The sequence below is a fragment of the Amblyomma maculatum genome, chromosome 10 (genome assembly GCF_055883805.1).
Source record: "Amblyomma maculatum isolate TAMU_Amacu chromosome 10, ASM5588380v1, whole genome shotgun sequence".
Taxonomy (NCBI): domain Eukaryota; kingdom Metazoa; phylum Arthropoda; class Arachnida; order Ixodida; family Ixodidae; genus Amblyomma; species Amblyomma maculatum.
Window position 1 is genome coordinate 39,335,826 of NC_139353.1, and position 72,089 is coordinate 39,407,914.

The following is a 72,089-nucleotide window of genomic DNA, read 5'->3' on the forward strand; positions in this document are numbered from 1 at the left end:
TTCGTTCTGACACACTTTTCTTTCCTCCTGTTCCTTAAGAAGCTTAAGACACTCTGCAGGTGCCTGCGCTTACCTCATTATAGGCCTAGCCATTTTAATAAGCGTCCAGGGTTCCGCCATATGTTCATATATAGTGCCGGTCGCGTGCATATGCAGCATGTTTTTCTCTTTAGGCCTATCTGAAAACAAAGGTCCTTCCAGATTGCCTTCAATTAATTACGATATTTATCTTTTTTCAGCCTGAACTCGCGACCTCCCGATTTCGTCAATAAAATAGTTCACGAAATCTTTAAAAAAAAAAAAGCGATTTATTTCCGATTACCTGTAGTAAGTAGCAGAATCTCTTTTTCTCTTCTCCATAAAATTTATGCCGTGCTCTACCGGGCTACTAGATGCTTTTTCAGGAATTAGCCACAGCTACCGCCTTGGTACAGCCAGAACTGTCACTTGCCTGCACTTGCCGCACACTTATTACATTTATTTTGTCTACGGAGAGGAGTTTCCCACTGTGTTCAACGTATGCGCGAACCCAGAAGTAGCATTTGCTTTAATTGTTTCGTCCACATGAAGTTTGGTAAAAAACCCAGAAAACTTAGGGCCAGATAAAAAATTACTTAGCGAGCACTCGACAAAACGAAAATTCCAGCTTCATTTGTGCTGTTGCTGAGTAGCATAACATTAGAGGAAGAAGCGCAAACGCCAGCAAGGGGAACAGCCTGCCTGCAAGCTACTATTATGTTTTAATGTAGGTCTGATGTGGTCAGAGTTTCACTATGTTTTTAACTATCTGACGGGGCAGGGACACGATCGAGATGAAGAAATGACTTGTTCATTAGTTCTTGCTTTCTTGATTAGGTATCGATTGCATGCTTGCAGTACATATATTATTCTTCTTGAGGCCGTGACCATTTGCAACTCATTTGTATGTCTTTGTAAGCATCAATGAGAGCACAGCAAATCACGCACTCACCGTTTCCTTTGGGTCCTTCCTCACTTTTAGTTTTTGTCACGCCCTTTTATTATTCTGTTCCCTTTGAAGAGAGCAGTGTAGCCAATCAGCACCTTGCTACGGTAAACCTCGTTTAGGCCAATTTTCTCTCTATTTGTTCCTAAAACGCTGTCGTAGAGCAGTGACAAATGCCAACATACCACCCCTCCGCCCCCTTTTTCTCCTTCGCATTGCAGTAAAATAAATCGCAGTGCATCTCCCTGCGCAGCTTCCGTGCGGACGAATTGTATGGTAAGTGGCATGCATAAAAAAAGTAGCTATTCCAACGAGTTGGTTACTTATGGCGAAACAACCCTTCAAGGAAGTTGATTTTTTTGAGCACAATCATCGCAGTTGCATGTACTGAAATATTCAAAAAAAGAAAGGGAGAGGAGAAACAATGGCGCAAAGAAATCAAACATTTGAAACACGTGAAAAACTGTGCTTTCTCGTGGTGACTTCATGCTTAGAATTAATGTCATGCAGCTGATCTCTTGTGCCACCCGCATGGCAACATCAGTTTCTAGCGTAGCGAAGCAGTGTGAACGGGGTAGGTGCGGGAGGAAAACACAGCAGCCGTTCATCATAATCTTCAAATATCGTGGTCTGTTAGCGCAGAATGACAAGAACAAAAGCTAAGGAGACAGGACACTGTTCAACTAGTCTACGATCTTTCATTCTGAAATGTTCTACGCCGCAGTTCATCACGACTTCTTATATTATTTTTACAGGCTGATGTAGTAAAACCGTTCGAGCAACCATCCGAGGCATATCTGACAGCTCATAAGTTTATCAGACTGATAGAATGGCTGGCTATTAAGCTTTCAATAAAGAACCTTGCAGATACATGCCTTAAATCAGACATTGCGTAAGGTGTGTCATTCTGTTGAGGATGACCCTAATATATAAAAAAAAAAGATTCCAAAATTCACCGCAGCCTTTGCGACACTGAAGTCGTTCACCTTTCACGCGAAGATAGCACTAATTACAATATGCGAATTTCTTCAGGGAGAATGTAAGATCGACTTGGCGCATATGATGGAGCCTAGGACAGTTTCGATATCGGCATTCTTTGAGAAGGACAGTAATTTATGGTAATTACTATATGCGACCTAACACTGTAAATGCGTGTATGCAGGAACAAGGAGAAGAAACTGTCATTGCAGCCGTTGGTACCTGTTTTCACATTGCACTCACATGTCACCTTTGAATGGGAGATCGGGGTTAATTAAAATGTCTCTTTCCTCATACAAAGAGATCTCGTCGAAAAATATAACATTTTCTTCGCGTCACTTCCATCCGATTGTAAAGCTTCAAAAGAAATTTCAGCTCGGGAAAAAAGGGATCGGCATTGTCTTCTCTTTTTATAAAAGTACTTCCCCTTCGCGCAGCATCATTATATTTAATGCAAAAGTTCGGTACATCTAGGCCTCCGTTTGCTATTGCAATTACTCACGGAGCCACAAGCATTAAGGCTCAATCTCCGAACCTACTTATTATGCGTTTTGACTAAGTTATTCATACGGTTTCCAGTATGCATTCACCATTTTGATTTCTGTAGTTTAAACGAACATTTCCACGAAAAAACCAAATCGCACCTAGAGGCGGCCACAGAATGGAAATAGCATCTATACTTTGTCCACAGGCAGAATAAGTGCTCTTATTTCAGCTCAAAAAACCGTTAAAAGTATAAATAAAGTGACATTTACCTGAACACAATAGAAAGCTTGCGCCAACGCATCCAGACGCAAAGTGTTCCTCTGCCACATGCAGAAATTGATCGGAGACCGCTTTTATTACGGATTGCGGTCGGGTAGGCGATGTTCATTCCAAATTAACCACAACCATCGGCGCCCATTTTATCGACCGGTGCAGCAACCCTTAGAACAATGTACACAGCGAAACTTATCGTAGAAACAGGGAGAATGCGACTGCAGCCAACCGCACATTTGTTTTCGGCGAGCCCTTTTGTAGCGTCTCGCCGTTGCCAAGTGACGTGATCAGTGTTTACTGATTTGTGAAACCATAAGACATATTCACGCTTTTTGATGCGGGGGAACGGCACAAGGTTGATAAAAACAAAAAATGCTTTGGTAAAGGCCGTATTGTGCGCGCTATCTGTGTATCTTGCATAAAATACGAAGAAACAACATGCCGGAGACAAGCCTCTAGGAATATAGCTGCCTTTTAATTTTTATTCCTTTTCGCAATCATGGATGAATAGGCTGCTTCGACGTAGGAAAGCAGCCTTTGCGTCGTAACCAAAACGCTTGCGTCGACTCAATAATTAATATTGAGTTCGCCAGTATTCAGTGTTTAGCTTGCTCAGATGAAAAAGAGGTTCTTTATTTGGAGAATAGAAATTTTATTGCCTTCACAAAGTTAAAAATCGAAATATGAGGCCACCATACATGGCTCCTTTTGCAACAAATGAGGAGTATCCCGAGACAGTTTTTGTTTCGTAGATTCCTGAACAAACTTACCGTGACCTCCGCCTTAGTACGGGGATGGGTGAGTCTATTTTAAGACGCGCAATTATCTCCGAAAGATTCGATATACACGCTTTTATGGTAACGTATATATCTGTCACGTCTTGTATTTTCACAATGACGGCACAGAGTCGGCAACAGCAGAATTCAGGCAATTTTTGATGTTGCTAACAAAACTCTCAATACTTCCTGCAGACTTCCATGCAAGTGTTCAATAACCAGTGCCCACTATTTACCATAGGTAATCAAAACGGATTGCATAGGTAATGAAATATTGGATGGGCCAGGCGAATATGTTTACTTAGGACTGGTTGTAACCGCAGAACCGGAATAAACGATACCGAAATAACTAGGAGAATAAGAATTGCATGGAGTGCATTTGGCAGGTATAACAGCGCAAAAAACTTGGACGGGACACTGCGCTGTTACCTGAAGATGAAAAACCAACAAGCCCAAGCTGCTGCTCTTGCTGATAATGACTTGTACCTTATCGGTATAGGTCAAGAGAAAAGCACACAGTAGCTGTATCATACCGGTTGGAGACAGCGAAGAGAGATATGGTACAAAAGACGTAACTGCAAATTTGAAGCGTACATCATGTTTTTATGGGCGAAGGAAATGACTCGAGTTTATGGCGCTCTAGTCGCGAATCAAGAAGAAGAAATGAGCGGGATCAGGATATGCAATTCAAAGAGAATATAACCGATGGTGGCTGAGGGTAACAAATTCAACTTCAAGGGAAGGAAAGCGTAACAGGGGGTGGCAGAATATTAGGTGGGCGGATGATATTAAGAGGTCTGCAGGGCTCAGGTGGATAAAGTTAGCACAGGGCCAAATTAATTTGAAAATATGGAAGAGCCCTTCGTCCTGGAGTGAGTTTAGTCCCGCTGATGATGGTAATGACGAGTTAGGGCAAACCTTCTGCACACCTGCATCACGATTTCATTCAGACACTCAGGGCGTATGCATATTGTGCGTGCTCGAGGCCTCTTTTAATTTAGACGGTATGAACGGTTTATAATTTACTCTCATCCATTCCAGTTACCCTATTCTTCTCTTTCACTTTTGGTTTTAAATTTCACGCTGCAATGCCTGATGTATATCGGCTGGCAGCAGGGTGCTTGTGGGTCACCGCCAAGCTGCTGCACAATATGTTCACTCTTGATTGCACTCCGTGTTCGACACGCTATAATTTCGCGTGACTGAGGAAACATCCATTATCCCAAGCAGTGACGTGTGCAAATTTCCATGCGTGACCTGTGCGCCCTGCTCATGCCTCTTTGATGGGTGTTTGCCATAGCCAACGATGCAATGCTGTGTAGACCTCTTTGGTAACATCTGGCTACCGTACTGCAGGCAAGATTATCCACTGCCTAAAAGATGTAACTGTCTGATATTCATTATGGTGAGCTCGCATTTCGTTTGTGATGTTGTATCCTTTAACCCATGTACGCATATACCACGAAAACATGTGCGCTCTTGTGTATTAGTGATGAGTGCAGGCAGTGGGGAGATGAAAATTCGGGAACACTGTTCTTTGACTTGTATTAGGTGTCCTCTACTATAACATGTGCTCTAAGTTTAGATTTCTTACCACGTAGCACTATACGAAAAATAATGGAAGAATGACGATGACAGTTGACAATTTCTGGGCATGCGGACGTTGAGCTCATGTGCAAAATTCTCTCTATCTGCCCCTTCTTGCCCCCCCTCCCCTCGATTGGATTTTATCTAGTACTTGCCCTTAAGTAGGCAAGTACGCGGTTCCAATCGTGTTTCTTTTCATATTTTTAATATAATATTAATTGGTTTACAGGAAAGGAAAGGTGCAGTGTCTGCCACATTTTCTTTGTACAAAATCAGTATTTTGCATGCTTACCTACCAACTTACTTCCCTCAGAGCAAAAACATGAACCATAAGCTAAATACCCCGTACTTAAAACGCACTTGACAGCCTTTGTATTGTTATCTATAGAGCCAATTTTGGGCCGCTTTTTTTCGAGCTGTGCACCGGAAAGAACATCCATGTTTCCTAGACGGCTAATAAGACTCTCTCCTACAACGTGCCTAAAAGCGAATGTAAGATAAGGGAGGGAAAGAAAGAAAAAATAAGTGGACGCGCAGGCTTTACCTTAAAATTAAGCATGACAGCGCCTTTAACGCCGCCTTTACTGTTTTTGCGTGAAGTAGTTGAATTCTATATTAAATTTGTTTTTTGGATGGAAACAAAGGCACACTATCATCTCGTTTCTTGATGGACACCCACACTTAACATAAACAACATACATTTGGAAGTACATGTGTGTCGTCGGTTACACTGACTACCGCAAACTAGCCTCGAGCTGTACTACCTGGTCGGTGCTAAATCGAAAAAGCAATATTATGACGTCACCCTGAACGCCGCCCGCTTAGTGGCCTGGTTAGAGCAATGTGATTCGAGTGACGACCTAAACAATGAAGATTATGTATACTCCCCTTTATCCCCATCCATGGCCATGAGCCTTCCCATTCAATAAAGAACATTCAATCAATCAATCAATCAATCAATCAATCAATCAATCAATCAATCTTAAACTTATATTGTGTGATGCCTTTCCAATACGTTTTTTTTCTATGCCAATACGTTTTTTTTTTTTCTATGCGCTCTCTTCTGCTGTATGGCGATGGGTTTACGGATGAACCAGCCTAACATTGTTCATGCATGTTACTACCATATTTCGACGGCTCCCCTCGCGCCATATTGAGCTGACTCCAGACGTACACAACTGACCTTCAATCACCAACATGACCGCCTTATTTACTTCATGTCGTGCAGTACACACTGGAATAAAGAAAGATATTCTAGCCCGCATTTTCATTTCGGTACATGGGATGTTTAACTTCAATATCCCTTACGAAACAAGAGATGCATGACATTTTTGGGCATGGGCACTAAAACACCCTATTTTTATGCGAGACGGCACGATTAGCGCCCCCTAGCCTTGCTTTAAACTGGTTTTGCAAAGGTTACGTAGTGTCCATTTTTTTTAGGTCGAATGTACTCCTTGATACGCATACAATCGTGTGTGCCATTCTTTCATGTTTTAGCTTTCCGACACACTTTAACACCCTAATTTCGCGAGGAATTCCGCACTAGTGCGTTTTGAGAGGATTTTATATCATATCAAACAGATGGCGCAGAACAGCAAATCACGGGTAAGTCCTCACAGGACCAGAGGGCACTATATCTCATCAAACACAAGCCTTCTTTACTCGAACAAAGAGCCGTGACATTAATGACATTCCGATCATCATTCTATTCTCAAATACACGGGTCTATTTCTGCGCTGTGTTTAGACCATCCTCATCGCACCAGTTTCCATCATATTTACTGACGTCAAAGCATTACGGGCCGACTTCGTGTGGAGATTGATTGAAGTAGGGAATGTCGAGGGAGGAACACTTTAATAAATAAGTGTGCACCGAACGCTGTATTTCCAGGAGTTTAGAAGTGGCGGTAAGACAGAATGATATGTGAGCGCAATGTTCGTTCGTGGAAGCTGCATCCATCATTGACTGCCCTAACACCAAAACCGCACAGCCACTCCCCGTAGGTCCGACACTCCTTAATGCGCGGCATAAGTCACACTGGGGCAGGCTGCGAGAGTGTGAATTCCGCCCCTAAATGTGTGACCGCAAACGCTTTTTCATAAGAGATGAAAGGAAAATAATGGGCATCAAGGGCTGTTTACTTTTTCTTACTCGCACGTTTATATCGGCCGTGTTCAGGGACTGTCATTCTCATCTTTTTATTTATCCCAGCGATTGTTTTCTCCAACTTCAGACGCAGGAAGCATCTGAAGAACTAGGCGTTTCTCGCATTCCTGCGGGTGCACTGAGGCGTACGCCATGTTTGCAATAAAAAACGAAAATAAATGCGAGGATAAGCAGAGTTAGAGCTGTGCAATCTTTAACATGTCTTTCTTTTTACTTTGGATGATTCTTTGCAATTTTACATTGTTTTCTTCCTATATACACTGCCAGTGAGTTTCTCTGTTAGTATTGATGGCTGCTAAAGATGCATTGTCAATTATCGAGCACTTAAAATTTAGTCGCAAGCTTACTCACACTGACAAAATATTAATAGAGCTATTTATTTTGATTGAGCTATGTTTTAGGGTTATTTAATGTCTAATTTGGTGTAGGGGGCGTATTTTGTAAGCCAGAAACTTTACAAAGCTAGAGAAGCTTATTATTTGTTAGGCTTTCGCAAATATATCAAAAGCTGTTTTGATTAGCCAATGTTTGAAATGATTACAATATTGGTAATGGTCCTCAACAATTCTATCTACAAGGTTTTCACCGAGGCAATTGTATTCGGCCATCCATCGAAAATTCAGAAGTTTCTTGGCAGCCGAACAGAGCACGTTCAATTTTATACTGACGAAGATAATTTGACAACATTTTTGGAAAATGCCATATTTTACCGCAAAAAGCCAATGTCAATATTTCGAAGCATGTGATCAAAATGCGCGGGGACATGTTTTGTGACAATGTCGAGGTTGGCGGAGAGGTCAGTTGGGTTTGCAGCAATGTCCCATGCCTGATACTGCGTAAGGGGACTAGTCCTCATCATCACTGACGCTGTCCAAGTGAGCAGCCGCCCACAAAAGAGATAACCAAACTCATAACTTTTAGTGTCTGACCCTGTTGACCCCCAGGCGTTCCTTCTTCCCCCCTCCCCCCCCCCCCCTAAAAAAAGAAAGGTATCGTGCTGTTGCGTGTCTGGACCATCCTTGAGTGCACGAGGGAATTTTACATTACAGTCGTTCTCAGGCAGGAGTGCATTCGGGAACCCCTGTGGACCTGTGGAAGAGGTAGGACCCCTTGAGACAAGGGGCGGAGCGATATTGTACGTACTTGTGCAGACTACTGCGTCATGTTTCGGGGGCAGGTCGCGTAATTGGTATCGAGACAAGGCTTGACTGCTCTCTAAACAACTGCGCACCTAAGCCAGCGCACTACGGCCTGCATAGGACATGGGAAAGTGGCGACGGGTCAGCGCCGATATGCACGCCGCAAGAAGCGGTAGGCATGCCTCTAGAAAGGATTCGACACCTCCCAACACGACTCGCTCATCGGACATCCAGGCTTCGCACTGGAGTGCCATCCAGCAATGCAGCGACAGCTCGAGTTTCACCGATGCCAGCATCAACAAACCTATAGTGACAACATGCGCAACACATCGCGATAACATGCCCTGCTCATTCGATGCCAGCGGACGCTTTCCCGCCCCAGTCGGTTAGCTCTCCGGTCGAATGGGGCAGTTGGCCGATCGCTCGTTCAATTCCTCGTCCACGGTCGTTGAGGCTGTCACAGATTCTGCCAAAGCCTGCCTTTGTCTACGGTTGTGATCCAGTTGTCGGTGTTTTAATAGCCGGACGGCTCGCTCTTTCTCTGTTTCAGATGATGACTTTGCGCGGTGCGCATTTCGGACCCCCTCCAGTGAAGCATCTCGAAAGTCAACTTTCGCTGAGTGGTCAGACTCTACTTACCGATGAAGGCTCAAAGAATCCAGCACTCGCACAATGGTCCATGATAGCCCGACATGGCACTCATCATGACCAAGCTCGCACTAGCTAGCCAAGCTTCTTTTCAGGTCTTTGCCTTTTGGTTTGTGCTCGTCTCGATGTTAAGGACGTTTTCAGAGCAATGCTGTTAAAGCCGGAGGTTGTTCCGAAGATCATGTGCAGTGTACGCACGTGCTCGCAGGGGTCAGTCATGAGCGGATGTGATGTCCCGACGACGTCAGTTTCAGTTATTAGACATGCCCGCATGTGACGTCATTCAGTCATGGGCGATGACGTCACCTGGCAATAACGTCACAGTCTCGCGATATGCAGTGGAATCTCGTGAAATGTAACACTTGAAGCGGACGCGCGCACGCGCAGACGGACACTAATGAGCCTAGGCTTTCACCTTAAAGGAAGCTGCGCTACGGCGCCCGACGACAGAGCAATCATTTCCCACGAAGGTAGATGGGGCCGCGGAGGAAGAATATCTCTCCCGTAAAAGAGGAAGCGCGGCGCGAATAACTTCTTGAAAACGGATGCGACGACAACAGTTTGATCCCAAATATCGTGTTGCTGAGTATGAGTCGAGATGTCAGCGAGTTGCACCAAAGGATTCGACTTTTCAGTCCACATTACTCAGTGAAGCGAACGCGCAACCAGGTGCGTCCACATCGGGACGTCAGCGAGTTTCAGAAGATTCGAGTTCCGAGCCCGTGTTGTTTGTTCAACCAGATGCGTCGACATCGTGCTGTGCGATGTCAGTGCACGTTAAAGATCCCCAGGGTATCGAAATTACTCCGTTGTTGTTGCTGTGGCTGTAGGAAGAAGGAAAAGAAAATGCACGGGCCTGTTACTAGCTCTGTAGCTGAGCCACCTCCGCTGCCTCGTGCCGACAACCAGAAGAGAAAATGGAGAAGAAACAGAAGAGGGATAGGAAGACGCGCGCCGCAACAGCCGTCGTCCACCACCAAAGCGGTGGAGAGTGCAATGACGGCCTAAAACACATAAAAATTCGATGGCAGGCTAGCCCCCGCCGCAAGCGGCGGTGACCCACCTGTCCCAGCCCCATCAGTTCCAGGATCAGCCCCACTCCCACCAACCCATTAGTCCGGAGCCCTCCACTAAGGCACCCCTTTCTCTATTTTGCTTGCACTTCCACCTTCCTCCCTTATCTTTCGGCGCGGGTCGGCTGTCCACTGATACACTTTGATCTTAGCCAAAAGGCCGAGAAGCGATTAAATCCGTCCACTGAACATGTGCGAACAGTACTGCGCCTTTCCTATCCTGTGAACCAATCAAATATTATGCGTCGACATCGGGTATCAGCGAGTTGCAGAATATTCGAGTTCTGAGCCTGTGTTTTCGAGAGAAGCGAGTGTGCGACCAGATGCGTCGACCAACCGCAAACAGCATTGTTTTGTCATCAGTCTCAAACGAGAGTATAATCTGCACTAATTTTTAGGTTTGGTTTGGATTGTGGGGTTTAACGTCCCTAAGCGAGTCAGGCTATGAGAGACGCCGTAGGGGAGGACTCCGGAAGTTTCGATCACCTGGGGTTCTTAAATGTTTGTGCGGCGATAGGTAAGGTAGATAATAATGTTGCCTTCTGAAGCGAAAGCTTTGCTAACCTAGTCAAGCCTAGTATCGCTGTTGCTAGCAACTTCGTTTGTCGCCCCTCCATAGTAGTGCAGTGGTTAGGACGCTTGGCTATTGTGCCCAAGGACGTGGGATCGAATCCCGGCCCGCTTTTCTATGGAGACGGAAAGATAGGTACTTTTGTGCTGAACAATATCAGTACACATTAAAGAACTTCAGGTGGTCGAAATTTTTAGAGCCCTCCACTACAGCGTCTCTGATAGCCTGAGACGCTTTGGAACATTAAACCACGTAAACGAAACAAACGAAAGATTTCATCGTTCATCGAAGCTGCGCTGTAGGGAGCTTTCGCTTCGGAACCAAACAATGTCTACCTACCTAAAAAAACATTGCCTTTGGTTTAGCTCCGGTTAAAACTAGTCGCGTTGCGAAAGTAACAGCTGCATGACTGGGCTTAGGATAGCTAGACTACGCGCTGAGCAGCAGCCGCACTCTGTTTCCCCATAGTTGGTCTATTCTGGCCGCACGTTTCTAGCTATACATGCATCACACACACACCTCTCCTCCGCACAACCAACGGAGAGAGCGATGCGCAGCTGCGGACGGCTGTGGTTCTGACGTCACTCCTCCGACACCGGCGGAGCGCGCGGCCGAAGGCGGCCGCGACGGCAGCTCCGACACACCAACTGCTGTCGCTGACGTCACGCGCCTCTTCGCGCATGCGCAGCTTGGCCCACTGTGCCAAGCTAAATGGCTAGAGGACTAGAGTAGTGTTGCTTTCGCAACAAAAACAACGAGATGAACTCAAACCAAAGGGCGAAGCCCTTTGGTGGATCGCAAGCCATATCATGCGCTGTAGGGAGCTTCAAAAGCCAACTATGTCTACCTCACACCTCAACAGACATCGAAATGACTCACGAAGTACATATGCTGAAATTGAACAGTTATGAAAATCATCTGGTTTGGATGAGTTTGAAATGCAGTAGCGTGAACGAGCGATGAAAAAGGAGGTCATTCTAGTCCCGATTGATGTCTTGCCGCTGATATGGAGAGTGCGAAACTTCACTGGGTTGAGCTTTGATCTGAGGCCGAGAACCATAGTAGAGGGAATTTATTGTCTTCCACACACATAGGTACTTGTATATACACACATACACTGTAGTACATAGATGGGAGGACAACGAAAGGTGCGATACTAGCAACAAACACATATTAATAGTTATACCGTGTTCATCAATACCTACAGAACACAAGCTCAAAAGGAATTACAATGAGAAACTTAATGACAGACGATTAAATCTTATATGGCAATACACTTCCTCATGACTCGAGGTACGTAACAAAGGGGGGGAGGCGTTAGTATGGCAAATCTGGCCTAACATGTCTGCCGTCCCGAACGACGAAGAAACGGAGCGCTGCAGAAACCGCGCCTCTCCATCTCTGTCCAGTTGATCAGAAAGATACTTCCACAATAGAAGACGCAGTCGCTGCAGCGCTCAGTACATGGCCCTGGCTGGTTGTCTACGGACTTCGGCAAGGCAACGCCTCTTCCACAGCACAAAACATACACAGGCGACTACTAGCCGCGCAAAATATCCGCGTGGTGGCCTGGCGCCAGGGCCACCGTGCACGGAGAACAGCCTTCTCACCAAGCGCCACATGACCAGCGCGACTGGGCATTCAAAGAATGCGTGCCTCATGGTTTCCGTGCGACCGCAGTTTGGGAATTGGTCATTCGGCACGACATGCCACATGGCGAGGCGTTCTCGCGTGGGTAACACGCCCCATCGCCGGCGCCACTCGAAATGGCGGACCTCGGAAGGCACACGGCTCACCGCCCACCGACGCCACTTGTGGACAGCCGTGGGGAGCTGGTCGTCGCGGTTTAGACGCGAGGAGGCAACCATCTCGCTGACGCATTGCGGGCACCTAGGTCGCTGTCGACCGCTATCTTAAAGCCTGATAAGGTTGCCTTGTCAGATGGAAGGAAGGATGCACTAGGTGCGATCCTCCTGTGGGGGTACAGACCTCAACCTGCAACCATCATCATCCTACGGCTACCCCAGGCAAGGCCTCCCGCACCATAAGGTTTGGTTTTTTTTTTTTGTTTCGGTGAGCAGGCTTTTCCCAGCCAAGGGGCTCATGCAATCCGGCCTGTTCCCACCGGGGCGGGGTCGCAGTGCATATGCACCACTTCCGCACCACCCCGGTGGGTTGAAGTCTGACGCGAGCAAGTCTTCTAATATCTCACTTCGAGTTTTCCGTTTTCTTCTTTGAAGATCACCATGGGGTGTCCCCATTCTTCAAAAAACTTATTTCTCCCTAAGTGGCGTCTCTCTCTCTCTAGGTGGAACCATAGTTCTTTTCTGGTTTTGGCCTTCAATTCATGGAGACTCGGAGTCTTGTTCGAGTAGGCGGCTTTGCAGCGGGCCAACCACACCTGATAGTTGACCTCTGCCAGTGTCAAGACAAACTGCTTGCGCCCTTCCTTGGAAGCGGGTTGAAGTAGCGCACGGTGGGGTATGGGATCCCGGGGAGGCCGAACATATCTCTCAGACACTCTAGGAGTGCAGCGGGAATTAGGCAGTCAAGAAAGATGTGCTCCGCTGTCTCTCCGGCCAAGCAGAAGGGACACAGGTTAATCATTCCTGACGTCGCAGGGACGAAGGCACGCCTTCTGACTGGTAAGATACCTCTTGCGAACCTCCACATCTGGGAGGCTCAGCGTGCATCGAGGAAGTGGGCGGTTATGTACTGCGAACTCGGTCTTTCTGCACATAGCATGTAGCTTGATAGGCAGGCAGAGAGCGGAGGGGTGATCATATTGATAATATCTTTCAGGTGCATGGTTCGTGGGTCAACGTTAGATGAGTTTTCTTTCAGGTACTCTAAGCCTGTGGCTGCGGTTCGGTAAAATGATAGGGGTGACCCTGTATGCGGGGCGTTGTGGTGTAGGGCCTTCTCAGTTAATGTTCGCAGCCGTGTCGACAGATAGTACGAAGCCATCGTTTTTGTTAGCGGCATGTCGCATTCGACGGCTCTGAATGTCCGTTTGATGTGCAGAGCCCTTGTGAGAATATCCAGATCGGGCAGCCCCAGGCCACCTTTGAATCTGGGCAGGCAGACAATGACTCGCTTTACCTTATCGGGGGCTCCCTGCCACAAAAAGCGGTATATATATTTCGGGAGCTGTTTTTTCTTGTCTGGGGGGATGTCAAGAATGCTGGCCACAAAGCTGAGGGTAGAAATCAGCATTGTCTTGATGATGGTGGCCTGCGCAGTCAGGGGACATTTTAGAACACCAAGATTGTGCGTTTTGATGCTTAGTTGCTCTTCAGCCCTATTCCGATTTCTAGGCGCTGGCCAAGCCGAATCGAGGAAATATCCCAGGATTCGTGTCTCGCGAGTAACAGAGATCAGTTGGATAGTGGTAGGGGAGGGGGTCGTGTTCAAGGCCATAACAGTGGACATCTTGTGATTGAGGCGAGCCCCACTCGCTTGGCAGTACTCCGTAGTTAATTCAAGTAGTCTCTCCACTGATGTGGTGTCTGGCACCACCGCAGAAACGTCATCCGCGTAGGCGAACACTGGAGTTCAGGGAGGGCCCGCTGGCAATGGTGTTTTGCGGATGCCGCCATCTCTAACAATCTTTTGCAGGAGGGGTTTAATCGCTATGACATAGAGCAACGGGGAGAGGGGGCAACCTTGTCGGACACCCCTTTCCACGGGGAATGGCATTGAGATGCGCCCCTGTACAATGATTTCTGCTTGTGGTGCGGCATAAAGCGCCATGCACATATTTATGTATTGTACGGGAATGCGCGCGAGCTCAAGTGTCCTAAACAGGTACTCGTGACTCAGGCGGTTGAATGCCTTCTCTTGGTCCAGGGAGCAAAGAAAGCCATTGAGGCTGCGCGATTCCATCCATGTCAAAAGGTCTCTCAGAGCCATGCCATGGAGTTCTACCGAACGGCCTGGGACACAGCAAGCCTGTTGCGAACCTACTATTGACGATAGAGCAGGCGTCAGGCGTAAGGAGAGACATTTGGCAATTGCCTTGTAGTCCGTATTTAGAAGGGTTATTGGCCTCCAAGCTTTAAGGTCGCTGCTCCTGGAAGTGTCCTTGCACAGGAGTGTGATGAGGCCTTCGTTCATACTTGGAGTTAGTTCCCCTCGCTCTAGGGCGTCGTTTGCTAAGTTGGTGCAAGCGATCTTTAGCGACGGCCAAAACTTTATATAAAAAGCTGGCGGGAGTCCATCCATACCCGGGCTTCTGTTTGGCTTCATCTGTTTTAGGGCTGTGTGTAGCTCTTCAGACGACAGCCATGTGTCGTCTAGGTTAGGTGCGTCAGTTGCTGCCTCCAGCTGGAACGATGTGGAGGTTCAGGGCTCAGCAGCATAAAGTTCGATGTAGAAATCGCGTGCTTAACTCAATACCTGCTCAGGGTTCGTAACAATATGGCCGGTGAGTGGATCTTCGATTGCAGAGAGGGTTTCGTTCTTTCTGGCAAAGCGGCGGCATAGCAGATGACGCGAACACCATGCCTCGGTTTCCCATCGTTCAGCGCGTGCTGTTGCGCGAAGTCTGTCCCAGCGCCGATTTAGAAGACGATGGAACTCCTTACGCAGGGTGGCCAGCGCCGCGGGGATGCTTGGTCCCTGAGAAAATTGGGCCGATAGCGCGATGATGGCATCCGATACTATTCGGATTTCTTCTCTCTCTTCCCGCGCCATCTTCTTCCCCCAATCTTGGAGGCAAATCTTGATGGAGGTTTTCATATTATCCCAGCTTTCTGCATCCATGTTAGGGGAGACGTAACGCTTTATAACTTTGACGACTTCCTGCTGGACACGCTCGTCATCCAGAAGTCGCGTGTTTAATTTCCAGCAACCCTTTTCTCGTGGAGAAATATCAGCCGCACACAAGCGCGTGATAAGCAGCCTGTGATCACTTAGGGCATTGGGGAATACCCACACAGTGTGCAGGGAACCAGCTACGCTAGCAGAGACATAGACGCGGCCAATGCGGCTTTCGAGACCACGGCCAGACCAGGTAATGCCGGCGCGGCCAGGTTGAAGTGCGCGCCAAGCATCGGTCAAGTCTAACTCCTCCACCAGATCACGCAAGGCCTGCGCGCCATTGTGGTCTCGTCTAAGCCGCCTCGGTGTACCCCGAAGAGAGCGGCGGTCTAATTTGAAGAGGACACAGTTAAAATCGCCCAATAACACTATTTTGGCTGGGCCAATAAATCTCTCTTCTAGCCCCTCATAAAATTCTCGCTGTCCAAAACGGCATGGGGCATATACATTAATGATGCGCATGCCATTGTTAAGGTCAATCGAGAGAAAGCGTCCTGCATTGTCCCGATCATGGCGTAGGACTGACAGGCCGGCGTCTCTTAGGAAGATGAGCGCAACTCCCGCTGAACCCTTCCTTCCGAAACTCCAATAGGATTTTGTGCTGAAACGGAAATCAAAACAAACGGTGAATATGAGTGAATATAAGGAGTGCTTGCACAGCTGTCAGCGCGAACATTCAACCTGTAAAGCATGGGTCATATGCCATATCTCCGAACGCCATAAGGTTTACAGAGTTTTCAAGCGCTATACAAGCAGTAAAAACAAGGCCTGGGGCCGATTGTGGCACCGATCATCAGCTTCTTGTTGCCAAGATTAAGCTTCGATTGAGGAAAACGCCGAAAACTAGAAGGCCTTTCAGGTACAATCTGGATCAAGTTCCATTAGAATATGCTGTGGAAGTGAGGAATCGATTTCAAGAATTAGATCTAGAAGACAAAGAGCCCGAAGAGATGTGGTCTGATGTTCGTGATATAATACAAGAAGTTGCTACTAAGGTAGTTCCAAAGCAAAAGAAATGCAAGAAAGCAAACTGGTTATCTGAAGAGGCTTTGCAAATAGCTGAGGAAAGGAGGATGGCAAAAGTTATGGGGGAAAGAGAAAGATACAAGGTTCTCAATGCGGATTTTCAGAAAATAGCAAGGAGAGATAAGAATGCCTTCCTGAACATACAGTGCCAAGCAGTTGAGGACAACAGCCAATTAAGGAACACAATAGCTCTGTATAAGACAATCAAAGATATCAAAGGAAGCTTCTGTGCTAAGATGGGCGTGATAAAGGACAAACGAGGCAAGGACCTCACTGAAGCCGCAGAGATAAAGAAGAGGTGGCAGGAATACAGAGAAGAACTTTACAAGAAGGACTCGAATGTGCAAACCCAACATAAGACGGTTGTGATAACTGATCTTGAGCCGGGCATCCTGAAGAGTGAAGTTGAATGGGCCTTAGCCAGGCTTGCTAAGAACAAAGCTAGCGGAATTGATAGCATTCCAGCTGAGTTGATTCAAAACCTCAACCATGACGCTGTTAACATTCTGCATACATTATGTCAGAAGATTTGGACAACCCTGCAGTGGCCACAGGATTGGAGGAGGTCAGTTTACATCCCCATTCCAAAGAAAGGCAGTGCCAAGGATTGTTCCAACTACCGCACGATCGCGCTTATTTCGCATGCTAGCAAGGTGATGTTGATAATCCTCCAAGGTAGGCTGCAGCAGTATGTGGATCGGGAGCTCTCGGACGTGCAAGCTGGGTTTCGCAAGGGCAGAGGAACTAGAGACCAAGTTGCCAACCTTCGCTGGATCATGGAAAAAGCAAGAGAGTTCCAGAAACCCATCTACTTCTGCTTTATTGATTATGCGAAAGTGTTTGACTGCGTAGATCACAGCAGATTGTGGCAAGCTCTCCAAGAGATGGGAGTTCCAATTCACCTCATCTGTCTCCTCAGGAGCCTGTATGAAGGGCAAGAGGCCACATTCAGAACTGGGCATGGTCTTACTGATTGGTTTCCGATTGAGAAAGGAGTGAGGCAGGGCTGCATACTGTCGCCCTGCCTATTTAACCTATATGCAGAGTGCATCATGAGGAAGGCCGGTCTGGACGAGTCTTCAGCTGGAGTGAAGATTGCTGGAAAACGTATCAACAACCTTAGATACGCGGATGATACCACTTTAATTGCAGAAAGTGAAGCGGAACTCAAGAGATTTCTGATGCGCGTACAAGAAGAGAGTGAGAAGTTTGGGCTTAAACTGAACATCAAAAAGACAAAGATCATGGCGTCTTGCCCTATCAAGTCCTGGAGCATCAAGGGACAAGAAGTGAAAGCAGTGACAGATTTTCTCTTCTTGGGCTCCAAGATTACCTCGGAAGGAGACTGCAGCCATGAAATTAGGAGACGCCTGCTTATGGGAAAGAGAGCAATAGTTAGCCTTGACTGCCTAGTAAAGAGCAGAGACATTAGTCTGCCAACCAAGATCCGTATAACTCGTGCTATGGTCTTTCCAGTTGTGATGTATGGATGCGAGAGTTGGACTGTGAAAAAGGCTGACCGCCGAAGAATTGACGCGTTTGAATTGTGGTGCTGGCGAAGACTCTAGAGAGTTCCTTGGACTGCCAGAAGATCAAATCAGTCAATATTGTCGACCATAAACCCTGACTGCTCATTGGAGGGTCAAATTCTAAAGTTAAAGCTCAGCTACTTTGGTCATCTGATGAGAAGAGAGGAGTCGCTGGAGAAAGATTTGATGTTGGGAAAGGTTGAGGGTTGCCGGAGAAGGGGTAGGCAGCGAACGCGATGGTTAGATGGCATCCTCGAGGCACTGCAGATTAAGGTATGTGATGTTAGGAAGATAGTGAGAGACCGGAAAGCGTGGCGTGACATGGTCAATAGGGTCACGAAGAGTCGGACACGACTGAACGACTGAACTGAACTGAACTTTACCATTAAAATTGCTCCCGCAATTTTTCCACTGCTTTGCACTTTCTTCTAAAATAACTTCATATTTTCTGTCTCGCAAAACATTCTATTCATATTCCTTAAAAGCTTGATCAGGTTATAAGAAAGCTCTAGATTCTGTCTCTCTGACGCGAACCAGATAAGCCCCGCCGGGGTGGCGCAGTGGTTACGGCGCTCGACTACTGTTCCCAAGGACGCGGGATCGAATCCCGGCCTCGGCGGCAGCTTTTCGGTGGAGGCGGAAAGCAAGGCGCCCGTGTACTGTGCGATGTCAGTGCACGTTAAGGAACCCCAGGTGGTCGAAATTGCCGCAGTCCTCCACTACGGCGTCTCTCATGGCCTCAGTTGCTTTGGGACGTTAAGCCCCACAAACCAAACCAAACCGAACCAGATATGACAATATTCGAATTTTTCTAGTAAAGAAAAAATTGCCGACGATTACGTTGATTCCTAATTTGAAGTTTCTGGGCAGCTTATTAGCTCTTTCAGCTCCGCCAGGGTGCTGCAGTGGTAAGACGCCCGACTACTGTGTCGGAGCTCCTGGGCTCGAACCCGACCACGGTAGCTGCGCTTCGATGGAGGCGAAATGAAGTGGTGTTCGTGTGCTGTGTGATGTCAGCGCAAGTTAAAGATCCCCAGGTGGTTGAAATTGCTCCGTAGCCTTCCAATGCGGCTCCCCTTTCTCTCTTTCCACTTTCATTCCCACCTTCCTCCCTTCCCTCACGGCGCGATTCAGGTGTCCACAGAGCAAGTGTGACAGATACTGCGCTTTTCTCTTCTTGTGAACCAATTATTATTATTATTATTATTATTATTATTATTATTATTATTATTATTATTATTATTATTATTATTATTATTATTATTATTATTACCTCTTTTAGCTTTTTGATAGATTGAGGCAGAACATTCGAGCTAGACATGTATGTACAATTACAGACAACTTTTTTTCACACATATTCCATACCAACTGGCTCCACCTCCGCGAGTGACAGATGGGCGGCCCTTCCTGTCCTGTAAGCCAGTTAACTAGTTTCGATGGAGGCGGAACGGAGAGGGAAGGAATGCGCCTCTACTTGGACCACATTCTCTGGAACTGCGCAAGTGAGAGGTAGAGGTCTACCCTGATGGGGCTGGGGCAGGTGGGTCGCCGCCGCTTGGGGCGGGGGCTGGCCTGCCACCGAATTTTTATCTGTTGTGGGCCGTCATTGCGCCCGCTATCGCTTCGGTGGTGGACGACGGCTGTTGGTGCGGCGCGCGTCTTTGACTACGTCTTCCTTTTCTTTCTTCTCTATTTTCTCTTCTGTCTGCACGAGGCAGCGGAGGTGGGCTCAGCTACAGAGCCAGTAGCAGGCCCGTGCATTTTCTTTTCCTTCTTCTTTTCTTAAAGCCACAACAACAACAACAACAACAACAACAGGTGAGAGGTGGCCCTACGGGGCTGGGATGGTAGGTCAACGCCCCTTGCGGCAGGGGCTAGCCAGCCACCGTATCTTTATCGGTTGTGGACCGTCATTGCACCCGCCAGCGCTTAGGGGGTGGACGACGGCTGTTGCGGCGCGCGTCCTTCTCTCCTTCATCTGTTTCTTTCTTCTCGACTTTCTCGCTTCTGTACCCCGCCGGGGTGGTGCAGTGGTAAGACACCCGACTACTGTGCCGGAGTACCCGGGTTCGAACCCGACCTCGGCGGCTGCGTTTCGATGGAGGCGAAACGAAGAGGCGTCCGAAGAGGCGACCTACCTGTACCAGCCCCATCAGGGGAGTTGAGAAGCGTCAGCTCCCCTGATGGGGCTGGTACAGGTAGGTCACCGCCGCTTGCGGCGGTGGCTCGCCTGGCAGCGATTTTTTATCGCGCACGTTAAAGATCCCCAGGTGGTCGAAATTACTTTGTAGCCCTCCACTACGACTCCTCTTTCTCTCTTCCCCCTTTCTCTCCCACCTTCCTCCCTTTCCTTACTGCGCGGTTGAGGTGTCCACAGAAAACAAGTGAGAGAGTTGCCGCGCCTTTCCCTTCCTATAAATCAATCAGTTGTTTTTTTCTCGCTTCTGTCTTCACGAGGCAGCGGAGGTTGTTGTTGTCCAAATAACTATAACAACCTGGCTCAGCTACAGAGCCAGTAGCAGGCTCGTGCATTTTCTTTTCCTTCTTCCTGCAGCCACAATAACAACAAACTTGGTGATGCAGCTTGGTAGGCTTTCAAGAACAAAGGCAGGAAGGGACATATTGGAAAGGATCGGCATTGGAGTTGACGTTACAGCTGGTGACACAAAAATTCAGATTAGGCGGTAAATGCACAAGGGCTTGTACATAAAACCTTTGCCTAAGAACATGCATCCAACACATCACGAGGATTGCAGGAAGGCAAGAGCCAAAGCTTTACATGCTAAGTACGGGAAGTACAACTTGGCAGTCTATGTAGATGTCGCCGAGTATGACTAGAACGCATTTGCAATTGCGGTGGTGTACAGGCGGGGACGCTTGATCGCCTCTGGATCAGTCAATACCCGCTCCCCAGAAACTGCAGAGGAAGCGGCGATAGCACTAGCTATTACTAGTAGTAATGCTGACCTGATCTTCAGCGATTCAAAAACAGCCATCTGAAATTTGGCGAGGGGCAGAATGTCTGTCACAGTGGCACGATTGCTGAATCGGGCCACGGGGCGAGGGACTACGGAGGCGGAAATTGTCTTGGTACCTGCACACTCTGGGAACCCTGGGAACGAGATGGCTCACATTAATGCTCGAAGTTTCGTCAGCCGAGTAGGTGAGCCGGACGTTCCGGGAAGGTCCACGAGAGGTGGGCTGGTATCCTTTCATAACATTACTAATCATTTCAAACTTGAGCGGAGGATTTAACCACGCCCGGACAAACAATTGGTGAAGGCGCAGGAATGCGTCCGGCGACGATTGCAGACTAGATGTTTCTTCAACCCATACGTGTTAAGCAAAATCTCACCGGACATTCAGCGGGAGTGCAAATGGTGTCAGGAATTGGCAACCTATGACCACATATTATGGAGCTGAAGCATAGCACCGCCACCGGCGGAGATTATGCGTGATCCTTCCCTCAAGCAGTAGGAGGTCGTGTTGGCCAGCTCAGACCCGATCGTTCAGACCAGGGCCGTGGAGTGGGCCATCCAGGTCGCCGTCAGCCATGGGTTGATGGCCATCTAACACGGAATCGTCCACACATGTTCTCTGACGAAAATAAAGTTTTTCCATCCATCCATCCAACAACAACATCTCTTTCCACTTTCGCTCCCACCTTCCTTCCCTTAAGGCGTGGTTGAGGTGTCCGCCCCGCCGGGGTGGTGCAGTGGTAAGACGCCCGACTACTGTGCCGGACTACCCGGGTTCGAACCCGACCTCGGCGGCTGTGGTTCGATGGAGGCAAAACGAAGAGGTGTCCGTGTGCTGTGCGATGTCAGCGCACGTTAAAGATTCCCAGGTGGTCGAAATTACTCCGTAGCCCTCCACTGCGGCTCCCATTTCTCTCTTTCTACTTTCACTCCCACCTTCCTCACTTCCCTTACGGTGCGGTTGAGGTGTCCGCAGAAAACAAGTGAGACAGTTACCGCTCCTTTCCCTTCCCATAAATAAATCAGAAGTAAATGAGAAGGTTGAGGTGTCCACCGAAAACAAGTGAGACAGTTACCGCGCCTTTCCTTTCCTATAAATCAATCAGTCACAACAACCATCGAGTCCACACGCCGGAAACCGGATTTCCGCGTAATGGGGCCAGTAAAGCTTTCGTTTTAGAAGTATAATAATTGATTCACAGGAAGTTAAAGTTGCTGTATGTAAGGGAAGGGAGGATGGTGGGAGTGAAGGCGTAAAGAAGGGCCATAGTGCAGGACTTTCGAGTAATTTCGACCATCTGGGAATCTTTAATGTGTATGAATCGCAGTACACGGATGCCTCTTCAATTCGCTTCACCCCGTCGGGGTGGCGCAGCGGTTAGGGCGCTCAACTACTGTTCCCAAGGACGCGGGATTAAATCTCCGCCTCGGCGGCAGCTTTTCAATGAAGGCGAAAAGCAAGGCGCTCTTGTGCTGTGCGATGTCAGTGCACGTTAAAGAACCCCAGGTGGCCGAAATTTCCGGAGCCCTCCACTACGGCGTCTCTCATAGCCGGAGTCGCTTTGGGACGTTAAACCACACAAACCAACCAACCAATTTTTTCTTGTAAATTCTGCATTGGCTTTTCAAAGTTAAGGCGCAGTATATGTCAGATTTGAGGGAAGTGACGAAGGTTGGAGTGAAATCGGAGAGGAAGAGGTTCCGTAGTGGAGGATTGCGGAGTAATTTCAGCCATCCGGGGGCCTTCGCTTTTCGCTGATATTGCACAACCTAGGGCAGCTTCTTCATTTAATTATAATTGTTTCACAAGAACAGAAAGCCCCGCTATCTGTCACACTTGTTTCAGTGGACATCTGACTGCGCCGTAAGAAGGAGGGAGGTAAAGTGGAAAACGAGGAAGAGGAGCCGGAGTGGAGCGCTGCGGAGTAATTTCGGCGACCTGGGGATCTTTAACCTGCACTGACAAGGGACGGCTCACGGACGCCTCTTCGTTTCGTTGTGGTTCTGGCTGTAGGAAGAAGGAAAAGAAAATTCACGGGCCTGCTACTGGCTTTGTAGCTGAGCCATATTTTGTGGCTGTAGGAAGAAGGAAAAGAATATACACGGGCCTGCTGCTTGCTCTGTTGCTGAGCCACCTCCGCTGCCTCGTGCGGACAGAAGAGAGAAAGTAGAGAAAGAAAGAAAAAGAAGAGGGACAGAAAGACGCGAGCCGCAACAGCCGTCGTCCACAATTATATAAAATGACAGCGCATTTTATGTAATCATGCGAGTTGTAGTGTCATTAGTTTTTATTATAGCTGCTTTTTTCACGGTTTGGAATTTTTCTAAATGTGTATTGTCATACTGTACTGTTTTGCTTTCAGATTATATTCTTCATGGTGCACTCCATATTTTATTTTGTCTTGTCTGCATTTCCTTTAAGTTTTAAGTTTTTGCAATTATACTAAAAATTTTAATCTACATTCAATGGTTATTAATCAACAGCGGTAACAATCTTTAACTCTATTCTTTTATTTGATTTTGTTTTTCTAAGATTTGGGGGGGGGGGGTTGTTTTCTACAGATTCAAAGTTATTGTAGGAAGAAAATAACAAAACTTGTGCCGCATTTTGATATCCGTTGCTTCTTGAACGGTCACAGAGAGCAGTCATAATGCGGGCTGAATGAGGTCCTTAATTCACAAAGTGACTCCACTTCTTCCATTACCGAGGAGGGGATTCACTCAATTTGTTCTTTTTTTTTTGTTAGATAACATCATTTCCTTCCTTATTAAGAGAAAGGGTTTATCGTATTACCCAATGGACCCATTCTCCGCATTGTGTGGACAAAGGAGGAGCGGGAGCAGTAAAAGGGTTGTCCAGAATGCTCTCACTTCATTAACTCACATTAAGGCCGAATACTAGCCATGCACATTAAGCAGGGACACCCAGCTACCTCAGCACACGCTCCTACGTTTGTGGAACTTAGACCCTGAAGGGCTCTTTTGCGGCCCTTCTCCTCGCTAGTGATCGGCGATCATCCCAGTTAGAGCGTGCGACCTCCGCAAAACCAGCTGAAGCGTAGTACACACCTGAAACCGGGGCGTACTCATTTAATCATCGTAGCAAGGCGTAGGGGTTGTGCCCAAAGACCCTGCTGGTCATTCGATTTACAGCAGAGGGAACTCGCTAAATGCCCATCTGAGAAATTCTGCACGCGATCTCCTGGCTACTAGCTCTGTGATGGAACGACGAGCGACCCGAAACTCCTCTGGCCTACAGCTAAGATGAAAGACTAGAATCACTTTCGCCTTTCCCTTCCTATAAATCAATCAGTTGTTGTTGTTTTTTCCTAGTGTGAGTTGCGAATCCATGCGATCAGCTAATTACTGACGCTACAAAAGGGCGCGCGGCTTACGGATGTCTAGGCACATTTGTGTAAATTCTTATTTGTGTAGCCGCTGAGTAGTAACAATTTCGCAAAAGTTTGTATCTGTAGTGTTGCTTCATTATGCAATGTGATTAGCTTTGGTACAACTTCAGCGCTCTCCAAGTAGCTCTGTAAAATGTTATGAAATTTTTTTACTTTTTCTAAAATATCGCATGAGGAATCTAGGCTTAAAGGGAATGTGGAAGAAATAATTTTTTATTCGGTTCTTTGGCACGCGAGCATTTTTTGAAAACCACTTGCTCAGAGTTCATATATAGATGAGAATAGTTCAGGTTTTGTTTATACCTAAGGTTACAGAATAAAAGCAGGGAGCGAAAATTGCAGGTACTAAGTATAGTAAAACGCGGCACACGTTCTTAATTTATAAAAGAAAAACAACTGTTAAACCAACAGCTGATTATATTTATTTGCCCTAGAAACGTCGACAGACATTGGTTCATTTCAAAAAGTGTCGGTTTCCAATCCCATTCCTCTGGAAAAATGGAAGCAATTGTCCAAGCAAACACTCACGGCATGGAAGAAGTCGTATTCTAAGCAGGAGTGTAAGTTCTTTGTGTAATTTTTTTGTTGCCCTTAGAATACGTTTCTCTTAGATCTGATAGTGGGTGAGCCCCGGCTTCCTCCGGAAACTCACAGTATAATGAAATTATATTGCAACCCAAAGCTATTGCCTAACCCAACTATACAACAGGGACACATTGGCTTCCTGATGACATTACCAGATTTTTATAAATCCGCTCGCTATCGACAGGACGGCAATGTAGGCGCCTTGGCGTACTGTCCAACAATGCAGCAATGATGAAAGATTCGGCAACTGCTCATAACTTGAAAAAGCTGCCTCGCTTCCAACATTTGAAAGCAATCGCGTCACAAAAAAAAAAAAAAAAACTGCTGTCCGTTTTAGTGATCTCAATGGTAGGTAGCGTGCCTAGCGGCTTTGTGTCTTCAGCTGCAAGGAAACGTCGTCCTGCGAGCCTGAGCAGGTTGGTTTCATCGTAATATTGTGGCTTCCGAAAACTCAAAAACACCAAATTATGTTTGTGGAGATACACGGAAAGTAAGCCGCTCCAGCGAAGCTTTTATATTCTTAACGTTTGGTTACTACCTTTTACTGTGCGGACTTTAAGCGTGTTTCTTCTGCCCTTTTCGTTTTGTGAGTTTAAATAAAATGTGACGTTCTTTTTTTTTTCCCGGGTGTCACCCGTTAAAAATTATGAGGATAAATAACGATGCGCCCTTAACGGTGCGCACACTCCCAGACAACCTTAGAGTGAGTGGGGGTAGCTGTTCCGGTCGCAAAGGAGATGCCCTCGACCTGCGAGGCAAACTCAGCCGGAATTCAACTACCTTGTAGTGACAGAAGGGGGTGACCATTTGGTGCCCAGCTGTCGCCGGTTCAAGCCAGAGTAAGGGTCAGAGTCAGAAGTAACAAACAAAACAAACTTTATACACAGCAAGAGACGATACAGAGGAACGCACAAACACTAAAATTGTACAGACGAGAGGTTCACAGAAAAACAAACGCTAAGCATGCAACTACAGAGCTATTCAATACACAGAGACTTTACAACCCAGATCAAACACGAGAGAGTTACATAAACAAACACCAAATTGTTCACCGGGCACTGTTGCAGTCCGACGCCTCGAGAGTCACGATGTGGCCGCCATGCAAGACAAGCGCCGCTCCCTCGCAGGTCCGTGGGCTTGCCAACAGCGGGTGATCCCCGGGAGTCCAGCCGAAGCACCAGCGAACACGTCCCACTGACTGACTGACTGACTGACTACACAAGCGGCACGGCCTCAATAAATAGGGCGCGCCGCGTCTGTCTGTTAAAGCGCACTAAGGCTAGCGCGCACACACACTTAGCTTCGCTGGTTAAAGCGCTCCCTTTTCCTCCCGTCGAGCCGCGCGTCATCATTGCCTAGGTCCCATAGAATGTTCTGGAAAGGTCTGGCATATTCCAGACTGATGAGTCCGCGTGATCGCTGGGTAATGAGAAAGGGGACGACGGCGACGCGTACAAAGCTACACGCTCTCTAGCGAGGGGAAGGAGGCTTTTCTCCAACTTTATGGAACCATGCGGCGCCGCACGGGCCTCGCGCCGCGCCAGCTTGATAAAAATGTGCGCCGATTTCGTGGCACCGAGCGATAGCATTTAGCGGTTTCTTGCCACAGAAAAGCCGGTATCAGCACCCCCCCCCCCCCCCCCGGCATCGGCTTTGCTATAGTCAAGTGGATAGTCCTTATTGGTCGACAGAGCCATGTCGTCAAAGTCGCGGTAAGTAGCGGTATTTTGCGCAGTATTTCCAACGCCTCGCAAAGTTCGGATTAAGATGGGAATGAAAGTGATTACAACATGACATGAAATTTAAAAATGATCGCTGAATGGCTAAAATAGTCTGCCTTCAGCAAAGATCTTGAATTCATTTCAAAGATAATTTTCAAGGCTTTAGTCTTGTTTAGAATTCGTGACCCTCGCGTTGGGAGCCTGACGCGCCTCCACTACGCTGTGCCTGCTACGGGTTGGGAACAAGTAGAATTTATATGCATGTCTTGTGGTCGTGCATGTAATGTGGTGTGTTGTGACTTTATCCACGCAGGCGTGTCTCTAATAAGGAAGGAAACAACTAATTACGGAATAAATAATTTGGGCTTGATTCTCTTGTGGCGGAATGGTACCGGAAAGCATCGGCCACCGTAGACTTCGTGATTTATTGTATGCTACGAGACGTATAAATTAGTTCGATCTGCCTTCTAAGCACAGTACAGAGACGACTATCACGTTCTACTATTGCGGCCAAGCTGAATTGTCCCCCAGTATTTTGTGTGTTGAGATTGGCGTATTCCTTTTCATCTTGTCGTCTTGTCTTGTCATCTAGTGTTGGAGTCTTTTAACTTTCTAGGGGTTATAGTTTTCATCATTTCTCTAGCTATTTTCATTAAAAAAAAATGTGGAGGCTTATTTTTTGTACATGCAATTACTGTTTAAATGGCGTGAATACTGCCATGTCATTAAATATGGGTTAAAAAATAAATGTTTTCGCATGTTCTTTGCAGCAATAAAAAAGTGTCTAACTATAAAAGCATTTCTTGTCATCCACAGGGATTTCTCAGAGTGCTTCAATATTTTGCAACCTCTGCGTAGTTTTGGGCTAGTCCAACAAATTGACGTTTTTGTTTGACTCTTGTTTCAGGATGGTCCGCTTACCCTCTTTACATCTTTCGCAGCCCTACCTAAGAGAATTCTTTTATTTTTCTGTCAGTAGCGCAAACTATATATTTATCAAGCTTATGATAATAATAATAATAATAAATTGGTTCACAGGAAGGGAAAGGCGCAGTAACTGTCACACTTGCTCTGTGGACACCCGAACCGCGCCGTAAGGGAAGGGAGGAAGGTGGGAATGAAAGTGGAAAGAGAGAAAGAGGAGCCGTAGTGGAGGGCTACGGAGTAATTTCGACCACCTGGGGATCTTTAACGTGCGCTGACATCGCACAGCACACGACGCCTCTTCGTTTCGCCTCCATCGAAACGCAGCCGCCGTGGTCGGGTTCGAACCCGGGAACTCCGGCACAGTAGTCGGGCGTCTTACCACTGCACCACCCCATAGATGTTTCTTTTTTTTAATGGACCTCTTGTAGCTAACAAGAAAAGAGAAAAGGGAGTTGCGATGAAATTTGGGCTTGTTGGCTCATACTTCGGAGAAATAGCGCAAAAAGACAAGCTACCAAGAAATACGCACAAAACGCTAACTTCGAACAACTTTTTTTGGAAATGCGTAACAATTTATACAAGCATCATTGCCATGTCAGCCAAAAGCATGCGATAATCAACGGCAACGTAGGCCGGTTTTTTATTTTATTTTTCAAAGTCTGAGGGAAGGAGTGCTTACAGGAACACTTCCTATTCTGGCTATCTTTTCCGTTTCAATAATTTCGCAGGTGCGCTGGTCCTTACCTTTGCCAACTAAAATAACACTTGTCGAGTAATGGTCTGCAGTTTGTGCATGTGTTGAAATGTTTGAAAAGTTCACCGACTTGTTCGTTTTTATTACTGACATTGCGATTATGCTCGCCGATGTGGTCACTTTTTGTTTGGTTCCGTTTATGAGGTCAAACGTGCCAAAGCGACTCAGGCTATGAGAGACACTATACTGTAAGACTCCAGAAATTTCTACCACCTGGTGTTCTTAAACGCGCACTGACATCGCACAGCACACGGGCGCCATACCTTTTCCCCTCCACTGAAACGCAGCCGCCGGCGGTCGAGTTCAAGCTCAAGTACACCAGCAGGGTTTCGGTGCTTTTAAACAAATACATCGTCTAAGCTATATTGCATTCCCGTCTAAAATGTTGGCAATGCTTACCAAAAGCCAATACGAAAGGTTCAGAGAAATATTAGAGCTCCCGTGCTCTGACTAGATGCCAGTTTTGCAACCTAGCGTCTTCTTTATCGCATTATTTAACCCGCCGCCAGGCTAGATCAGATTCTATCCCACGTGAGAGTATACCTGTGTTCGTAAGGATAATTGCCGGGAGCACGGGCTGCATTTCGGTATGTTACGTGCCATTGCTGCATGCTATAAAATAAACACTACATGCGAAAAATTAACTTCCTACCACAGGACATTTCCGACCTCGCTCAGCCTACGCTGAAGATGCTGATGGTCATTGTCTTCAGCGTTGGGAGTTGAAGGAGTTCTTCAAGGTTGAATACCAAACCAGCCAACCAATGTAGAAGCAATATTGATAGCGTACATCATCATCATCAGCCTGACTATACCCACTGCAGGGCGAAGGCCTCTCCCATATTTCTCCACTTAACCCGGTTCTGTGCTGCGTATTTGGGTTTGCTCGGTACGGTGGCTCCGCAAGGGACAAACCGACAGAAGAGACGAAGAAAGCGGGCTGTTCCGACTAGCATCTACCGCCCCCAGGAGCCGAGCAGCCTAGCGATTAGCGGCGCATGCTTTTTCAATCGGCGTCATGTTAGACGCGGCACCAGCTTGAGAGAGCCTATAATACTATTATTACAAAAAAAAAAAAAAAACAGAGGCAACGACAGGACGAGCGCCTCCGTAGAGGGCGAGCACTCGCTCTTAGCCGAATGTGCGGCCCTTGGACCCAAGATCATTCCACCACCACAAGGCGTTTGCCGGATTTTCGGCGTCTGAGACAGGTTCCCTCCATGAAGCCGCTTTTGAGGTTCCCCGTCCGCCAAGCCCCCCCCCCCCCCCCCCCCCCTCGTCTCTACTTGAGGTACTAGAGAGGTAGATTTCGCTTAGCGTTCATCCCTACTCCAAGGTACTAGACAAGTGACCAGAGGAGAATTACAGTCTCGTTCTCAGAAAATTGGTGTAGACCAGATGTTCGACGATCGGCTGGAGAACAGAAGGAGGGTGGCTCGCCTCCTGGCGTGAAGGCGACTGACGTATTTTTCTAATTGCACTTATCTTTTCTGAGGACACGCTGTGGTGACAACTCATGTACACGCCACATATAAGGCAAGAAATGTATTTGCATTAAAAGATAGGCAGGGCTGGAAAGAGTACAGCATCGTGTGCTGCGCTTACTTAGCTTTGCTTTGCTTACTTAACTATGCTTTTCCGAACAATGGTAAACATTGAGAGCTTTTGCTGTCTCTCAGCACTTTCTTAAACGTTAGTCGGAGCTGACTTGTTCTTACCTATTAAGTTTTCACTAACGCATGGCAGCGGCAATACAATTTCGACCGCTTTCCGTGCGCTTTTTATGGGAGTGGGACAGAGCAGCGTCATACATACTGACACCATGTAATGCCGCCGTGGCTCTCTTTGCGCATACGTAGACCAATAGCTGATGCGAAATGCAGATAGTTGTGTTAATCCTGAGCTCAAATTCAAGTTCTCATTGACACCACCCGCACATGGAGAAACTGTGTAGAACACGATAGAAGGGCCCATTTCGCTCATATTTATAGAGTAAACATGCGAGCATAATGCACATGGCAGCTTCCTTGTAATATTGGGAATGTCCGCACCTATCGCTGTAGTGCACCTAAGAATTTGTGCCAAGCAACTTTAAATATTACGTACCATGCTGCACTATCGTTGGACTTTTTCATTGTAGCATAAAATCGATCTCTGTTCCACTTACCTTCATGCAGGTAGTCTCTGGCGACTAGAACGAGAACACTGCGCTAGACGCTCAGTATACGCCGCAAAGAACTATACACATAATTTATCAATGCTAAATTATCTATGCAAACACTTGCTAAATCCTGCTACTCTTTAAACTTGCTTCAATGGTATATCTAATAACATGACACAGATATAGGTAGATACAAAACGCTCAAAGCTGAAAGTACTGCAGCGGCATTACCCAGGAGAAAACGTCTGTGGGGAAACGATAAAGAGTTCTAGGCACTATCTAGGAGCTGCTGAAGTAGGGCTCCAATGCGAGCGTAGGAAGTGTCGGTCCTGCGAATGCACAAGGAGAGTGACGCTGGCAAACTTCGTTTTAGTGGCTTCAGAATAATCCAGAGTGGCAAGGAATAAAATAAGTTGTGCAAAGCTTGTTTTCATGCTAGGAAACACGTCCCGCAACGGTTGGGGCAGCGCTTCACAATGAAAGACGAAATAGTGATAAAACTGATAAGGCGAAGAAATTCATGCAGTTTGCGGACGGACGAAGGCTGCAGAACATCTTGAATGGCCTTGACTATGGTTGGAAGTAGCTGGATACAAAGGCGGTCGACACAATTATCAAGTAAGTTGAGCTCTGGTCTGCAGCTTTCAGTTAGCCCTTTTGACGATGTGGTCAAGTTCAGAGAGACGCTCAATACCCTTCTGGAAGAATTGAAAGTACTGCTCTGCGTCACCGCGCATAAGTGGAAGCAAGAAATAACAACCAAGGTCAACTTATTCAACGAACAGGTTTTGCCTTTGTGCAGCCCACTATGTTAGCCGGTTCTGTGCAAACGAATGCTGCCGATCTGACTCACGCAAGCCACGTTCATGTGCTTTATGCCATCTGAAGACCAACAGCGTCGTGACGTTGTTCTGAGTTTTGAACAGATGGCGTGATGCGAACAAATTTTACGGTGAACCGTACCGCAGCGATTTACGCTGCCTCCTCGTCGTTAAGACCCATTTCGTAAGTTCGTTTTACGTTGCATATATTATTACCAGCTATCTCATCTTTCAGGTTTTATTTCCGCACCCCTCTCTACGTAACGGTCTGTCGTGCTTCTTCTTTCCATCCCACACAAAAATTCCCAAATTACCCGTTAGCCATGCATACGACCGAACCCGCTGGCGCTGTAGCACTCGAGTGCGAAGAAAAGTGACTGGCGCCAGGCTCACATTATTGCAAAGACGGCAGAATCCATTACAGCCACCGTTAGGATTCGCTAGTAAAAAATAATCAACCGCGAGGCTTGTGCTTTGCCGCCGTTTCTCTCTTCAGGAGCACGTCATAACCATAGGAAAATAGAGCGCATGTAAAGGGTTTAAGCGTAAATGGGATGGCCCGTATAGAGCTCCACTCTATTTCAAGGCAGGCACACGGAAAATTACATTCACTTCTTATAGGCGGGGAGGAGTTTAAACTCTCCGTAGAAGCTGTAAAGAAACCTAGAAAGTGCCACTAGCACAGCGGTCTGATCGCAAAGTGTTTATTCTTTTTTTTTTTTCGTAGCAGTAGGAACACTAGCCTATTATCTTTGTTTTAGCAGGATAGAATTGAAAGCAAATATAATTTCGAGCATTTACAAAGCTGGCATAAGAAGCGTTCTATATCCTGTTTCTGATTTTAGATGAGAGCATTTATGGACTTGGTTTCCAGATTCACATTTCACTTATAACCAACTGGAAACCTGCCATTAAAATTGGAGTCATATAGTTGCCTTCAGGAATCAGCCTAAGTGCTGGCCCCGTGAATGCAGAACAGTCGTACTTACGCGGATAAATGGATTGCTCAGCCAGCCTTAACACTTCTCCCCGAGCACGTCATTTTTAAGAAAAACGAACACCTGGAGAGAATGTAAAGGAAAAAAACCTTCGTGGCTATGACGCTATGTTTTTTATTTCACTCGTTTGTAGACATCATAAATGTACGGATACTCCCTTGACCATCAACAAACCATAAGTTGAAATTGATGTTTAGTCTTTAGTCAGATCTGTCGTCCATGCTTTGTTTTTGCCCTATGCTTTCTTCTGAAAGGGATCTCGCACCTGCGCGTTGCCACCACACTCTCATGCTTTAAACACTTGAAAATATACTTATATCCTCGGGTCCAGAAGGAAAGCACCCGTTATAAATTAGAGCCTTTGTTATCCTGAGAGAAGCTTATGCGCAACGTACAATATATTTCTGACCTCTGACTTAAGCCTCGTTGCAGGAATTGCCGGAAAGTTCCTAGACAAATACGCCTGTTTTAATTTGTTACAGCCGAAGTATTCGCCACCTGCAATTGATTTGATAAATAACAACACGAAGGTTCCTTAGACGGTAAACAAGAAACAAGGTCCTCTTGTTTTTCTTGTGCTTGCTGCATCGAAAGTTCACCGCATTCGGCCTGTTAGACATCTGTTCTTGCAACAATCGTCAGATGCTTCGCTATTTGCTTTATTAACCGCTCATGAAGCGTCGTCCCCGTCTCTCTTCGGCGGGGAGTAGAATTGAAAATAGCTGGAAGGGCGGTTAGCCTAAAATAACCCCAACATCGGACGCGTCACTTGCGTATCGGCAGACCAAAGTCAAGCACTGGGAGCAACTTTATGAAAAGGCTCTCCGGCTAGAAACATCGCCGGCTCGAGCCAGTGCAGTGAGTTGAAACTACCGGCAATAAATTTAACTTAAGCTGGAAGTGAAAACACGTGTTCTCTTCGATATTCTGTGCAGCGTACAAGAGCGCACTGTTTCCGTTTACTACACCCTACGCTATCACTGGCATTGGCTTCACATGCCTCAAAATGATCTTGAGCTCCTTTTATATATCTGCTCTACAATTTTCATGCCTGCTTGAGCGGCATGAAGGAAGTACCCTTTCTTTCAAAGAGAGACATTGATTTGCCCTCCCTCGAATATGCAAAGACGTGATCGGTTCAAGGCGGCAGCGAGTTCTGCTGCCTCGGATATTAATTTGCATATCTGACGTGGTACAAGGCATAGCGGATGGTGTCCCAAAATTTATGCATGCAAGAAGGGACCGACTCAGCCGCATTGAGTCCCTATTTCGAAGAATCTCGTCAATGAAAACAGACAGTAGCAGGTTGAGGGTATCGCTCAACGAATGATGTTGGCATGCTACCGACGGGGTAAGGGCCGCCCCAGCTCTTATCCTTCTAAGGGAAACCTCCTCCAATCTCGTTAAGTTATGAGGGTGGGGGAATGTACACGGGAATCTCAAGCAGATATCGGACCAACCACATGCCCGAAGCGTTCCACACCAGCTGCAGAAGTGGATGTTCGCCACCTGCTATGGACTTGTGCAGGGACAAGGGCATCAAGGACACAGATTCTGCGCGTAGTGGGACTAACCACAAGGGAAGAGGACTTTTCTTAATGGCTCACCGACAACGCTAAGAGCGGGAGCCTGCTCCGGTTTCTCACAGAAAACCATTTACATGAGTTTTATAATATGCCTTATGGCAAGTTTGCGTACAAAAAAAAAAAAAGAATGGCGTTGGGTTTTATTTGCGACTTATGGCAACGGTAAACATGTAGATGTACATATATTGCAGAATAATGGAACTGGTGTGTGTGTAGTCTTTGAAATGCTAGCATTTTCCTTAAGTTCAATAATACTGTTCGATTCTCAGAGGCAGTATATTCTGAACTGCCTTAAATCGCATTCCCACTGCCAAGTCGAGGCGGTCGCACGACTTGATTCGCCAAGGATGGGGAGACCCAAAACAAATGATGGACACTTGTTGGGGACTTCCCCTGCGTGACGAATCAAGTTGCGCGACCTCCACGACTCGTCAATGTGAACGAGCCTTTACGTAAGCTCCAAAGTACTTTGTACAGAGGTTAGACAACAGGGATGTTTCCAACCAGATAGGGCTCCTGGCAAGGCTTTTATTGAGCATGGCCGCCCACGCTGAAAATACCTTCGGTAAATCCTTTTAGCCCACTTCAGAGAAGCAATTTCATTCATTTTCGAACACCATTCCTTCCACTCTCTCCTACTAACATTTTGTTAAAGATTAATGGCAAAAAGAGAGCTTTACGAGTTATTGTCTCCATGATATTTGCACCCTTAGGCCATTTCTAGAGGGTTCTTAGATTAATTCTGCTGTCTCAATTAACAAGTTTCTGCTATGCGCTCCGGTCCACATACAATTCGCACCTTTTTATACTTTTGCCCAAGAGCTCTATACTGTCGAAGGGCTAAATATCCTTATGATCTATGAACAAGCATCCCTGTGAAAGGCAACAATTTCATTTAATTTTTTTGTTCCATGTACTTCAATGCCCAAACAACGGCTACGCATTAATGAATGAGGCTGGGCTCTTGCGCAGATACGCAGTCAGAAATAAAACAAAGCAGCGTTTGCTCATATTTTTTTCTCCGGCCACAACCACCGAAATAAGCTATTGTGGAAGCTTGTGCAAGTTGGCGTTCCATAGTTCTTTATACAGAGCAACGGACGCGGACGAGAAAGGGACACAAACAAAACACACACGGTAGCTGACTTAAAGCTGACAGGTCGAGCGCAGAAGCTTACGTGTTCAAGCCTTTATCTGACAAAGAAATCAGGTTAGCTTCCGGTGAAGAGTTTTTGACGATAATACTATTTGGCTATTTTTCATTTGCATGTTTTCTACTGTTCTTTTTTGTTGATGCGTAGCTCGCCTAGAAAACATAGGCTTCTGAGCCTGACCTGCCAGTTGTGAGTGCCCTTCTGTGTCTTGTTTGTGTCCCCTTATCGTCGCCGTCCATTGCGCTGTACCAAGGACTGTGGAATAAAATTGTATGTACCCAACGGGAAGACTGTGGACGTTAGCAGACAGTGAGTCTGTATGTTGAAGGATATGTTACATTAAAATAAAACACTGCCTTTGACCAGTCCAGTCTGGAGCGTAATTGTTATATTTTTAGATCATCCAAATGCCTTGAAAGGTTCATACATATACTGCACGCTGGCTGAAAATCTGCAAAATCTCCCAATACCCCAGATTTTGGTACACGGGGTCAATAATTATTTATTTTAGGCGAAGACGTAAGTTTAAAGATGCTATGCACTACATCACAGACTATAATACGAAGAACGTGGATAAAATGGTTAGTTTTATAGCGCTAGGTAGGAGGTTGCACACGGTGCAAAATAATGACATACAGCTCGCCATCTGTGTGCAGGTCTTTATAGAAATGTAGTGTAGCCTATTACACTAAAATGCATACACTTATGCGGACTCGCGATATAAACAAAACGCCGCTCTACTACTGTTCCCAAGGACGCGGGATCGAATCTCGGCTTCGGCGGCCGCTTTTCAATGGAGGCTAAAAACAAGGTGCCCGTGTGCTGTGCGATGTCAGTGCACGTTAAAGAACTCCAGGTGGTCGAAATTTCCGGAGTCCTCCACTACGGCGTCTCTCATAGCCTGAGTTGCTTTGGGACGTTAAACCCCACAAACCAACCAACCAACCAATATAAACAAAACGCGATGCAGACGCATATATGACAGGGTTACCTAAGGTTGCACGTTGTTTCCAGCTCCAGCATCTATTTTCAGTGGCCACCACGCAAATAATAGCTAGCTGCAGAATGCTATGAGTCTGCATATCTTCTCATTATTGATTGACTCTCCATCAGCGGGGCTCGCATTTGTAAAAGAAAGCAGGAGACAAAAAAGAGACAATCATGAGAGATTAATGAACTCTGCTGAATGGACAGGGAGCATTTCCGTGCCAGGTTTCTTTCACCGGCTTGCGCGTGCCATCTGACGCGTGTACAGTTTCAAAGGCTCACTTCCGATTGCGTTCCTATTGTTTCCTCTCTCTCTCTTTAACGGAAGTCGGCTGACCGGAAGCAGACTGGAGCCGTATGGACCCATGGACTTCTTTGGGGTTTGCCATTGAGTCCGCGCCTCAATTGCATCGTTGCAGTCGGGCACAGGAGGCCACTAAACCGAGCTCAGTGAAGCCAAGCAGCAAAACCAAGATGCCTTTTTGTTTCTTATAGCACAAGTCATCCCTAATTCTTTCTATGGACACGTGATCCCGGGTAACTGTATTTTGTTTGCACACGTCGGGGCACCTCCTGCTTGCTTTTTTTCGGTTAAAAAAGAAAAAAAAAACTCTCAAACTGGGTTAAATGTTTAATGCAATTCATTTCGCTTTTAAGGCGAAAGCATTTATTGCCTCATCATCGTCAGCAGGCGTTGTCGGAAGAGGGTGTCCCACATTCTGGGGAGATAGTTAAAAAAACAAATAAACCTTACCTCCACCGGGAACCAAACCTCCATCGCTTGGATCCCCAGCTGAGCGGTTTACCAACAGCGCCACTCCCCGGATCGGGAAACGTTCATCATAATTCCCCTTGTCTACCGTTAGGATAGCGGGATTCCGCGAGTGACAGATACTGCGCCTTTACTTTCCTGTAAAAGAATTATAGAACGCCGGTGAACTTTGATGCGTTCAGTGGAATGCTGGTTGTGTTCGACAAGGGGAGCGCCATGTACCGTTACGACTGGTCATGACGTCACCAGGAGATTCATGCATATACGAAGCTGACCCCACCGGGCGACCGATCCAGGCGTCTGTGTGCCACCTTTCATTTGGCGCTTCCTCGAACGCCACACCACACACTAAAAAGAAGCAGACCCGGATCTTTAGGAAACGTTAGTACAGCAGGCATCAGCGACGTTTGAAATTGATTTACACAATAGAAAAGGCGTAGTATCGGTCACAATCCTTCGCGAGCGGTAAACTTTGCGCATGCTATACTTCTTTTCATACATCAGGTGCAACGCAGCGAAAGCTATGCAAATAGTCCCCAAGAAAAAAAAACAGCAGGCGTATCACTACGCGCTCGTTCTGTAGGCGAGTGGTTCCTGCCGAAACGGGCTCTATTCCGAGCATACACGTTTGCAATAACATGCTTCGCACGCTTAGACATCTTCAAAGAGCGGGTCTTATAGAAAAAATGCGCACCAAAGAACCATTTTCTCAAAAAGAGATGCGCAGCGCGGAGGGCACAGCCAGCGCCATCTGGTGGCACAGCTGGCAAGGTTGCGGAGCAGCAAAACGCGGCACGAACAAAAACGACATAAAAAAAAATACAAATTAGCCGAATCCGACCTTTTCTCCCTAAAAAAGGTGCCTTTTATAAAGTTGATGGCAAATGTAAAATGTATTAAGTTTGCAGACAAAGCAACTATTATTTTCTCTCGTCAAGAGCAGGCACTATTTTTTATCGCGGATGCGGAGAGCGCAAACAAGAGCTCTAGTTTTGGCAGTGTTGCACTTGATGTATGAAACGGAGTTATAGTGGAAACAGAAGCTTTGGTCTTAACAATTTCTTTGCTTCGCTACCTGCCGTTCCTTTCGCAGTATTCCCCCAGCGTGAGATCAGGATCTACTGCTGTGAGCCTGACGGCATGCGTTACCAGTTATCAGGAACCTCAACCATTCAGGGTGATTACCTGCGATCTGTCCTGCCGTTTTCCAGAGGCGCCCTTCCAGGCTCTTGGCAGTAACACCGACACACATTGTAGTTGAGCTGGCTGGGAGCCGGGCCCATAAAAAACTGCACTAAACCGTGCTGCACAGTCCGGCTGCAACTCGACCTGGTACTGGTTCGGAGCCGCATGCTTCAGACGTTAATACAAGGCGGTGAGAAACATAGCTTTTATTCCCTTTTACGGTGTCGGGTTCCCCTCATTGAGAAACAGCGATCAAGAAAGGAGGTTGACCGCGAGTGGATGTGGCTTTCTACTTGGTTTACCACAACTTAACTCTTTATCGACAGGCTATCGCTTCATCTTCGTGAGCATTTTTCCTTACTTTTGTAGATTCTTATTATAAAAGAATATACATATTTGTTATGTATTCGAAGATGACAGTTTCACTGCAACTGTTTTAAAAGCTAATAATCTATACGCCAAAGTTCTTTTATTTGGTGAGGTATAGTGTAACAAGGAAAGAGCAGAAATTACATGATTGGCTGTAATAATTGAAACTCTGCAAAAACAGTACAATTTTTGAACATTCGTTCACGCAGGAGGCCAGTAATGCTGAGTTCTGATTCGCAAAAATTGCTGCTTTACTTCCCTCCTTGACGACATTACGTGCGTTCCGAAAAGATGCTTCGCGAGGGAGCTTACTCCTTTTAAACGGTGTATTGGGTTTTATGGCGCATAAGCAGCTACTAAGACTATAGTGAAATAAATAAAAACTATGTCGCCTTCCTTCGTCGACACTCAATGGCGATCCGAAATGGCGGACCGATTATCTCTAACCGGTTGCGCGCCAGCGTCTATTGACCAACCTGTCCGGCCGGCTTCTGCGAAGAGGAAGAAACTCGAGAGTTGGCTATTCGTCTTAGAATCGCGTACGAGCCTGACTTTTGCGGTGTCTACGCGGTGTGCGGTCCATGCAGTTGCCATCTTCAACTTAGTGCCTGTAAAGCTGTCTTCTTTATTAACACTCAAGCATTGGGTGAACCATTGTGCCCTGGGGCAATAAACAACATTATTAAAAAAAAAGAAAAAAAAAACCTATCGAAGACTTTCGTCTTTGCTATTTCTGATGGTTCACCCAATGCGTGAGTGTTAATAGAGAAAACAGCTTTACAGGCACTGGTGGTAAAACCACGCAAAAAAGTTTTACCATCATTGCCTGTAAAGCTGTCTTCTTTATTAACACTCACGCATTGGGTGAACCATCAGAAATAACAAAGACGATGACAGTCTTCGATAAGTGTTTTTTTTAAATAACGTTGTTTATTGCCTCAGGGCACAATTGAATATGTAAAAAATTTAAAGGGGGTATTAAATAAAAGAAAAAAAGGTTGGCGTTCTAATGATGTTCAAGAGAGAGCGATGATAAGGCCCTTGTGTCCATGCAATGTATGAAGATGAGTTGTTTGGTGAAAAGCCCACTGCCATCAGGTGCTGAATTCTCATCAGCTTAAGGCCGGGCAAATCCGCAACAAGTGGTGAATATCTGCGTCATGGCCTTGTGACTTGCAGACAGCACATCCTGGACGTTGATAGGTGTTTTTACTTTCACGTTTGATACCACCAATGTCATTAAACTTTTTACTGCTTTTTTTTATAAATAGAGAGATAGAAGAAGAGAGAGAGAGACGCTTTAATGTAAGACAGAGAATTAAGCTGGCGTTTAGAATTCGTTGACGTGTACTCAGCGTAAGAAAGGGAATTGGGGAGAGAAAGACGGAGTGCGACAGATGTGAAAAGTAAAATACATAAATGCGGATGAAGACAAAATGCGGCCATTAAATGCGCAGAAAGGTTAATCGTCGAGGAATTCTAAGCCATTAAGTGATGAGATGCTTAGTCCGACAAATAGACTTACTCCTTTGTTGCTTACTCGTGCTTTACTATCATGATCATAAAAGGAGCTAATATGCATAGGCACTTACGGCTAGCATGACGTTAACACTTGACGCAATATCTTCTTTGACAAGAATCATAATTTTCTCGCCGTGATCTGACGGCTAAAGACATAAGTAGAATGGTAGTTTTTGTGATTGCTAAACGCATTCGAAGAATTGACGCTCTATCTCTCGTTTGCCTGGTGACACTGTCTTCCTTCTTTGTAGAAAGCTGTCTCTGTTTTTCTTTTTACTAACTCTTGAAAACAATTCAGTTATGAATCTTTTTTGCAGCTCTAGGTGGATCGCAACCGGCTATAAAATTTTATTTTGAAAATCAGCCCACATCAGATTAGGTAGGAAAAGCAAGCCTAAGAAACTAAACTAACCACAAATGTTAACTTCTGGTATTTTTCGCGTCGAAGCGACATTTCCGCATGGCGATCACCTCCGCATTTCAATATATATTTGTGTTGGCATATGCTGATTTATTTTTGTTGGAAAAAGACCGTACCGTGAGAAAGCCGTGCCGCTATTGAACGCTATCGTGCGGAAATCAATTATACTAGGCGTGGTTTCCAGAGTAAGCCTATCAGACAAATTGCTTTGATGTTCTGCTTACTGATATTAGCCTCAGAAACGAGCGGGAAGACCGGTCTTGCGCAAATCGATTTTCATGTCCTCAACGCTGACCATGCCACCCCGAAGCGAACCATCGTTAAAAAGTCATTCCGACGCGTCATCGCACGGATGATTCGCTATCAAAACAAGGGTATCTCTGTTGATGGCCACAAATCACGCTGTATTTGTTGAGAAGCGACGGCCAAAGTACATGTCGACGCCACAGAAGCTCTACCTGCATCTTTGAGTGAGTGCCACATCAGAGCGCGACAGCGTACATGAGCGCAAACAATGACAAACGAGGGCGTAATGCATTTATCCGTGCCTGTTTGCTAGCGTGCACGGAGTAATTTAGGCACATCTGGGGACTACACAGCATTGATGAACGCTTTGTCGGCGTTTCAGAAAGTCATTCAATATGTTGTTCTTTCTTTTCTTGTTTATGCATGGATACGAATCTTCTTGGGTCTTGTAAAAATGTGCACTTTGCCGAGAAGGTGCGCTTAGCCGACGAACAATCCAGCAGTTCTAAAAGTACATTAAGGCAATATATTTGCGGGAACATAATTATGTGGAAGTACTATCGGCAACAGAAGTTTCTAGGACATACCATCAGGAATTGCAGCCAAATCCGATTTGAACCATCAGGTGTCTCCAGTCAGGGCGCTGTTCAGTGATCTTGCTCGTCGCTGCAACGGTGCCGCCCCTGCAAATGCATTTTTATTATTGGCTCGGCAGACCTTAAATTACGCATATACGAGATCCTGCGGGTAAAAGAAAAGGCCGTTCACGCTACTGCTTCTTGGATCGCGTGCGTGTACGTACATGCCGTATAGATGAGAGGACGCCCTTTGTGGAGGCCTCTTCCCGCACGATCAATGGGCGATTGCAAAGGAGACCACGGCGGCGGTGGCGGTCTGTTAAGCGCCTAGAGGCGCCGAGCAATGAGGGCATCGAGCTTTCTGTTGCGGGCACGAAAGAGTACGTGGTGCTCAATACGGAGAGGGCAACACGCTCAAATTATAGGAGAATCCATGCAGTCTCAGGACAGGCTCGGTAGTGGCGGCTGGCAGGTTCCGACAAAGAAATGGAGCGCGAACATTTACTGCGATTGATCGGTAGGGCTGAGAACAGTCGCTCACGCCATGACACTAGATAATAGTAATGAATCTGCCACATTACTCATATATATATATATATATATATATATATATATATATACAGCCTGAACAGTGCGGACGTATTACTTCTGAACACAGTACCCGAAATATAATGGTCATAGAGAAAAAGCAGGTGTGCCTAATTAATATTTCTATATCTGGTAAATGCGGCTTTGACCACAAGCACCTTCAGAGACTGAAAATGTAAAAGGGTTTAAAACTGCAAACAGTACACTCTAGTAAGAACAGCACCATGGTTACAGTGCAGTTAGTAAATTGGGTGTGACCACCAAACGTCTTGAGAAACATTTCAAGGTTTGCCTATAGCGCCGATTTGCTTCGTAGGAATACATGTCGCTTGGGATAACATAAATTCTTAACGTCAACTTCCTTCCGCATCGATCACTACGTTATGTACGCTATAAGCAACAAAGCACAACATTAGACGTACACACAGTGTCGCTAACTTGTGACGGCAGGAATTCAAATCATATGGGATTTGCGTCTGAGAATAGTTTATCCGTAAATATTACGCAATAGCGTATTCAGCTCGTTCGGCCCAAAAGTGGTCGTCGCGTAGGCTTGGCGGCTTCAAAAAAATACGCAGCTGAATTTGTACCATATCTGCAAAGCAGCCAATCTTTTGTCTTTAGGATGACGTCACACAATTTCTCTTCCCACTTAGCATCCATCTACTAGTTAACTTGCAGAAAAGTTTGCGACAGGGATTCGAAGTGATATGACATATCTACCTGCTATCATATGCCTTTAAATGTAAGAACAGGCCAACACCAAGAAGGGAGTCACATACTGCCCTTTCCTTGTCCTCAAAAATCAAATTATATAAAAAGGTGAGCAGTGGTTAAACAAGGAAAATCAAGTTAGACGAGCGATAGCTATGTCTGTCTTGGTTATGCTCAATACCAGGCGACCACTTGATGTCCTTGCGCATCTGTCCCGTTATTTTTGGTGTTAACGTATTTCAATTATCTTTCAAGGTCAAGGTCAAATGTAATGCTCGAGGGTCATTATTCATGGTCAAGTGATCAGTTTGTCATGTGATCGTGCACCAGCTTACCCGAGCATAACATACTAGGGGAGAGCTGTCGCTGCATATATTAAGTCCCAGTTTCACCTTGACGCTGATACAAGATCACCTGAATGAAAAAAAGCGCTCTCCGGGCTTCTACCTGGAGGAGCAAGATAACGTCCTAAAATCACAATATTCCTTGAGGTCTTAACGAGAAGCTTAATCCCACCTGTAGCATACAACATCTCAACTAAACACAACTCAACTTCATTGTCTTCCTAATTTTCTTTACGGCAAATGTGGCTTATTGTAAGCATTTCTGGTTCCAAGGGGAATTATATACAAATGTTAGGGAATGTAAAGGATGACAAAAAAAAAAAAAAAACAGCAGAAGAGCTGTTTCGCTAGATGTGGCTGCTGTGAGGAACACATATTGCATGTAGTTACACTTGTCTATTTGAAATTCACTGACTAGTTGGAAAAACAGATAAAGTTGACAGTTACATGTTCGCTTATGGACGAGAGTTTGCGAAATAAACCGAATATAAGCACTACGAGCAAGATATTTTAGTGGAGAATAAAGCGGCGACGTGCATTTTTTCCTTAGCGAGCGATCAGCACAGTTGTCGCGTTGTCAACGCAGAACAGGCCGTAATTGACTTATGTCATTGTTTGTTGCGTGAAATAATGGTGAGGTACGGTCTTTGTCTAAAGTCTAGAGCACATGGGGTCTGCTTCTTAGCCCCTTCGTGCGGCTTGTAACGTATTTCCAGTGTTCCAAATCTCGTGATGGCAAGAATATTGCTCGTCTTATCCTCTCCAAAGGAAAAGACCTCCACAAATGCGCCACTACACGGCTCAGAGCTAGACCCCCTGGGCTCTACACTTTTGTCAAAGGCGGTACAAATTGTATTGTGCGACTCATTGATTACATGCAAAGCCGTTGCGCTGGCCTCACTAACAATGCCTATGTTACATTGCTCAATGGCATTGGCAAAACAAACTGACGGATGATTGACTATGGTTAAGACAAGCATGGATTGCATGTGATTGTGCATCAGGTTTTACTTCCAAACTTTATTTGCAAATGTAAAAAACACCTTCAGGCAAACATCAATGAAATCGGCGATTGGACGCCGCAGTGGCAACCGTATATAATGTTGTGACATATATGCCCTCCATCGCCGGACGCTAAAGAAGACAACGATCAGAAACAGTGACACAGAAGACGACAAAGTGGTAGCAACGTTTAGTGCTAGAAGAAGGTTAACGCTGTTGTGATTCTGTGCTTTGTGTGCTGCGTCAACCTGGACTAACCTTCGTGCACTAACCTTGCCACGTATCATCTTGGTGGAGGTGACCAAAGATTCCCGTGTGCACACATAAATCCATTTAAGCAGCCGAAAGCTGGATTTGCGCCGTGTGCGCCGTGGCGCTGTTTGGGACCACTTAATTCACCTTAAGAAGGCAAAGCGAGAGTGATGTGTTTTAGATCTATCACGCATGGATAGAGGCTGATGAATATGACGACATATCAAGCAAGATGATAAAGTTTGGCAGTCAAACACGCGGATATTCGGTAGGGATGATGGTGTACTGGCAAGGCAATTGAGTCTATGGGCGGAACCACTGACTACTGGTTCTAGCGCAACAACAAGACACCTGTCAAGATTTTAATATGAGAAGTATGGCAAAGCAAGTTAAGTGCAGCAGCATAAGAAATCAATTATCGAAGCGTACAGTGTTCTGCAGCTTTTCGTATACGTCTTGTCTCTAGTCAGTCACCCATAAGACTGACCTGGCGTCTGACATTCACAGTCGCTAGTCGTTAGAGTCAGGAATTTGAAAACAGGGTCAAACCGGAACAGTTTCTAGTAGTATTCTTTATTAGAATGGCTAGCAGCAAATTCTTTAAAAAAAAACCTTTGAAAACCTCTTGGCCGAAATATGTCTGAACATTAGGAATGAAAACATTACATCTTCCTGAATTTACGCAAAGGGGCGCAAGCTTTCACACAATAACATTACTGCCTACAGCAACAAAGAAAGGCGATACTTTGCATATGACGCGCAATGCATTAATTACTTAACGATCTTCCAATGCAGCGTGCTGTAGAGAGGCAGTAATGCTGTAATTAACATTATCTTTTACCCTGTGGACAGTTTTCGCTTATGCAGGTGAATTAGAACACATCCTTCTCCTCCTTGCGTTCCTGTCTGTATATGCTACTTTCGACAGCGACCGGCGTACTGAGGAAAGTACAGAATCATTGTACTGTCAGTTCTCGCGCGACATACCTTAAGTGACGCACAATTGTTACTATTGTTACTGTTTTATTGACACAGTTATTCACTCTTTGGTGCTCTTGATGAAGAGAAGAACTCTTCGCTTGTGCTATTTGTGCAATGACCGGAGCGCGATTCACACCCCTCCCCCTCCTCATAAGTGAGGACTTATGAGGAGGGGGGGGGGGGCTGTACATACGGGTGACTAAGCTCGAAAACTATAATGACAATGACAAAGAATTATTTGGAGGTTTGAGGCACAGTTTCTGTCAAGGTCAAGCAGTGGCAAGAGTTCACTCTCTCGGTCCTCCGGTGTGTGGGTTCTCAAGTTTGGCAGGCTCTGTCCTGCGGAGCTCTCTTTTTTTTTTCACACGCATTCCTTCCACCATGAAATCACTGAAGAGGCGCACGACACCAAAAAGTCAGTGAGCCAGTCGGGGGGGTGGAAGGGTTCCTTGGACTTGCACCTTTTGCGCTGCGCATATAAAATAATAAAGACAAGTGGTAAAATATCATGAACTGCTACAAGCTCACATCACCCTTCTGGCACAAAGTCCAAACCATGGAAAGGAAGAAAAAAGTCTGTGAATACATTTCAGCTGTTAACATAAAGTGGGTTCACTGCTGCTAATCTTACTCCTTCGGTAACCATTTAGCATGTACCAATACATTAATCCACATGCTACGTTAGCAGAAAGTAGTTAGCAGTCCGTAAAGTAAGAAACTAGAGTGGGACAGGCCATTTGTTCACAGTACACTCGATCAAGTACGTCAATGCCAAGGAGAAAATAACACCGTCTGTTGCGGCCACTTATTTTTGTGTTTGTGAATTGTCCTTCTTGCTAAACCTATTCTGTCATGGTGAAATCAAATACAGATCTCGTACCTGATAAACTATCATTCCTTCTTTACACTTGCTTGAAATATTGAAGTGGCTGGTGTATACAATATTTGTTTTGTTTTATATTTTTCTATTTTTGAACTATTTTGCCGCACCACATTACTTCACGGCATCTGCTCTCTGTGTCCTCTCAATAAATTCGCCTACAAAGACGACATATTATTCATCACGAACCACAATCTATTTCACGTCCACGGAGCCTAACCGAAATAATCAGTTTGAGGCTTCTATTGATTCCTCCTTCTGCTTTTTGTGTAGAATTATTCAAATTTGACAGATGATTGATGGCTCCCTTCGGGTAAAATCGAAGTGGCATAATCCGACTACAAGTAGTACTGGAAAATGATTTATTTTAGTATATCGGAATGTTCAAAAACGGCTTGCAGTGGTGTCAGCAGCAATGAAAAATTTACAACTGGAAGATATCAGTTTTACTGCATAGCCGAGTAAATCGCATATTGTAGTCGACTAAAAATGCACATTTCAGGCATGTAATGTCATGTGCAGTCGACTTATGTGCTGAATGCTTGTCATGGAAAGAATGCAGGCAATGCAGCTTTGCGATACCTGCGAGTAATCGCGTGTCATTCAGCAAAGACGCAGTGCGAGCCTTAGGGGCGATAAATAAGCGGATTCTGAGTGGCAGGAGCTGGCCTGGTGCTCATGGATTGTTGAAAGCTGCAATGCTCACAAAATCGCAGTATTATGCAACTCTGACATTGAATACAATATCCGCTGTATATTTTGTTTCTGATTAACATACTTAAAACCCTTGCTTCTTTACACCTGGGCTTCGTAACTATGTTCTCGTAACCAGACGCCGTACAAGATCATTAGTACTTGCGAGCGCATCATCTGTGTTAACGTCTTGGTTTAATTCTCTTGTGTGTGTATTGTTTTTGTGTATAACCATGCAGCGCCGGAGGTCGTTGGAGCCATACAAGACACTGCCTTTCGTCGACTTACAAACGGTAACAGGTTACGTACATTGTATCATTTTTTTCAAGCCAGTAAAGGTTTACCACTATATTAGCAGTTCAATAAATATTTAAGTCCAGCTGGTGTCCGTAAAGATTCAAAGCAGAAATTACGGGGAAATGTGGGAATTTAGGAGGCTTAAGGGTAGCGCGTGTTTCACACTCATAATTGGAATCAGCTGAAAAAAGATAACGTTGTCTTCGCGCATCACGAAGTGAATTTGAAGTTAAAGGTGTCATTTTACAGTCGAAATCCCCCAACAACATGCTGGCACAATATAAAAGAAATCTTCATTCAATTTTTCACCGTTATAGGCGGCATGTTTGACCTGAATTAGCTTCAGCATGATGCTAGCTCATTTCACATAATATTGGCCTCTCTCCTTTGTCTCAAAACAACGCTACTCTTCATTCCCAGCGCGATTACACCTCCTGTATGCGCAGCCCTCTGTCGCTAACGTAATAATTTTACCAGTCTGCCACTGCTTTCTGCGCGCTTTGCTTCCCGGCTACATCCTGCATTCTTGAACAGGTGGCTCGTTCTCAACGGAGAGCATCGCATCACATGCTGCGTTCAGATCTGGCCCCTCCCTCCAAACTCCAGTCATGCATAAAACTGAATTTCCGAGTTTCGGCAGCAAGCGTCTCGCTAATTAGCGCCACACATGTAATGAATGGCCGAAGTTCGCTTCAGGACTACGACCTACGCCGAAAGGGCACTCAGTCTATTGGTATAAGTTTCCAATCCCTTTGCTTACGCTAGGCACAACCCCTTTTCACCGAAATGCTGAGCCGCATGCATCATTCTTAACAAAGCAGAGGATGCTCTTTCATTAACTACGTCATGCAGCTCTGAAATCCTAGCCTGCCTGGATGGGCTCGAATTGGGGAATGTAAATGAGCTGTGCCCGGCCGACCAACCCATATTTCTTCCACGTCAAGCCTTCTATCACGTTCTTGATTTGAATTATTTGTTAATTAGGCGCAGCCTTCTGTATTGTTGCATCTATATTTCCGTCTGACCCGACCGATTTCTTCTTGAGTAGTACTCGAACAGTAATTTTTATTTTGAAGACAGAGGATATTTGCACATGTTCTTAAGCCGCGCGATTAGCTAACAGACGACGACGGCAGGAAATAAAATGCCTGGAGGCGCCTGTGTAGAATTCACTCGGGCTTTAATAGATCAGTACTTCCGATAACGACCGTCAGAAAATATTGCCTAAAATATAGCAAGTAAATATAAATATAATGTGAATACTCTTTTTTTAAGCCGAAAACTAACAACCATTCATGCCGATTTTGGCTTTTAAGGGCCTGATTAATCCTTAGTCGGACGATGCAAAAGCAGTATGTATACACAGAGGTGTACGCACTAAGTTTGCTTTCAAGATGACTTACACATCCAATGACATGCCATTATTCATATGTAAAGCTGTTAAAACCACTTTTGTTCTATAAATTTTGCAGCAGTTGAGCTGCATCTCCACACGGTAACTTGAGTTGCATAGAAGCCCAGCAAACATTTCAATGCTAGCATGACAAAGCAAAACTTTTTGTTACCGGATCAAACATCAATGCTTTTGTGCGAAGGAATTTGAGTTTTTAGTGCTCCTAACAAAAACCAAAACTGGTGCCAAATTCTCTATGAGAACGTTGATATATGTTTAAGCGTTTGTACGATTTCAAACTTTTCTTGATTATTACAAATTGGATGGTTTCTACGCACCTCAAGACCCTTTTTACCCTCTTCAAGAAGGTTTATTCGACAAAGCAAGTTTCTGGGCGAGTTGGTGACGATTCAGCATAGTTACAGCGCGAAAGACAGGACAAGAGAGGAGGGCAGAATAAAATGATATGTGTTGTGTTCTGTACTCCTTTCTTCTCCTTTTTTTAGGGCTGTAACTATGGAAGGTTTATGCGCTTTGCTCATTAACAAGAAATTGCGCCTCAAGTCGGCATGGTAGTCATAGCTAAGCGCTTAAAGTTTCTCCAACGCTTCGCAGCAACAAATATTGCCATTACTTGGAGTGTCTTTTGCACATTGTGTGTGCCAACTGCGGTGTTCCCGAGAGCCTCGCGCATTTTTTTCGATCCTGTCGACTGCGCCAGTGAATTTTCGTTGTTCTTCTCGAAATTAGGTTCTTCTTGGTGAAGACGTGGCAAATTGCACCACCAGTGCACCCCGTCCAAGACGGTGATAAGAGACGACGAAATATTGATAACGACACTTGAGAGTTACAAAGAGATTAACTGAAGTTTATATGCAAAACTTGGCAATCTTTACAGCAAGGTTAGGCAAAATATACATGGATCTGGCTAGCTTGGCCTAGCCGAAGATGTACACATCAAGCCATAGCTCAGAACATCAGACTGGTCTCTCGGGCTTGGTTTTAAGCCCTCCGTGTCCAGCCCACATTTCAGTTGCGTCCAATCGCCACGAACTTCAACATGATTGGTTCGTGGTCACGTGCAACTTCAGCAGTGTGAGTGAAACCCTTTCCCCACAACGAAATAAAAAAAAAACACAAAGCACAAAATGTCACATGCTGCCCACATTCCGCTGTAAACCTTGCCGCGTTCTCGCGTCAAGATCATCAAAGCAAATGAGCAGGGTCGTTAGCGGACCGCCGCCGTCTCGCGCCCCCGCTCATCCTAGAATTTGCAAAGTCCGTGACCTCTGGCTTAGCGGTGGCGCGACGAAAAGACGCTCGGTCAGTCGGTCCTCCCGCGGACGTCTTCCCCTTTGTTCAACGTTCCCCATCACTCTTCCACCGGCGCCGAATGTCACCCTTCTGTCTGGACGCGGCGTGTCTGTGAACGGACGTTTCAACCGCGACGGCGGTGTCGTGTCGGCTCGTATGAAAAGCATACTGCAGGTGTGCACAAATCAGCTTAACTTCCCCCTCTTGGGGACTCGATTGCCTGTAAGCCGCCCGATGACACTCGTCACTCTAATGGCTTTCCCTGCTTTATCCGGTGATTCGCGGCGCCTTCTCGTCTGCACGCAGCTAGCACCAATTCATGCTACAAGCAAACCTACCTCGAAGTATTGAGTACATTGCCGCTAATCCGGGGGCGCCTAGCGATACCTTACAGTGTAGTTGCGAGAACAATGTGGCAGCTCGCATATAGGATGTTTAATGTCCGCATGAACCCCGGCGTCAGGCGCCGGCGCAACCGTTTTGAACACCTTGTGTTCAGTGTGGTTCTGCTTGTGTTGTGGCATCGCAGGTGCCTCGCTGAGGCGCGGCGAACTGCCGCCCCAGCAATGTACCCAGCCTTGCAAAGGCTGCGCCTCGTCATCTCGAAGTATCTGTCTGGACAGTTAGAAACTGACGGCGAGACGCGGTTTCTGTGGCGCTGGCACACGCGCTTCTATGTTGTACGAGGCAGCAGACTTGAGATGCCTGTCGTCCTTTATTGGAACCCTCCTCGTTTATACTGTCTTCCCCTCTCTGGGGAATCATGTTATTTTTAGTTTATTATGCATATGTAACCTATAGTTTTGTATAGTGCTTTGTTTTGTGAGTAATGTGCGATTTTGTATGTATGTATGTATGTATGTATGTATGTATGTATGTATGTATGTATGTATGTATGTATGTATGTATGTATGTATGTATGTATGTATGTATGTATGTATGTATGTATGTATGTATGTATGTATGTATGTATGTACGTACGTACGTACGTACGTACGTACGTATGTATGTATGTATGTATGTATGTATGTATGTATGTATGTATGTATGTATGTATGTATGTATGTATGTATGTATGTATGTATGTATGTATGTATGTATGTATGTATGTATGTATGTATGTATGTATGTATGTATGTATGTATGTATGTATGTATGTATGTATGTATGTATGTATGTATGTATGTATGTATCCAATAAATTCTCTTTTTGTAGCCTAAAATGGTTTAGAATGGATTTAAAGCTCACAAGAACATTTCTTTGGGGGGCGGGAAGGAGTATAATAAAAGTAGCAAAAATAATAATAATAAAATTTACGAGGGGCTTTAGCGACTAAAGTAGTGAAAGGCGAAAGCCTGAGCAGTCTCATCTTGTCTAGCGTTCCTGCAATCTGCAATCCCACACTTGAACGCACGCCAAGGAACGCCACGCGACAGCCGCCGCAAAAGTGGGACAAACTTTGTCCACGACAGTATGAGCCATTAAAGGCTTTTGCCCTAATAATAATAATAATAATAATAATAATAATAATAATAATAATAATAATAATAATAATAATAATAATAATAATAATAATAATAATAATAATAATAATAATAATTTATGTAATAATAATAAAACAATATAATTAAATGGTTCACAGGAAAGGAAAGGTGCTGTATATGTCACACGTGTTCTGTGGACACTTGAACCGCACCGTGAGGGAAGGGAGGAAGGTGGGAGGGAACGCGAAAAGAAAGAGGACCGATAGTGGAAGGCTACGCAGTAATATCGATCACCTGTGAATTTTTTAACATGCACAGACAAAGCGCAGCACGCGGACGCCTTACCTTTGCCCAGATTGATTGATTGATTTATAGGAAGGGAAAGGCGCGGTAACTGTCTCACTTGTTTTCTGTGGACACCTCAACCGCGTCGTAAGAGAAGGGAGGTGGGAGTGATAGTGGAAAGAGAGAAAAAGGAGCCGTAGTGGAGGGCTAGGGAGCAATTTAGACCACCTGAGGATCTTTAATGCGCGCTGACATAGCACAGCACACGGACGCCTCTTCGTTTCGTCTCCATCGAAACGCGGCAGCCGAGGTCGGGTTCGAACCCGGATACTCCGGCACAGTAGTCGGGCGCCTTACCATTGCACCACCCCGGCGGGGCGCGCCGTAAGAAAAGGGAGGAAGGTGGGAATGAAAGTGGAAAGAGAGAAAGAGGAGCCGTAGTGGAGGACTACTGAGTAATTTCGACCACCTGCGGATCATTAACGGGTTTGGTTGGTTTGTGGGGTTTAACGTCCCAAAGCAACTCAGGCTATGAGAGACGCCGTAGTGGAGGACTCCGGAAATTTCGACCACCTGGGGTTCTTTAACGTGCGCTGACATCGCACAGCACACGGACGCCTTGCTTTTCGCCTCCATCGAAAAGCTGCCGCCGAGGCCGGGATTCGATCCCGCGTCCTTGGGAACAGTAGTCGAGCGTCGTAACCACTGCGCCACCCCGGCGGGGATTAACGTGCGCTGACATCGCACAGCACACGGACGCCTCTTCGTTTCGTCTCCATCGAAACGCGGCAGCCGAGGTCGGGTTCGAACCCGGATACTCCGGCACAGTAGTCGGGCGTCTTACCATTGCACCACCCCGGCGGGGCGCGCCGTAAGAAAAGGGAGGAAGGTGGGAATGAAAGTGGAAAGAGAGAAAGAGGAGCCGTAGTGGAGGACTACTGAGTAATTTCGACCACCTGAGGATCTTTAATGCGCGCTGACATAGCACAGCACACGGACGCCTCTTCGTTTCGTCTCCATCGAAACGCGGCAGCCGAGGTCGGGTTCGAACCCGGATACTCCGGCACAGTAGTCGGGCGTCTTACCATTGCACCACCCCGGCGGGGCGCGCCGTAAGAAAAGGGAGGAAGGTGGGAATGAAAGTGGAAAGAGAGAAAGAGGAGCCGTAGTGGAGGACTACTGAGTAATTTCGACCACCTCCGGATCATTAACGTGCGCTGACATCGCACAGCACACGGACGCCTCTTCGTTTCGTCTCCATCGAAACGCGGCAGCCGAGGTCGGGTTCGAACCCGGATACTCCGGCACAGTAGTCGGGCGTCTTACCACTGCACCACCCCGGCAGGGCGCGCCATAAGGAAAGGGAGGAAGGTGCGAATGAAAGTGGAAAGAGAGAAAGAGGAGCCGTAGTGAAGGGCTACTGAGTAATTTCGCCCACCTGCGGATCTTTAACGTGCGTTGACATCGCACAGCACACGGACGGCTCTTCGTTTCGCCTCCATTGAAACGCAGCAGCCGAGGTCGGGTTCGAATCCGGGTACTCCAACACAGTAGTCGAGCGTCTTACCACTGCACCACCCCGGCGGGGCTGTTGAAACGCAGACCTGGCTGTCGGGTTGATCCAACACCCTCTTGACTAAGGCCTTTCCACGGAGGCCGTAACGTCACGCCAGTTGCCCTCGGCACCCCGGACGCTGCTTTCGGCTTCCTGGCGTTCGCGTTGAATTTGTCGCGGCTGCTTGTTATAATGACACCCAGGTCGCGTCTGTTGCAGGCTTTGTGCGTTCGGTAATTATTATGGGAGCTTTACTAACACTGGAGTATATTTTTTGTTCGCACCACCGAGGCATCACCGCCAATATCTAAGGCAGATTTTGACTTGTACGTTCTAAAATAGAGTGAAAAGCTCGTTTTGAGTTGCTCAAACATTTGCGCTCCAACCTGTTTCCGGGAACGTTCGGAGAAAGCTTTTATTGGCTCATACTGCCGTCGGAAAAAGCTGTCCGGGTGAGCGGCATACTTGATTGGTCGACAAAGAAGTGACGTCACCAGCCACTAAATTCGCGACCAACCAGAAGTCTCATCTTCTCTATCGTTCCAGCCATCTGCCAAAGAACGCCGCGCGACAGGAGTATTCCTGCCATCTACAATTACACACTGTAACGCTCGCCAAGGAACGCCACGCGACAGGAGCGATGTTGCGTCCAAACGCCAATGCTGTTGGGAGAACAACTAGCGTGACGTAGACGGCTGGGAGAGAAGGATGTGAGCAGGCCTTGTAAAAGTCGAGAAGGTGTTGGTTGATTTCGATGTAGGAGAAATGGAGAGTCGTCCATGCTCTGTGCGACGTCAATGCTCGTTAAAGATCTCCAGAAACGTGTGAGAAAAGTATTTTGTGTGACATATCCCAGTCGAAAAGAACTACAGACCTGTGTCAAAAATACGACAAAATATCCTGTAGTTCTCTCGTAACCATCAGATTTTTCTGTAGTTCTGTAGTACTTTTCTGTAGCTCTGTAGTTTTTCTGTAGTACATTTCTGTTGTCTGTAGCTCTGTAGCACTTTTCTGTTGTAACTACAGACATTTCTGATGTTACGACAGAATGTTCTGTTGTCACTACAGGTTTCTCGTCAAAAACCGCACAGAAATTCTGTCGTAACATCACAAAATGTTCTGTAGTTTTTTCCGACTGGGATATACACTGAGTTTCCTTTACTACTACTATTACTACATATACTGCGTTTTTTGTTTTTTTTCCTGTAAGCAAATTATTATCGTTACTAAAAAAAGTAAATCTGTATATATAAAAGGAAAGGCGCAGTGTCACACTATCGCGGACACCAGCCGATCCGTAAGAAAAGGGAAGAATAATGTTTTGCACATGCCCCAATTTGCATTCCTGTACTAAGGAGATTGGTTTGGTTTGGTTTATGTGGTTTAACGTCCCAAAGTAACTCAGGCTATGAGACACGCCGTAGTGGAAGACTCCGGAAATTTTGACCACTTGGGGTTCTTCAACGTGCACTGACATCGTACTGCACACGAGCGCCTTGCTTTTCGCCTCCATCGAAAAGCGGCCGCCGAGGCCGGGATTCGATCCCGCGTCCTTAGGAACAGTAGTCGAGCGCCGTAACCACCGCGCCACCCCGGCGGGGTGTATTAGGAGATCATCAAGGCAGGCATCAGCAAGCAGCAGAAATATTCTTTATTTTCTCGTTTAGCAGCGTGTTTGCTGAAAGAGGTATGAATATGTATTTTCGAACTGCATGAAGGAAATAAAAATGTACCGGCACTAAAGCCTAGAAGCCGGTGTCGTAAGCATGACAAAATTAATTTGTTTTCTCCCCAAACTAGATACCATTTTAAGTGCGCAAGCGGCGAAAAAAAAAATAGTCCAAGCAGAGAACTAGCTAAACACTTGCTGCCCATGCTACAGAGAGAGTAGTGGTTAGCAAAGGAGAGATGCTTAAAACGGCTGGTGAAGAAGATTACCGAATAAAAATTAGTTTAAAGGATTATAATGCTCAACAAATTTTAGAGAAGTAGCCTAGTAGTGAAATTATATTCGCGAGACGGGCCCTCTTCACAACTGCGTAAACGTTCCACTGCAGGCGTCTTATTTCTGGCCGCAGCACTACGAGAAAAAGGTGGCTGGGAGGTGGTGAATGGTGGCAGGTCCTGGTAAAATTATATTTGCGAGACCGGACCTCTTCACAACTGCGGAAACGTTCCACTGCAGGCGTCCTATTTCTGGCCGCAGCACTACGAGAAAAGGGAGGCTGGGAGGTGGTGAAGGGTGGCAGCTCCTAGCCCTACGGGGCTGGGACGGTAGGTCAACGCCGCTTGCGGCGGGGGCTAACCAGCCACCGAAATTTTATCTGTTGTAGGCCGTCATTGCACCCGCCACCGCCTAGGTGGTGGACGACGGCTGTTGCGGTGGGCGTCTCTCTCTCCATCTTATTTTTCTTTCCTTCTCAACTTTCTCTCTTCTGTCCGCACGAGGCAGCGGAGGTGACTCATCTACGCCCCGCCGGAGTGGTGCAGTGGTAAGACGCCCGACTACTGTGCCGGAGTTCCCGGGTTCGAACCCGACCTCGGCGGCTGCGTTTCGATGGAGGCGAAACGAAGAGGCGTCCGTGTGCTGTGCGATGTCAGCGCATGTTAAAGATCCCCAGGTGGTCTAAATTACTCCGTAGCCCTCCACTACGGCTCCCCTTTCTCTCTATCCACTTTAACTCCCACCTTCATCCCTTCCCTTACGGCGCGGTTCAGGTGTCCACAGAGCAAGTGTGACAGATACTGCGCCTTTCCCTTCCTGTGAACCAACCAACCAACCTAACTCATCTACAGAGCCAGTAGCGGGCCTGTGCATTTCCTTTTCTTTCTTCCTACAGCCACGACAACAACAACAACACCGAATCTACACTACAGAAGTGGCGAAAAAGTTACAGTCCAGCTTTCAGGTACTCCCAGGCATGTTACTTTGGAAATAAGTAATTTTTTTGACATCTTGTCTATAGTTTCACGTACCTATGAGTGCACTGATTCGTGTTAATAGGCTCGGACAAGCAAAAACGCAATTCGGAAATTCTGATGCGGACTGGCTCTGTCAAACGCCAGGACCTCAGCCGCGTGAAGCCAGAACTAAGAGAATGGTTTACCTCTCGGAACGCAAGAAAAAGTTCTCACTCGTGCCAATGCGCTAATAAGGCGCGTTGGAGCGATGCTGGTTCGCCCCGCCGGGGTGGTGCAGTGGTAAGACGCCCGACTACTGTGCCGGAGTACCCGGGTTCGAACCCGACCACGGCGGCTGCGTTTCGATGGAGGCGAAACGAAGAGGCGTCGTGTGCTGTGCGATGTCAGCGCACGTTAAAGATCCCCAGGTGGTCGAAATTACTCCGTAGCCCTCCACTACGGCTCCTCTTTCTCTCTTTCCACTTTCATTCCCACCTTCCTACCTTCCCTTACGGCGCGGTTCGGGTGTCCACAGAGCAAGTGTGACAGTTACTGCGCCTTTCCCTTCCTGTGAACCAATTTATTATGCTGGTTCGCTGCTCCGTTGAACGCAGAAGACTGCAGGGGCAAATAAAATGTGGGAAGATGCGGCAGAAATTACCTTAACGCATTGCTAAGTTTTGGAACGTGAAACCCTGTCTATTCTTGTTCAAATGAATGTACTTCCCAATGATTCGAAACCGTCATGCAGAAACGCATGTATTTGCCAAACAAGCCTTCTAAGGATCGTGGTTTCACGCATTTTTTTTTGTTCACGCCCCCCCCCCCCCCCGCCTCTTCTAAACGCTTGAAAAATAAAATAAAATACATTATTGGTGCTAATGAAACTTGCTTCGCTCCTGCATGAAAGGACGTACAACCAAGCTCACTGTTTCGGCAATATCTGCATCGTTTCCGCGAGGCAGCGACGGTACTCCCGTTTCCATTGAAGTAGTGCTAGATTAATCCTAAACAAAAAAATGCTGCTACCCACAGTGCAGTTTCCTCAAAGGAGCTGCGAGTTCAGGGCGTACAAAACGGCGTTTAGCATGTGTGAAGGTAGTTTTTCACGCGTTAAACTGCATCAATATTTAGGACAAGGTTTGTATGTCGCAAGCATTGGTTAAGTAAAGCTGTTGATCACTGCGATCAGCCCAGTGTGCCGCGGAGCTGTACGCGGACCTTGCGCAAGTGGGAACCCCGGTCTACCCCAGCTGCTCAACCAGGCTTCATGTATGGACGCCTGTGGCGGTGGTGCCTGTGGCGGTCCCAGCGAAGCGAGACTGACGAAAAAAAAGTTCTTCATATTTTTGTAGGTAGTACTCCTGCTAAGGTATTGCATTTGAGCAACTGCTACGTGTGTTTATTTTCGGCAGTTTTTTGTTTCTCTTGTAATCAATATCTGTTTGGTTTGGCTCTGGGATTTAACGTCCCAAAGGAACTTAGGCTATGAGAGACGCCGTAGTAGGCGGCTCCAAAAATTTCGACCCCCTGGGGTTCTTTCACGTGCACTGACATCGCACAGCAGACGGAAGCCTTGCTTATCGCTTCCTCCTAAAAGCGGCCGCCGATCCGAAATTTGAACCCACAGCCTTGTGCAGAGTTGAGGCTCTTCTTTTTATTAACATTTTAGGAATCCCTTGACTTAAACCATTAAAATAAATAAATAAATGAAATAATATATAAATATATATATATATATATATATATATATATATATATATATATATATATATATATATATATATATATATATATGGCATGGCAGTCTGCATTGAATGCCCAACCCGAATGCCGACTAGAATACAAACAGAAAATTTCTAATTAAAGGTCGAAAATCTCACTTGAAAACCTATCACCCGCACGATTATGATTTCGCATTCGAACAAATTCAAGAATATTATCATCCAAGATCCGACAGAATACACAAACTGTTCTCACAACGACTTTTCGGCTGGGTGGAAGCCTCAGAGCTAAGGCACTAAAATACGGCGAATATCTTCTCTGACCTCAAACAATTCTTTCACGGTCTGTGTTTGTATCCACTGCACGTGTTGCTCTGTCGTTATTTTACTCTAGATTATAGCCGCTGACTCGTGTTTCAGTTCACTTTCATGCTTCGCTTAATATTTTCACGTTTTAGTCGACGAGCAAGACGTTTTCTTTCTCTTATGGACAGGATTATTTTCTCAGTACACAGGAAACGACCTTCGCATACCACATTTCGCTTTGCACGACTTGAGTCTGCGCTTCTTTAAATAAGATTGAACCACTAGCTCTTCGCTAGCCATAATGCCTTGATGAGAACTAATTCGCTTTTAGACCGTTTTTTTTTTTCTGTTGTTTTTCGTGTTTAATACCAGGGTTCCCAGGTTTTTTTCAAAGAGTGTGTCCAAGTTCGTTTCCTGAATCTCCACTTTAAGCATTTCACGCACTTTGCTAGAAGACCTCCAGAAGTTTAATTTCTTTTTGTTACCACAGATAGGTTAAAGGTCAACAAAGCAACCGAGCCGCTGAAGTTTGTTACCCGTCGAAACCTGCAAAACCAGTCTTCACTTGAACGGCGCAACAAGGGGACGCTCTCAGCGCAAAAGGGGCGGTGGCTTCCCGTCCTGCCCACGGGAAAAGAGTATGTGTATATTTTTCCCCAACCCCGCCGGGGTGGCGCAGTGGTTACGGCGCTCGACTACTGTTCCCAAAAACGCGGGATCGAATCCCGGCCTCGGCGGCCGCTTTTCGGTGGAGGCGAACAGCAAGGCGCCCGTGTGCTGTGCGATGTCAGTGCACGTTAAAGAACCCCAGGTGGTCGAAATTTCCGGAGTCCTCCACTACGGCGTCTCTCATAGCCTGAGTCGCTTTGGGACGTTAAACCCCACAAACCTACCAACCATATTTTTCCCCAGCCCTCACTTCGGCCGCACTGCTAGCCTAAATACTTCTGTTCCAACCCAAGAGACACGGACGACAATGCCCGAGCAGCCCCGGGGAGTCCACCGACCAACGCCGTCTAACACGACTCGTCGTCAGCACTTGATCACTTCCCACTAGACTGTGTCTTTGAACCCCGATGTCATCTTCATTTTTACTTTACCCGAAGTTAAGCGTCCATTCTGTACGAGGCTTGCACATATTTACATTACTTAAAGCCGCGGTGAAGGAGTAGGTGCTCATCTCATTTAAAGAAAAAAAAAAGCACTCTTCCCTCCTTTGGACTGTTTTCAGCGTGCTATTTTTTTCCTAAATGGGGTCATTGCCCACCACATTTCTTAACTCATTACTTTCCCCTTACTTCCTAATATGTTTTATTTCGATTTCATTTCGGTCGGGACGGGGACAGCGGCAACCGAATGCGCTTCTGTGTAATCCAGACTATTCTTTGTGAACAACCTCCCTCCCTCCCTGTAGATACATAATTAGATCTCGCTACTTCGGCGCATCGCTGTCCGTCGCTTCTGTGTCCGACTCTTACGAGACCGGTTTTTGAAACTAAAGGAAAAGAGTAAATGGCCCTGAGAAAAGGGTTAGGGCAAGACCACATTTTTTTTTTTTTTTCATACCGAACAAGAGTATTCACACTTTCGTATTCCGCAACGTCGTGTACATAGAACGCCTGAACGGCCATTGTTGACGGTCGTGTGGAGTAGATTGGGGCTGCAGTCGCATTACCTGAAGCTAAACAAAGAGCACGACCGCCGCATGCGCATGATTAACAGCGTTAGCTCGAGTCTTACTGAATTTCATCCTAGGTTCTCACTTCCGGTAGCAGCGTGTACATCTCGAAACAACGATTCGTTTGGTGCCACCCGCTCTTCTCCACGGTTACTGGTTCGCCCGCCAGGAAAAGGGGCGAGGAGGGAGTGGCAGTGGCGGACATCACTATAAGAAATTATTTGCAATGTTGTAGCTGTGATAACGTCACTTGGCCATCTCTTGAATACTAAAACTACGGAGAAACGAACGAGAAACCGGCAAAAGTAAGAAGTAAGAGTAAAAGCATAGGGTCACGAATCTGAAGAACACTTTACCAGTCGCCATTGCTGCTCTGTAGCCTGAGTTTTCATTATTTCCACAAATTAGACTGTTTTAGCGTCTACAGACCCCCACAGACCAATAACGTAAAGCTTGGCTTGCACTGCCACAACGCCGCTGAGCGACAGTCATTTTTTGCGAGATAATGCTCTCGGTATGTCTGTGGTGGCTGACGATCGGTAATGATAATATTGATGACGTTCTCAGTCGTAATGGCACATTTCCAAGGTGGGGATCAGCCAGTCTTCATTGCACACACGAAAGAAGGTGGTGTGCCGACATCTTGGTCTGCTTTTTCGACTGTGCCCGATCACAGCGTAGATATTGTGCTCGTAACGCAGGCGTTTATTCCCGTTTTGCTCGCGGCTGCTGCATCACACGCCCGGGACACGCGTTGCAGTCTTTTACCGCGAGAATCCGAAAGTTCGCTGTAACCTTTGTCTACGGACATGCGCTGGCATGTTGGTGCCCCCGAGAACAGAGAAGCTGGTCGCTGATATGGTCGTTGGTTAGGCTTGACGTTGCGCTGCAAGATCCTCCTTGTACCTCAATCATATATATATATATATATATATATATATATATATATATATATATATATATATATATATATATATATATGAAGGAAAGAAGCCAACAGTCGGCGAGGCCAAGGAAAGCGTTGGGGATGGTCCTCTTACGTCTTTTTTTTTTAATGTTTGGTTAGATAATCACAGAAATTAGTAACGAATCTGTTTAGGGGAACGATAATTAAACGCAAAGTAGAAGAAAAAACAACGTGCCGATGGTGGGAACCGAACCCACGACCTCCGAATATCGCGTCCGGTGCTCTACCACGGTCGGAGGTCGTGGGTTCGGTTCCCACCATCGGCACGTTGTTTTTTCTTCTGCTTTGCGTTTAATTATCTTTCCCCTAAACAGATTCGTTACTAATTTCTGTGATTATCTAACCAAACATTAAAAAAAAAAGACGTAAGAGGACCATCCCCAACGCTTTCCTTGGCCTCGCCGACTGTTGGCTTCTTTCCTTCATGTATTATAACGAGCACCCTCATTTCCCCTTAATATATATATATATATATATATATATATATATATATATATATATATATATATATATTATATGCTCATGACAAATAATTGCCATGGCTGTCACTATTGCATCTCTTGATCTTTTGAAGGGACGCTTCATTTCTTTTATAAGACTTCTTCAAACTTGTTTACGTCCTCAGAGCCCTCGAGGACTGTGACTGAGTACACCGCAGCCCTGGAGTTGTGCTGTGTCTTGTTGAGTTTTATGGCACATAAGTGACTAAGGCTATCATGCGCAACACGCAAGGTGTACTGTTTGTTTTTAATATATAATTTAGTGTTATGCTATTATAGTTTGTTAATTAGCATTGTTTCAATTAAGTATTTCAAACCACATGAAATATCAACAATTGCATTCTCTCCTACGAGAAGTGGTGGATGGAGAGGTACTTGTTCAGTGTAAAATGGGACAAAGGTTTTTTTCCCCTAGTTTTAAAAATTTCTGCATGACATTAAAACCTGTTTTACTGTGAATTCAATTTCGCACCCTTCACAAAATGGTTTATCTTCATTAGTGAAGATGCAGTTGTGTGTCAGATGTGTGTGTCCAATGCGAAGAGGACATAACCTCACCTCGATGAAACGTTTTTGGTCATTGCATAAATTTCATTCCATAATAAGAAGTTTAATACAGTGTAGCTTGCTGTTTATTTCAGCATTAAATGAGGCCTACCATATTGCTCTTAACTTTCTCTGCACAAATTTTATGATATTTTCATATGGCATATTCAAGTTTTGCATTTTAGCCTTGTGGGCGGCTAAGGCACATGCATCGCTCATTATCTCTAATGCCTACATGGCTAGGCATCCAGAAAATTTTGATTACATGCCACTGCCTTTCAACTATTACTACGCGAAGTGTTATGTCTCCTATTAATTGTTCAGTCGCATTTCTGGATACTAATGCTGTGATTGCGCTGAGGGAGTCTGTGTAGATTATACTGTTTTAATGTAATTTTTTACCATTTGTTCCACGGCCAAAGAAATTGCATAGCATTCAGGAGTGAAGACTGACGCACAATGACGCAGCCTTGCTATTTTTTATTCATTTTCGTCTACTACGGCGCTACCAACATAACGTGTTGCTGTAGAACCATAGGAATAAAATGCTTTATAATTTCTTTATTTTTCACCCAGGACTAGGAACTCCTGCAATATATGTTCACGTGGTGTTTGCTTTTTGTGAAACAGTATTGATGAAAGCTCAAAACAGACGGGAAGCAGTACAATGGTGGCAAATGGTTGGGTCTTCGAGCTATCCCCAGAAGTAGTTCCGGAATGCTTATTTATTTGTATTTCTCTTCATAAAGAAGAAGTGGTTTGATTGCAGCCCTAGAATTAGCAAGTGTCTTCGATTCATCAACAACATTATGAATCACAGCAGCGTTGCCGCGCTGTTCAGTGTACAATTTCAGTACAAGTATGTTAAAACAGTACAATACAGTATGGTAAAACAGCGCTAGAAACACGGACAGATAGGAAGACAATGTGTGTTTGTCTTCCTATCTGTCCATGTTCCTAGCGCTGTATTAACATAATGACCTTTCCAACTGTGTTTGTCTAAGCAAAGTTGGGCGCCATCCGTTGATACCCATGTGTACGAAAAGCCGAATAATATCCAGTTGTTTTGCAACTTTGGAAGGTACTGCTCGTTAATTTCATGAGTTTAAAGCAACATGAACTAAGAGCTTGAGCGAAGACAGCTGCTTTACAAACAGGCTTCTGGTGATGCTCTTCAGAAGGCCATCAACTTTAGCTATACCAAAAATATTTTCACCAGATTAAGCTCTAAGAACTCGGCGCTTTTGTTTTATGGCCGGATGCGTACAAAGTTCCCAGTAACCAACCCTGATGAATAGCCTATGGTTATGAAATAAGGCGAAGTGTTTTTTTGCGGTACATATAGAATCATAATAACTGTACATAGAAGGAGAGTGGCAGGGTCAGTTGGTACATGATCACTAAAAAAAAGCGCACTTTCTATGTACTCAGGGAAGCCAGTGTACATAGAAGACAAACCTATGTTGTCTGCTAGTTTATTTTAGATTTAGTTTAGTCGCGCGCTCACGTCTTACTCTTTTCGAAAATAGCATCTGACTCATCTCCGGCTCAAGAATTCCATTTCGCTGCGGTCTCCGTCCGTAATCCTCACATGCCCGAACACTTCCCGGCCTTTCTATTTTTGTCATTCACTTTTTATTTCAGATTGAAGGTGTTATTTTCATCCATGTCCACAGCGCACTGGTCAGCTGTCGCGGAGCACACCGCACAGTGGTTCAGCATTCAAAAAAGTGTGGGAAGCTGGCCATATGGGCTCCGATAGATCACGTTATCTGCAGTACGCGCGCCTCTACAGCACTTCCTGCAGGCTTCGACCGGATCCCTGTCAAGATGCTCAGCCGGTTGATGATGTGTACGTGATGCGCTCTTTGAGTGCACGTTTCTCTCTCTTTTTTCAATTTTGTGCCTGGATTGCGCAAGGTTCTCCTTACAGTACTTCTTTATGAACTACTCTTGCCAGCGAGCTCCCGTGTACCCAAGCGCCTTCCGGGCGTGATGCTCATCGTGCTGAAAACGAAACCCAGTCTGACAAGCCTTCATTCAAAACCGGGGGCTGCTGCTATGACGTCTCCGCTGTTTTGAATGCTTAATCTGCAAACATGATCGATGGATCTGAAAGCTGTCAGCCCTTTCCAAGCACTGTACTGTTTTTCTTTTTCTTTTTTGCGAAAACCGATAGAAGAGGCAGGTCCCTTAGATTATATGCATAGTTATGATGAACTACATCAAGAGAGCCTAAAAAAGAAGCTCTAAAATGGCACGTATACTGTTTAACGTATCAAAACGACTTGATCTGTACGAAACGCCATCATGGATCAGTCTGTTAATTTTTGACGTCGAAGTTCTTTAGCATGCTTTCATACTGAACAGTGCACGGGCATCATCCATTTCCCTCCATCGAAATGTGAACGCCGCGCCTAAGGTGAAGCTCGCACCTTCACCAACGATCCACCTTAACGGGTTAAAAAGAAGATTGATCTGCAGCGTCAGCGTCTCAAGTACAGCACCTTCGGTTTCTGTTCAAATTAAAACAAAAGATGAAGACACTGTTACCTATGTTCATGATTTTCAGTACACATAGAGATTTATAAACCAAAACTTCATGGTTTCTGTCTCAATCATCCATGTTTCAGTGTGTAGTGGGAATATGGTTTTGATTAGCTTTTACGGCGGGCACTAATCGTTCCCGCCGCTGCTTTGCGCAAAGCCATCAGTCAAACACTAGTAGAACACCCCAGCTTGCATAGCAGACTTCTGTACAAAAATGCTTGCTCGCGTACCGATTGAAAATCGCCTCCCTTCTAGAAGAGTCCCCTCTCGTGGAGGAAGATCAACGACGCGGGCACAGCAAACAAGTCTACAACAGTTAACTCAATTACTTTCGATTTTTCTCAACGGCGCGCAACATCCACGTGGATGGCATGTTCTAATCACTAGACTTCCATCTCGACTAGGCGATGTGAGCACCGTGTCGGTTCATGTATGTAGTGACACCTGCGTGCGGAAACGAGATCTGGAGAGCTGCTTTCATATTTTATCTCGTGGGATTTATGGACGCAGATACGCATACTAACACACGCACAGGACACACGAACGCTCTTGTATGCAAGGCGCCAATGTATGGTTCACGCCTTCGAATGGTCTTCCTACAGGCGGTCTGCCCCACCCTTAGAGGCCTCTGTGTGGTGAATAGGACAGATGCGTGCACCCCGCTACTGCCTCGCCTCCTCCATCGCCCACGAAGCAGTAGCAACGCGTCGTGTTGAAACGACACTAGAGCATATATGATGGTATTCAGAGTACTTATTAATTAAATTGGTTCACAGGAAGGGAAAGGCGCAGTAACTGTCACACTTGCTCTGTGGACACCCGAACCGCGCCGTAAGGGAAGGAAGGAAGGTGGGAGTGAAAGTGGAAAGAGAGAAAGAGGAGCCGTAGTGGAGGGCTACGGAGTAATTTCGACCACCTGGGGATCTTTAACGTGCGCTGACATCGTACAGCACACGGACGCCACTTCGTTTCGCCTCCATCGAAACGCAGCCGCCGCGGTCGGGTTCGAACCCAGGAACTCCGGCACAGTAGTCGGAGTTCCTGGGTTCGAACCCGACCGCGGCGGCTGCGTAGTACACAGACGATGAATGGGTGGGAAAGTGCTCCTTTCCCTTTGACCCGCGGTGTCCGACAAGGTTTTCAACTCTCGCCTCTTTTATTTGCTCACCTCGGCGCCTGCGTTTCGATGGAGACGAAACGAAGAGGCGTCCGTGTGCTGTGCGATGTCAGCGCACGTTAAAGATCCCCAGGTGGTCGAAATTACTCCGTAGCCCTCCACTACGGCTCCTCTTTCTCTCTTTCCACTTTAACTCCCATCTTCCCTTCCCTTACGGCGCGGTTCAGGTATTCGCAGAAAACAAGTGAGACAGTTACCGCGCCTTACCCGTCCTATAAATCAATCAATCAGTCAATCAATCTCAACTTAGAGCCTTATTTGAGGGCCATCATTACACACCAGAGTATCCGTGACCTCCCTCTCGCAGTGTGTCAGATGCTGCGAGTAATTGCTTACGCGGATGACATTACGTTGTAACTGTGGGACGAAGCAAGCCTGCAACACTCTCTTCATCTTTATGGCAGGTACGGCAAGGTGCCTGGGGCTGCACTGAATTTTGGCAAAAGTAAATATCTTGTAATTGGCAGGCCAGAAGCACGCCTCAATGGTCCCTTACAAATAACACACAGCGACATAATCCGCATCCTGGGCATATGATTATGAGGCACATGGGATAGCATCTTTTATATGGAGTTCCGCCTTAAACGAAGTGCGAAGCAAGGTGGCTAAAGCTAGTGATTTTGAACTACCCATGCTGGAGAAACACTACCTTGTCCGCGCTGTTTTCAGCGGCCAAATATGGTACATCGCACATGTAACGTATCCTCCTCTCAGAGTTTTACGTTCCTTCCAGTCTCGTGTGAGCTAATTGTGTTGGGCAGGGTGCACGGAACTAGCATACTGTGCGGCACTCGGCCAGCCGCATTCGAAAGGTGAGTTCGCCTTCCCTTCTTTGGTTGTCTGCTGCCGGCTGCTGGCTCTGCGTTATCTTATTCGTTTGCTGCAAGGAGATGAGTGCCCAGAGCAGGTGCTCGACTACTATTTTTCAGGCACAAGTGTTAGGGAGCTCGTCCTTGATATTCCGCTCAAGAGGGGTCCACAGGCTTTTCAGATGCTGGTTTTTTATTCGTGTATTGTGACATTTCAGCGCAACGCCCACCATGCTTCCCGGATTAAGGCGTCTCGGCGAACAGAGTAGTAGAGTCAATGGGAACATTACTTTTTCCGCTAGTGCCTGCAGAACGCAGGCGAAGGGCGGATTCCATTTCTTGGTTATCACTCACAGCATCGTTTCTTCCAGGGCATTTACGTGACTTTATGTGGCTCTTGGAGAGGGAGGTTTTGCCTACACGAGACCGGCTGCAACGATGGGGCCTTGTGCGGACAGCGCAGTGCCCCAAGTGCCCACTTCAGGAATCTAATCGTCACATGACCCAGCAATGCGTCGTTGCTCGGGTCTTTTGGAGGGCAGTTCATGTCGGTTTCCGAAGTCTTGCCATCATTGGATTTCAGATAAATGGTAGATGTCCTCGCGGTCGCTTTGCACGATTGCTGATTGTAGCTGGCGCTTTCGCGTTATGGCGCAATCGTTGTGAGGCTGTCGCATCGAGCGGGCGCCGACGTGCGCTTTTCCCGGTACTGGCGCGTATGCGAAATGACATCGTAAGCTTTCTGGCTGAGGAACTTTTCTACCTTAGGGAGCGAGAGTTCCTTCGCCAATGGTCTTGCCCCAATGGTCTTGCCACTTTCTGTCAAATAAACACTACAGTCGAACCAGCCCCAAAAGCTTTGACATTATCGCTCTTATGGGGTCCTGTGTGCCTGAAACATTTATTTTTGTTCATTTCATGCCAGCAAGGAATACTCAGGCCAGAGCTCTCTGCTCTTTAGACCTGCGCATCCCGACCGGGACTTGTGCTCACCGACAGCGGCGAATCGTCCCCCCTCCCCATTACAACCCCATGGCCACTCTTCAGGTCTCCAAGAATGATGCCATCATGTTAGTCAACATAGTACGCGGCCATGCATTTTCCCCTTTCCGAAATATATCGTAGCCGCAGCCACCAACATGGGGAAGAAAAATATCTTATTACATTAGTGTATATGCACCTCGGTACAACATGGTATATATATATATATATATATATATATATATATAGCCGTAGTGATGGCACTCGCAACTTCTCCTGCGTGATGCCTCCCACCCTCGCTTCAACTGTGCATATTTGGAGCAGTGAGCGCCTTATGTAACTACGATGTTCCAAATTGGAGAGTGAGTCATACTACACGTCGATGTCGATGCCTCAAAGGGCTTTAATAGGGCTGAACGGGTGACTCCCTCCTGCGCGTTATCAATTCTGCTCTTTCAGTGACGTCATCGAGAGAAGAGCCTGGTGCTCATAGACATGCACACAGTAAGTTCCTTCAATTGGTTTTAATACCTCGGCACGCTTTTCAGGCTTCTAAAGGCTGGTTACTCATTCCGTACACAAAGAGCCATAGATTTCAACCATTTCAACCACTGTCAAAATGAGGAGCGGAAAACAAATTCTCCTCTGCCAATGGGAAACGCAGCCGAGCATGAGGGTCTCTTTAAATTGTCACGGCAAACAGCGCGCGCACCAGCATGCTGTGTCGCCTATGGCAAGGGTTCCACAGGCGGTGAGGGGAACTCAATTGGCTCTTTATGGGACGAGGACGCGGACAGGCACGTTCGCTGTGCATAGAATAAAAGGTGACGTAGGTTGCACGCTTGGCTCTATGTGTTTAGAAAGCTCGCAATTGAAGAGACTAAATAGATCTCAGAGGAGCGATGTATAAAGTGGTTATGATGCCGTCCGCGTGTGCGCTGTTTACGCAAAAGTGCTGCACGAACTAAGCTGAGTGAACCTGAAAACACACTCCTTCTTGCTCCGTAAACTGTTTTACTTGGATTAATTCTCTCAATCCACCGACTTTCCACATAGCGTTTTAGGAAATAAAAAAGCAAATAAACCCATGATTGAACCGCTGTTCACTGTAACGACGACGCATGATGCCTTTCCTCTCTTGCTGATGACGTATTGTAATCACAAATGCAAAACAGTTCATCAGTCGGCAAGACTTTCATCAGTACCTAGCCGCTATTATTAAATGAGACAGGAACATCCCCTGAAGTCTCCGATTCGTGTGGTGTTAGTAGATGTGAAACTGTCACAATTAAATACTTACAACAGCATATTTATGACTACTCATTGGCCCAACAAGAAATATTGCGGGTTGGTAAATATTTATTTCCCTTCAAGAGGACGACCACGAAGAAAAATAGATCACGATTTTTTCTACGTCCTGTTATTATTTGCGCCGTACGGGCGTAGACACTGTGTTGCAGGGAAGCTGAAAGTAGATTAAAAATTGGGTTTCCGAAGTATGAAGACGGCTTCTGCAGCACCATAATATTACTGTAGGTAGACGTAAAAAAATGCCAGTAACATTAATTAGTGAGATGGTTAAGTAATTTTTGATAATTAAGTTTTTACCTATTACAGTTAGGCGCATGATTGCGATTAGAAACTTGCAGCTAGTCGTTAATAATGGCCATCCATATAAGATTTAGAATTTCGAAAGGGCTGTTTTCTTAAGCGCTGTGAACCGACTGACTTGGTCACGCCAAACGATGGGTGCTTTCGAATAACCCGCGCTATAAGACATGGCTGGCGACATTAGTCAATAGCTTGCCTGTGCAGAATGATCTTGAGAAGGGGAAATAACTCGTTGCGCTTTTAGATGGGCACCTGTGCACCGTTCTGTCTAGGATATGCCTGATAAGAATCGTAATGCACCCCAAAGCTGCCCGAAGATAACTTGAATGTTATCTTATTTTGAAGCTTACCTGCGTTTTTACTCACCTGAAAATGCATATTGCAAATGCTAAATATAAGTGTTCGCCATCCCTATATATAAATATTAGAGAACCAATAATGTTTGATAACATGAGGCTGCCTTATTTTATTCACATATTAATAAATTTATAATTGCTAATTTGTCTCGTAAGCGTGTTATGTGTGTATGCGTCACATGTTTCTTCATTTTTTTTATTATTGAAACATTGTAATTACTATGAGTGTACTAAATTATTGTATTAAAAGGACGACCGAAAGATAACAATTTTTCATTTATTCTACGCAGTGCTTTTATTTAAAAGCTGTATATGTGAAAAATGTTTTTTGCAGGTTTATAGTATGGCATGGCGGACAATGTGCTCGTATTATTAGGTAGTTTATAGCCGATTAGTTAATTTCAAATATCTACCTGCTCTTGAATGCTTGAAGTATTTATATTGAGGAACTGGAGGCACTGAACATATTAGGAAAACCCTGTAATTTAATTTTACAAATCGGCAATAGCCCCGCCGCGTTGGCGCAGTGGTTAAGATGCGTAACTACTCCTGGTGTTCAGCTTCCTCTGCTTGAAAGGCCGCCGTTCAAAGAACATTCATGTCGAGCCAACGGCGGTGCAAAGCCATATTGGTCAAGCCTATAGACTATTTTTAAATTGTGCAAAATTCAGGTCACTCGAAATTACTCCTTTCCCCGCCGGGGTGGTGCAGTGGTAAGACGCCCGACAACTGTGCCGGAGTTCCCGGGTTCGACCACGGCGGCTGCGTTTCGATGGAGGCGAAACGAAGTGGCGTCCGTGTGCTGTGCGATGTCAGCGCACGTTAAAGATCCCCAGGTGGTCGAAATTACTCCGTAGCCCTCCACTACGGCCCCCCTTTCTCTCTATCCACTTTCACTACCACCTCTCTCCCTTCCCTTACGGCGCGGTTCAGGTGTCCACAGAGCAAGTGTGACAGATACTGCGCGTTTCCCTTCCTGTGAACCAATTACTATTATTAAATTACTCCGTAGCCCTCCCCTACGGCTCCTCTTTCTCTCTTTCTACTTTCACTCCCACCTCCATCCCTTCCCTTACGGCGTGGTTCAGGTGTCCATAGAGTAAGTGTGAAAGATACTGCGCATTTCCCTTCCTGTGAACCGATTATTATTATTATATTGTTGAACAAGTCTGGATGACCAAGCACGGAGATGCCGGCTGTCTCTGGCTGATGTACTAGAAATAATGGCTAGCGAGCGGGCTCTAACAATCAATGATCGCTGAATAAATAATGGAACACGTTACTTTGAGTGCATGCTCTGTGCTCAGAACTTTTTACAGCAACCTGAACTTGGCGAAGTTTGGTGCTCACTTACGAAAATCGTTTACCTGATCTATGTAAATACACCACTTCATTCAGCACAGGTGGGGGTGACACACGTTGCCGTCTTAGGCTGTGAAATACTGCACCATCCTCCATATTTACCTAAGCTCGCACAAAATGACTCCTTTCTCTTTTTTCTGGTGAAGGACAGCTACGCTACGCAGGAACACAATTAGAACGACGAGGAGGTGATTTTTTAAAGTGATTATTATTCCAGTGCACACAGAAAGAAGCGATCTAAAGTGATGGTACGCGCCAGCTGCTTCATTAGTGTCAGTAGTGCGTGGTCTTGGGCGGTGAATATGTAGGAAATTACGAAACTCCGACTCAAGCCGCATTTTTGTATCAGCCGCTACTCTGGATGCCAGTCATACGAACCTTAAGAACGCCCCTCATATGTTGTGCAAATGAAGTGCGTCCGAAGTCAGCCTGGTGCATATCGGCCCTGAGAGCTCTAGCGCACGTGCGGGCGATCGTCTACGAAGAGAATAGGAAGAGGTTTGGTGTGACATGTGTCAAAAACAGGTGTGAAGGAAGGAAAGGGAACTTCGGGTGTGGCATTCAAGCGTGGAAGTGTCCGGTGATGTACCTCGGGCAAGTTCTGCACTGCATGCGCCTCCTTTGGATTGCCTTCTATAGGCGTTTGGCGTCTTCCGCCACCGCAATTCACTCGAGTTCTTTAACCACCCAACGCTTTCTCAGGGGTAGCAAACTTCCACAGAAGCCCATTGAACCCCATTCAAGACGCTAGCACCAGTTTCTTTCACAGAGGCCGAAAGAAATCCTTTCAAATTATTGTAAAATAACGGCGTCGCCGTAGACGCTTGGAAACACCACCAGTGAAAAGCAGCACTTGCCGATGGTGGCGACTTAGAAAACTCCATCCTGCATCTTATCGCGCCGCATGCGTGCACAGGGAGTGATTTCTTTTTCTAAACATCAGTGCCATTCAGTCGCCAGGTGCGCTGATATAGTTCTAATAGAAACAAGCTGGAATTCCCTATCCCTGAATTTGTTATTGTCCGTGCACCTACAGGAACATTATGCATGTGATATGCCGAGGGCTTCTTACTCTTTGTGCCTCATTGCTGCTCCTCCTACCACGTGAGTCCTGCGATGCCATGCTAGCGATAGTTCGTCGTAACGTGGAGCATCCCATTTTGTTTCGACACAGCCTCCGATGCAATTCCGGTTGACAACGGACGCTCACGCGTACTGATCAATGTTTTCGTTTCTTTTTTGTTCTGCGTGTAACTTGTGCGTAGTATGAGCAAATTCAAGCGTTTTGTGCATGTTTTGACCTGCATCTTTTTTATTTTTTTTCCTATTTAAATATGGCTTCGTTGTTTCTTTTTGTCATCTTGTCTGGTTGTTTTCAATTCAGGACCAGCATGCTACAGAAGCAAGATGCTCACAAAAAACAGCAAAGGGCGTAGCCTGATGAAGGGAAGGGAAACGAATAAACGCGATAGGCTTAAAATTTGCCTCTCGAGTGGACGCGAAATTAAAGTGTTGCGCCTGCGCCCATCGTATCGCTGAATGGCAGTTGGCTGCCAAGGTTCCTTTCCTGCCGATTGCTGAAAACGAGTGGAGATCCCGCAAACTCCGCCACAAAGCGCCAGATC